This window comes from Spermophilus citellus (assembly GCF_964194105.1).
Source record: "Spermophilus citellus genome assembly, chromosome: 11".
Lineage (NCBI taxonomy): Eukaryota > Metazoa > Chordata > Mammalia > Rodentia > Sciuridae > Spermophilus > Spermophilus citellus.
In genome coordinates this window covers 14,345,175-14,417,263 of record NC_138192.1, presented here as the reverse complement: position 1 = coordinate 14,417,263, position 72,089 = coordinate 14,345,175, and positions in this window count along the sequence as shown.

The following is a 72,089-nucleotide window of genomic DNA, read 5'->3' as shown; positions in this document are numbered from 1 at the left end:
AGTCTCTACTTAGGGCTACATCAATAGGAAACAAACCATAGAGATAGAACTTGGAACTACTTTATTGTGTCAACTTTCAAAGAGCTAGAACAAATTGTGTTTGATTTAGAGTTCCAACTACATGTATCCATATAGGAGAAAACAGAGTGAAACCTAAAAATTAAAACTGTTACTGCCATCGAACGGTTTAACCTGGAAGAACGAAATTTGGTGAGCCAAGTAGGATTGGGGAACTGATCATTACCTGAAAGTGTCATCAAGATTTTGTGAAAAAATGTGTGCTGATATTTCAGGAAACTCATAGTTTTTTGGAAGCTTGGCAACCCCTTTCCATGAAAGTAATTTGCGCTGGTGTCTGCTTAGGGCTACATCAATAGTAAACAAACCATAGTGATAGAACTTGGAACTATTTTATTGTGTCAAGTTTCAATGAGCTAGCACAAACCCTGTTTGATTTAGACTTCCAACTACGTGTATCCATATAGGAGAAAACAGAGTGAAACCTAAAAATTAAAACTGTTACTGCCAACGAAAGGTTTAACCTGGAAGAATGAAATTTGGTGAGCCAAGTGGGATTGGGGTACTGATCATTATCTGAAAGTGTCATCAAGTTTGGGTGAAAAAATGTGTGCTGAGATTTCAGGAAACTCGTAGTTTCTTGGAAGCTTGGCAACCCCTTTCCGTTAAAGTGATTTGCGCCGGTCACTGCTTAGGGCTACATCAAGAGGAAACAAACCATATAGATAGAACTTCAAACTACTTTATTGTGTCAAGTTTCAAAGAGCTAGCACAAACCGTGTTTGATTTAGAGTTCCAACTACATGTATCCATATAGGAGAAAACAGAGTGAAACCTAAAAATTAAAACTGTTACTGCCAACGAACGGTTTAACCTGGAAGAACGAAATATGGTGAGCCGAGTGGGATTGGGGTACTGATCATTACCTGAAAGTGTCATCGAGATTGGGTGAAAAAATGTGTGCTGAGATTTCAGGAAACTCGTAGTTTTTTGGAAGCTTGGCAACCCCTTTCCATGAAAGTGATTTGCGCTGGTGTCTGCTCAGGGTTACATCAATAGTAAACAAACCATAGTGATAGAACTTGGAACTATTTTATTGTGTCAAGTTTCAATGAGCTAGCACAAACCCTGTTTGATTTAGAGTTCCAACTACGTGTATTCATATAGGAGAAAACAGAGTGAAACCTAAAAATTAAAACTGTCACTGCCAACGAAAGGTTTAACCTGGAAGAATGAAATTTGGTGAGCCAAGTGGGATTGGGGTACTGATCATTATCTGAAAGTGTCATCAAGGTTGGGTGAAAAAATGTGTGCTGAGATTTCAGGAAACTCGTTGTTTCTTGGAAGCTTGGCAACCCCTTTCCGTTAAAGTGATTTGCGCCGGTCACTGCTTAGGGCTACATCAAGAGGAAACAAACCATATAGATAGAACTTCAAACTACTTTATTGTGTCAAGTTTCAAAGAGCTAGCACAAACCGTGTTTGATTTAGAGTTCCAACTACATGTATCCATATAGGAGAAAACAGAGTGAAACCTAAAAATTAAAACTGTTACTGCCAACGAACGGTTTAACCTGGAAGAATGAAATATGGTGAGCCGAGTGGGATTGGGGTACTGATCATTACCTGAAAGTGTCATCAAGATTGGGTGAACAAATGTGTGCTGAGATTTCTGGAAACTCGTAGTTTTTTGGAAGCTTGGCAACCCCTTTCCATGATAGTGATTTGCGCCAGTCTCTGCTTAGGGCTACATCAATAGGAAACAAACCATAGTGATAGAACTTCAAACTTCTTTATTGTGTCAAGTTTCAAAGAGCTAGCACAAACCGTGTTTTATTTAGAGTTCCAAATACATGTATCCATATAGGAGAAAACACAGTGAAACCTAATAATTAAAACTGTTCCTCCCAACGAACGGCTTAACCTAGAAGAACGAAATTTGGTGAGACATGTGGGATTGGTGTACTGATCATTACCTGAAAGTGTCATCAAGATTGGGTGAAAAAATGTGTGCTGAGATTTCAGGAAACTCGTAGTTTTTTGGAAGCTTGGCAACCCTTTCCCATGAATTTGATTTGTGCCAGTATCTGCTTAGGGCTACATCAATAGGAAACAAAGCATAGATATAGAACTTGGAACTACTTTATTGTGTCAAGTTTCGAAGAGCTAGCACAAACCGTGTTTGATTTAGAATTCCAACTACATGTATCCATATAGGAGAAAACAGAGTGGAACCTAATAATTAAAACTGTTACTGCCAACGAAAGGTTTAACCTGGAAGAACGAAATTTGGTGAGCCAAGTGGGATTGGAGTACTGATCATAACCTGAAAGTGTCATCAAGATTGGGTGAAAAAATGTGTGCTGAGTTTTCAGGAAACTCGTAGTTTTTTGGAAGCTTGGCAACCGCTTTCCATGAAAGTGATTTGCGCCAGTCTCTGCTTAGGGCTACATCAATAGGAAACAAACCATAGAGATAGAACTTGGAACTACTTTATTGTGTCAAGTTTCAAATAGCTACCTCAAACCATGTTTGATTTACAGTTCCAACTACACGTATCCATATAGGAGAAAACAGAGTGAAACCTAAAAATTAAAACTGTTACTGCCAACGAAAGGTTTAACCTGGAAGAACGAAATATGGTGAGCCAAGTGGGATTGGGGTACTGATCATTACCTGAAAGTGTCATCAAGATTGCGTGAAAAAATGTGTGCTGAGATTTAAGGAAACTCATAGTTTTTTGGAAGCTTGGCAACCCCTTTCCATGAAAGTGACTTGCGCCAGTCTCTGCTTAGGGCTACATCAATAGGAAAGAAACCATAGAGATAGAACTTGGAACTACTTTATTGTGTCAAGTTTCAAAGAGCTATCAGAAACTGTGTTTGATTTACAGTTCCAACTACATGTATCCATATAGGAGAAAACAGAGTGAAACCTAAAAATTAAAACTGTTACTGAAAACGAACGGTTTAACGTACAAGAACGAAATGTGGTGAGCCACGTGGGATTGAGGTACTGATCATTACCTGAAAGTGTCATCAAGATTTGGTGAAAAAATGTGTGCTGAGATTTCAGGAAACTCGTAGTTTTTTGGAAGCTTGGCAACCCCTTTCCATGTAAGTGATTTGTGCCAGTCTTTGTTTTGGGCTACATCAATAGGAAACAAACCATAGAGATTGAACTTGGAACTACTTTATTGTGTCAAGTTTCAAATAGCTACCTCAAACCATGTTTGATTTAGAGTTCCAACTACATGTATCCATATAGGAGAAAACAGAGTGAAACCTAAAAATTAAAACTGTTACTACCAACGAACGGTTTAACCTGGAAGAAGGAAATATGGTGAGCCAAGTGGGATTGGGGTACTGATCATTACCTGAAAGTGTCATCAGGTTTTCGTGAAAAAATGTGTACTGAGATTTCAGGAAACTCGTAGTTTTTTGGAAGCTTGGCAACCCCTTTTCATGAAAGTGATTTGCGCCAGTCTCTGCTTAGGGCTACATCAATAGGAAACAAACCATAGAGATAGAACTTCAAACTACTTTATTGTGTCAAGTTTCAAAGTGCTAGCACAAACCGTGTTTGATTTAGAGTTCCAACTACATGTATCAATATAGGAGAAAACAGAGTGAAACCTAAAAATTAAAACTGTTACTGCCAAGGAACGGTTTAACCTGGAAGAACGAAATTTGGTGAGCCAAGTGGGATTGGGTTAGTGATCATTACCTGAAAGTGTCATCAAGATTGGGTGAAAAAATGTGTGCTGAGATTTCAGGAAACTCGTAGTTTTTTGGAAGCTTGGCACCCCCTTTCCTTGATAGTGGTTTACGCCGGTCTCTGCTTAGGGCTACATCAATAGGAAACAAACCGTAGAAATAGAACTTGGAACTACTTTATTGTGTCAAGTTTCAAAGAGCTAGCACAAACCGTGTTTGATTTAGAATTCCAACTACAAGTATACATATAGGAGAAAACAGAGTTAAAGATAAAAATTAAAACTGTTACTGCCAACGAATGGTTTAACCTGGAAGAACGAAATTTGGTGAGCCAAGTGGGATTGGGGAACTGATCATTACCTGAAAGTGTCATCAAGATTGGGTGAAAAAATATGTGCTGAGATTTCAGGAAACTCGTAGTTTTTTGGAAGCTTGGCAACCCCTTTCCATGAAAGTAATTTGTGCCGGTCTCTGCTTAGGGCTACATCAATAGGAAACAAACCATAGAGATAGAACATGGAACTACTTTATTGTGTCAAGTTTCAAAGAGCTAGCACAAACCGTGTTTGATTTAGAGTTCCAACTACGTGTTTCCATATAGGGGAAAACAGAGTGAAACCTAAAAATTTAAACTGTTACTGCCAACGAACGGTTTAACCTAGAAGAACGAAATTTGGTGAGACAAATGGGATTGGGGTACTGATCATTACCTGAAAGTGTCATCAAGATTGGGTGAAAAAATGTGTGCTAATATTTCAGGAAACTCGTAGTTTTTTGGAAGCTTGGCAACCCCATTCCATGAAAGTGATTTGTGCCAGTCTCTGCTTAGGGCTACATCAATAGGAAACAAACCATAGAGATAGAACTTGGATCTACTTTGTGGCGTCAAGTTTCAAAGAGCTAGCACAAACCGTGTTTGATTTAGAGTTCCAACTACATGTATTTCTATAGGAGAAAACAGAGTGAAACCTAAAAATTAAAACTGTTACTGCCATCGAACGGATTAACCTAGAAGAGCGAAATTTGGTGAGCCAAGTGGGATTGGGATACTGATCATTACCTGAAAGTGTCATCAAAATTGGATGAAAAAACGTGTCCTGAGATTTCAGGAAACTCGTAGTTTTTTGGAAGCTTGGCAACCCCTTTCCATGAAAGTGATTTGTGCCAGTCTCTGTTTAGGGCTACATGAATAGGAAACAAACCATAGAGATAGAACTTGGAACTACGTTATTGTGTCAAGTTTGAAAGAGCTAGCACAAACCGTGTATGATTTAGAGTTCCAAATACACGTATCCATATAGGAGAAAACAGAGTGAAACCTAAAAATTAAAACTGTTACTGCCAATGAACGGTTTAACCTTGAAGAACGAAATATGGTGAGCCAAGTGGGATTGGGGTACTGATCATTACCTGAAAGTGTCATCAAGATTGGGTGAAAAAATGTGTGCTGAGATTTCAGGAAACTCGTAGTTTTTAGGAAGCTTGGCAACCCCTTTCCATGAAAGTGATTTGCGCCAGTCTCTGCTTAGGGATACATCAATAGGAAACAAACCATAGAGATAGAACTTGGAACTACTTGATTGTGTCAAGTTTCCAAGAGCTAGCACAAACCGTGTTTGATTTAGAGTTCCAACTACATGTATCCATATAGGAGAAAACAGAGTGAAACCTAAAAATTAAAACTGTTACTGCCAAGGAACGGTTTAACCTGGAAGAACGAAATTTGGTGAGCCAAGTGTGATTGGGGTAGTGATCATTACCTGAAAGTGTCATCAAGATTGGGTGAAAAAATGTGTGCTGAGATTTCAGGAAACTCGTAGTTTTTTGGAAGCTTCCAACCCCTTTCCATGAAAGTGATTTGCGCCAGTCTCTGCTTAGGGCGACATCAATGGGAAACAAACCATAGAGATAGAACTTGGAACTACTTTATTGTGTCAAGTTTCAAATAGCTAGCTCAAACCATGTTTGATTTACAGTTCCAACTCCTCGTATCCATATAGGAGAAAACAGAGTGAAACCTAAATATTAAAACTGTTACTTCCAACGAACGGTTTAAACTAGAAGAACGAAATTTGGTGAGCCAAGTGGGACTGTGGTACTGATCATTACCTGAAAGTGTCATCAAGATTTGGTGAAAAAATGTGTGCTGAGATATCAGGAAACTCGTAGTTTTTTGAAAGCTTCCAACCCCTTTCCATGAAAGTGATTTACGCCAGTCTCTGCTTAGGCCTACATCAATAGGAAACAAACCATAGAGATAGAACTTGGAACTACTTTATTGTGTCAAGTTTCAAAGAGCTAGCACAAACCGTGTTTGATTTAGAGTTCCAACTACATGTATCCATATAGGAGAAAACAGAGTGAAACCTAAAAATTAAAACTGTTACTGCCAACGAAAAGTTTAACCTGGAAGAACGAAATTTGGTGAGCCAAGTGGGATTGGGGTACTGATCATTACCTGAAAGTGTCATCAAGATTGGGTGAAAAAATGTGTGCTGAGATTTAAGGAAACTCGTAGTTTTTTGGAAGCTTGGCAACCCATTTCCATGAAAGGGATTTGGTGGTCTCTGCTTAGGGCTACATCAATAGGAAACAAACCGTAGAGACAAAACTTGGAACTACTTTATTGTGTCAAGTTTCAAAGAGCTAGCACAAACCGTGTTTGATTTAGAGTTCCAAGAAAATGTATCCATTAGGAGAAAACAGAGTGAAACCTAAAAATTAAAACTGTTACTGCCATCGAACGGTTTAACCTAGAAGAACGAAATTTGGTGAGCCAAGTGGGATTGGGGTACTGATCATTACCTGACAGTGTCATCAAGATTGGGTGAAAAAATGTGAGTTGATATTTCAGGAAACTCGTAGTTTTTGGAAGCTTGGCAACCCCTTTCCATGAATGTGATTTGCGCCAGTCTCTGCTTAGGGCTACATCAATAGGAAACAAACCATAGAGATAGAACTTGGAACTACTTTATTGTGTCTAGGTTCAAAGAGCTAGCACAAACCGTGTTTGATTTAGAGTTCCAACTACATGTATCCATATAGGAGAAAACAGAGTGAAATCTACAAATTAAAACTGTTACTGCCAACGAACGGTTTAACCTAGAAGAACGAAATTTGGTGAGCCAAGTGGGATTGAGGTACTGATCATTACCTGAAAGTGTCATCAAGATTGTGTGAAAAAATGGGTGCTGAGATTTTAGGAAACTCGTAGTTTTTTGAAAGCTTGGCATCCCCTTTCCATGATAGTGATTTGCGCCAGTCTCTGCTTAAGGACTACATTAATAGGAAACAAACCATAGAGATAGAACATGGAACTACTTTATTGTGTCAAGTTTCAAAGAGCTAGCACAAACCGTGTTTGATTAAGAGTGCCAACTACATGTATCCATATAGGAGAAAACAGAGTGAAACCTAAAAATTAAAACTGTTACTGCCAACGAACGGTTTAAACTAGAGGAACGAAATTTGGTGAGCCAAGTGGGATTGGGGTACTGATCATTACCTGAAAGTGTCATCAGGTTTGGGTAAAAAAATGTTTGCTGAGATTTCAGGAAACTTGTAGTTACTTGGAAGCTTGGCAACCCCTTTCCATTAAAGTGATTTGCGCCGGTCTCTGCTTAGGGCTCCTTCAATAGGAAACAAACCATAGAGATAGAACTTGGAACTACTTTATTGTGTCAAGTTTCAAAGAGATAACACAAACAGTGTTTGATTTAGAGTTCCAACTACATGTATCCATATAGGAGAAAACTGAGTGAAACCTAAAAATTAAAACTGTTACTGCCAACGAACGGTTTAACCTAGAGGAATGAAATTTGGTGAGCCAAGTGGTATTGTTGTACTGATCATTACCTGAAAGTGTCATCAAGATTGGATGAAAAAAATGTGTGCTGAGATTTCAGGAAACTCATAGTTTTTTGGAAGCTTGGCAACCCCTTTCCATGAAAGTGATTTGCGCCGGAATATGCTTAGGCCTACATCAATAGGAAACAAACCATAGAGATAGAACTTGGAACTACTTTATTGTGTCAAGTTTCAAAGAGCTAGCACAAACCGTGTTTGATTTAGAGTTCCAACTACATGTATCCATATAGGAGAAAACAGAGTGAAAGGTAAAATTTAAACTGTAACTGCCATCGAACGGTTTAACCTAGAAGAACGAAATTTGGTGAGCCTAGTGGGATTGGCGTACTGATCATTACCTGAAAGTGTCATCAAGATTGGGTGAAAATATGTGTGCTGAGATTTCAGGAAACTCGTAGTTTTTTGGAAGATTGGCAACCCCTTTCCATGAAAGTGATTTGCGCCGGTCTCTGCTTAGGAGTACATCAATAGGAAACAAACCATAGAGATAGAACTTGGAAATACTTAATTGTGTCAAGTTTCAAAGAACTAGCACAAACCGTGTTTGATTTAGAATTCCAACTACATGTATCCATATAGGAGAAAACAGAGTGAAACCTAAAAATTAAAACTCTTAAGGCCAACGAACGGTTTAACCTAGAAGAACGAAATTTGGTGAGCCAAGTGGGATTGGCGTACTGATCATTACCTGAAAGTGTCATCAAGATTGGGTGAAAAAATGTGTGCTGAGATTTCAGGAAACTCGTAGTTTTTTGGAAGCTTGGCAACCCCTTTCCATGAAAGTGATTTGCGCTGGTCTCTACTTAGGGCTACATCAATAGGAAACAAACCATAGAGGTAGAACTTGGAACTATTTATTGTGTCAAGTTTCAAAGAGCTAGCACAAACCGTGTTTGATTTAGAGTTCCAACTACATGTATCCATATAGGAGAAAACAGAGTGAAAGATAAAAATTAAAACTCTTACTGCCAACGAACGGTTTAACCTAGAAGAACGAAACTTGGTGAGCCAAGTGGGATTGGGGTACAGATCATTACCTGAAATTGTCATCAAGATTGTGTTAAAATGTGTACTGAGATTTCAGGAAACTCGTAGTTTTTTGGAAGCTTGGCAACCCCTTTCTGTGAAAGTGATTTGCGCGGGTCTCTACTTAGGACTACATCAATAGAAACAAACCATAGAGATAGAACTTGGGACTACTTTATTGTGTCAAGTTTCAAACAGCTAGCCCAAACCGTTTTTGATTTAGAGTTCCAACTACATGTATCCATATAGGAGAAAACAGAGTGAAACGTCAAAATTAAAACTGTTACTGCCAACGAACTGTTTAACCTAGAAGGACGAAATTTGGTGAGCCAAGTGGCATTGGGGTACTTATCATTACCTGAAAGTGTCATCAAGATTGGGTGAAAAAATCTGTGCTGAGATTTCAGGAAATTCGTAGTTTTTTGGAAGCTTGGCAACCCCTTTCCATGAAAGTGATTTGCGCCGGTCTCGGCTTAGGGCTACATCAATAGGAAACAAACCATAGAGACAGAACGTGGAACTACTTTATTGTGTCAAGTTTCAAAGAGCTAGCACAAACCGTGTTTGATTTAGTGTTCCAAATACATGTATCCATATAGGAGAAACCAGAGTGAAACCTAAAAATTAAAACTGTTACTGCCAACGAACGGTTCAACCTAGAAGAGCGAAATTTAATGAGCCAAGTGGGATTGGCGTACTGATCATTACCTGAAAGTGTCATCAAGATTGGGTGAAAAAATGTGTGTTGAGATTTCAGGAAACTCGTAGTTTTTTGGAAGCTTGGCAACCCATTTCCATGAAAGTGATTTGGTGGTCTCTGCTCAGGGCTACATCAATAGGAAACAAACCATAGAGATAGAACTTGGAACTACTTTATTGTGTCAAGTTTCAAAGAGCTAGCACAAACCGTGTTTGATTTAGAGTTCCAACTACATGTATCCATATAGGAGAAAACAGAGTGAAAACTAAAAATTAAAACTGTTACTGCCAACGAACTGTTTAACCTAAAGAACGAAATTTGGTGAGCCAAGTATCATTGGGGTACTAATCATTACCTGAAAATGTCATCAAGATTGGGTGAAAAAATGTGTGCTGAGATTTCAGGAAACTCGTAGTTTTTTGGAAGCTTGGCACCCCATTTCCATGAAAGTGATTTGTGCCAGTCTCTGCTTAGGGCTACATCAATAGGAAACAAACCATAGAGATAGAACTTGGATCTACTTTATGGCGTCAAGTTTCAAAGAGCTAGCACAAACCGTTTTTGATTTAGAGTTCCAACTACATGTATCCCTATAGGAGAAAACAGAGTGAAACCTAAAAATTAAAACTGTTACTGCCATCGAACGGATTAACCTAGAAGAACGAAATTTGGTGAGCCAAGTGGGATTGGGATACTGATCATTACCTGAAAGTGTCATCAAAATTGGATGAAAAAACGTGTCCTGAGATTTCAGGAAACTCGTAGTTTTTTGGAAGCTTGGCAACCCCTTTCCATGAAAGTGATTTGCGCCAGTCTCTGCTTAGGGCTACGTCAATTGGAAACAAACCATAGAGATAGAACTTGGAACTACTTTATTGTGTCAAGTTTCAAAGACCTAGCACAAACCGTGTTTGATTTAGAGTTCCAACTACATGTATCCATGTAGGAGAAAACAGAGTGAAACCTAAAAATTCAAACTGTTACTGCCAACGAACGGTTTAACCTGGAAGAACGAAATTTGGTGAGCCATGTGGGATTGTGGAACTGATCATTACCTGAAAGTGTCATCAAGATTAGGTGAAAAAATATGTGCTGAGATTTCAGGAAACTCGAAGTTTTTTGGAAGCTTGGCAACCCCTTTCCATGAAAGTGATTTGCGCCAGTCTCTACTTAGGGCTACATCAATAGGAAACAAACCATAGAGATAGAACTTGGAACTACTTTATTGTGTCAACTTTCAAAGAGCTAGAACAAATTGTGTTTGATTTAGAGTTCCAACTACATGTATCCATATAGGAGAAAACAGAGTGAAACCTAAAAATTAAAACTGTTACTGCCATTGAACGGTTTAACCTAGAAGAACGAAATTTGGTGAGCCAAGTGGGATTGGGGTGCTGATCATTATCTGAAAGTGACATCAAGATTGGGTGAAAAAAATGTGTGCTGAGATTTCAGGAAACTCGTAGTTTTTTGGAAGCTTGGCAACCCCTTTCCATGAAAGTGATTTGCGCCAGTCTCTGCTTAGGGCTACATCAATTGGAAACAAACCATAGAGATAGAACTTGGAACTACTTTATTGTGTCAAGTTTCAAAGAGCTAGCACAAACCGTGTTTGATTAAGAGTTCCAACTACATGTATCCATATAGGAGAAAACAGACTGAAACCTAAAAATTAAAACTGTTACTTCCAACGAATGGTTTAACCTGGAAGAACGAAATTTGGTGAGCCAAGTAGGATTGGGGAACTGATCATTACCTGAAAGTGTCATCAAGATTGGTTGAAAAAATGTGTGCTGAGATTTCAGGAAACTCGTAGTTTTTTGGAAGCTTGGCAACCCCTTTCCATGAAAGTGATTTGCGCTGGTGTCTGCTTAGGGCTACATCAATAGTAAACAAACCATAGTGATAGAACTTGGAACTATTTTATTGTGTCAAGTTTCAATGAGCTAGCACAAACCCTGTTTGATTTAGAGTTCCAACTACGTGTATTCATATAGGAGAAAACAGAGTGAAACCTAAAAATTAAAACTGTTACTGCCAACGAAAGGTTTAACCTGGAAGAATGAAATTTGGTGAGCCAAGTGGGATTGGGGTACTGATCATTATCTGAAAGTGTCATCAAGGTTGGGTGAAAAAATGTGTGCTGAGATTTCAGGAAACTCGTAGTTTCTTGGAAGCTTGGCAACCCCTTTCCGTTAAAGTGATTTGCGCTGGTCACTGCTTAGGGCTACATCAAGAGGAAACAAACCATATAGATAGAACTTCAAACTACTTTATTGTGTCAAGTTTCAAAGAGCTAGCACAAACCGTGTTTGATTTAGAGTTCCAACTACATGTATCCATATAGGAGAAAACAGAGTGAAACCTAAAAATTAAAACTGTTACTGCCAACGAACGGTTTAACCTGGAAGAACGAAATATGGTGAGCCGAGTGGGATTGGGGTACTGATCATTACCTGAAAGTGTCATCAAGATTAGTGAACAAATGTGTGCTGAGATTTCTTGAAACTCGTAGTTTTTTGGAAGCTTGGCAACCCCTTTCCATGAAAGTGATTTGCGCCAGTCTCTGCTTAGGGATACATCAATAGGAAACAAACCATAGAGATAGAACTTGGAACTACTTGATTGTGTCAAGTTTCCAAGAGCTACCTCAAACCATGTTTGATTTACAGTTTCAACTACACGTATCCATATAGGAGAAAACAGAGTGAAACCTAAAAATTAAAACTGTTACTGCCAACAAACGGTTTAAACTAGAAGAATGAAATTTGGTTAGCCAAGTGGGATTAGGGTACTGATCATTACCTGAAAGTGTCATCAAGATTTGGTGAAAAAATGTGTGCTGAGATTTCAGGAAACTCGTAGTTTTTTGAAAGCTTCCAACCCCTTTCATGAAAGTGATTTACCCCAGTCTCTGCTTAGGCCTACATCAATATGAAACAAACCATAGAGCTAGAACTTGGAACTACTTTATTGTGTCAAGTTTCAAATAGCTAGCTCAAACCATGTTTGATTTACAGTTCCAACTACACGTATCCATATAGGAGAAAACAGAGTGAAACCTAAAAATTAAAACTGTTACTGCCAACGAACGGTTTAAACTAGAAGAACGAAATTTGGTGAGCCAAGTGGGATTGGGGTACTGATCATTACCTGAAAGTGTCATCAAGATTGGGTGAAAAAATGTGTGCTGAGATTTCAGTAAACTCGTAGTTTTTTGAAAGCTTCCAACCCCTTTCCATGAAAGGGATTTACGCCAGTCTCTGCTTAGGCCTACATCAATAGGAAACAAACCATAGAGATAGAACTTGGAACTACTTTATTGTGTCAAGTTTCAAATAGCTAGCTCAAACCATGTTTGATTTACAGTTCCAATTACACGTATCCATATAGGAGAAAACAGAGTGAAACCTAAAAATTAAAACTGTTACTGCCAACGAACGGTTTAACCTGGAAGAACGAAATATGGTGAGCCAAGTGGGATTGGGGTACTGATCATTACCTGAAAGTGTCATCAAGATTGGGTGAAAAAATGTGTGCTGAGATTTCAGTAAACTCGTAGTTTTTTGAAAGCTTCCAACCCCTTTCCATGAAAGGGATTTACGCCAGTCTCTGCTTAGGCCTACATCAATAGGAAACAAACCATAGAGATAGAACTTGGAACTACTTTATTGTGTCAAGTTTCAAATAGCTAGCTCAAACCATGTTTGATTTACAGTTCCAATTACACGTATCCATATAGGAGAAAACAGAGTGAAACCTAAAAATTAAAACTTTTACTGCCAACGAAAGGTTTAACCTGGAAGAACGAAATATGGTGAGCCAAGTGGGATTGGGGTACTGATCATTACCTGAAAGTGTCATCAAGATTGGGTGAAAAAATGTGTGCTGAGATTTCAGGAAACTCGTAGTTTTTAGGAAGCTTGGCAACCCCTTTCCATGAAAGTGATTTGCGCCAGTCTCTGCTTAGGGCTACATCAATAGGAAACAAACCATAGAGATAGAACTTGGAACTACTTGATTGTGTCAAGTTTCCAAGAGCTAGCACAAACCGTGTTTGATTTAGAGTTCCAACTACATGTATCCATATAGGAGAAAACAGAGTGAAACCTAAAAATTTAAACTGTTACTGCCAAGGAACGGTTTAACCTGGAAGAACGAAATTTGGTGAGCCAAGTGGGATTGGGGTAGTGATCATTACCTGAAAGTGTCATCAAGATTGGGTGAAAAAATGTGTGCTGAGATTTCAGGAAACTCGTAGTTTTTTGGAAGCTTCCAACCCCTTTCCATGAAAGTGATTTGCGCCAGTCTCTGCTTAGGGCGACATCAATGGGAAACAAACCATAGAGATAGAACTTGGAACTACTTTATTGTGTCAAGTTTCAAATAGCTAGCTCAAACCATGTTTGATTTACAGTTCCAACTCCTCGTATCCATATAGGAGAAAACAGAGTGAAACCTAAAAATTAAAACTGTTACTTCCAACGAACGGTTTAAACTAGAAGAACGAAATTTGGTGAGCCAAGTGGGACTGGGGTACTGATCATTACCTGAAAGTGTCATCAAGATTTGGTGAAAAAATGTGTGCTGAGATTTCAGTAAACTCGTAGTTTTTTGAAAGCTTCCAACCCCTTTCCATGAAAGTGATTTACGCCAGTCTCTGCTTAGGCCTACATCAATAGGAAACAAACCATGGAGACATAACTTGAAACTACTTTATTGTGTCAAGTTTCAAAGAGCTAGCACAAACCGTGTTTGATTTAGAGTTCCAAAAACATGTATCCATTAGGAGAAAACAGAGTGAAACCTAAAAATTAAAACTGTTACTGCCATCGAACGGATTAACCTAGAAGAACGAAATTTGGTGGGCCAAGTGGGATTGGGGTACTGATCATTACCTGAAAGTGTCATCAAGATTGGGTTAAAAAATGTGTGCTGATATTTCAGGAAACTCGTAGTTTTTTGGAAGCTTGGCAACCCCTTTCCATGAAAGTGATTTGCGCCGGTCTCTGCTTAGGGCTACATCAATAGGAAACAAACCATAGAGACAGAACTTGGAACTACTTTATTGTGTCAAGTTTCAAAGAGCTAGCACAAACCGTGTTTGATTTAGTGTTCCAACTACATGTATCCATATAGGAGAAAACAGAGTGAAACCTAAAAATTAAAACTGTTACTGCCAACGAACGGTTTAACCTAGAAGAGCGAAATTTAATGAGCCAAGTGGGATTGGCGTACTGATCATTACCTGAAAGTGTCATCAAGATTGGGTGAAAAAATGTGTGTTGAGATTTCAGGAAACTCGTAGTTTTTTGGAAGCTTGGCAACCCATTTCCATGAAAGTGATTTGGTGGTCTCTGCTCAGGGCTACATCAATAGGAAACAAACCATAGAGATAGAACTGGGAACTACTTTATTGTGTCAAGTTTCAAAGAGCTAGAACAAACCGTGTTTGATTTAGAGTTCCAACTACATGTATCCATATAGGAGAAAACAGAGTGAAACCTAAAAATTAAAACTGTTACTGCCAACGAACTGTTTAACCTAGAAGAACGAAATTTGGTGAGCCAACTATCATTGGGGTACTGATCATTACCTGAAAATGTCATCAAGATTGGGTGAAAAAATGTGTGCTGAGATTTCAGGAAACTCGTAGATTTTGGAAGCTTGGCACCCCATTTCCATGAAAGTCATTTGCGGTGGTCTCTGCTTAGGGCTACATCAATAGGAAACAAACCATGGAGACATAACTTGGAACTACTTTATTGTGTCAAGTTTCAAAGAGCTAGCACAAACCGTGTTTGATTTAGAGTTCCAAAAACATGTATCCATTAGGAGAAAACAGAGTGAAACCTAAAAATTAAAACTGTTACTGCCATCGAACGGATTAACCTAGAAGAACGAAATTTGGTGGGCCAAGTGGGATTGGGGTACTGATCATTACCTGAAAGTGTCATCAAGATTGGGTTAAAAAATGTGTGCTGATATTTCAGGAAACTCGTAGTTTTTTGGAAGCTTGGCAACCCCTTTCCATGAAAGAGATTTGTGCCAGTCTCTGCTTAGAGCTACATCAATAGGAAACAAATCATAGAGATAGAACTTGGAACTACTTTATTGTGTCAAGTTTCCAAGTGGTAGCACAAACCGTGTTTGATTTAGTTTTCCAACTACATGTATCCATATAGGAGAAAACAGAGTGAAAGATAAAAATTAAAACTGTTACTACCAACAAACGGTTTAACCTAGAAGAACGAAATTTGGTGAGCCATGTGGGATTGGGGTACTGATCATTACCTGAAAATGTCATCAAGATTGGGTGAAAAAATGTGTGCTTATATTTCAGGAAACTCGTAGTTTTTTGGAAGCTTGGCAACCCTTTTCCAAGAAAGTGATTTGCGCCAGTATCTGCTTAGGGCTACATCAATAGGAAACAAACCATAGAGATAGAACTTGGAACTACTTTATTGTGTCAAGTTTCAAAGAGCTAGCACAAACCGTGTTTGATTTAGAGTTCCAACTACATGTATCCCTATAGGAGAAAACAGAGTGAAACCTAAAAATTAAAACTGTTACTGCCAACGAACTGTTTAACCTAGAAGAAAGAAATTTGGTGAGCCAAGTGGCATTCGGGTACAGATCCTTACCTGAAAGTGTCATCAAGATTGGGTGAAAAAATGTGTGCTGAGATTTCAGGAAACTCGTAGTATTTTGGAAGCTTGGCAACCCATTTCCATGAAAGTGAATTGCGGTGGTCTCTGCTTAAGGCTACATCAATAGGAAACAAACCATAGAGGTAGAACTTGGAACTACTTTATTGTGTCAAGTTTCAAAGAGCTAGCACAAACCGTGTTTGATTTAGAGTTCCAACTATATGTATCCATATAGGAGAAAACAGAGTGAAACCTAAAAATTAAAACTGTTACTGCCAACGAACGGATTAACCTAAAAGAACGAAATTTGGTGAGCCAAGTGGGATTGGGGTACTGATCATTACCAGAAAGTGTCATCAAGATTGGGTTAAAAAATATGTGCTGAGATTTCAGGAAACTCGTAGTTTTTTGGAAGCTTGGCATCCCCTTTACATGATAGTGGTTTCCGCCGGTCTCTGCTTAGGGCTACATCAATAGGAAACAAACCATAGAAATAGAACTTGGAACTACTTTATTGTGTCAAGTTTAAAAGAGCTAGCACAAACCGTGTTTGATTTAGAGTTCCAACTACATGTATCCATATAGGAGAAAACAGAGTGAAAGATAAAATTTAAAACTGTTACTGCCATCGAACGGTTTAACCTAGAAGAACGAAATTATGTGAGCCTAGTGGGACTGGAGTACTGATCATTACCTGAAAGTGTCATCAAGATTGGGTGAAAAAATGTGTGCTGAGATTTCAGGAAACTCGTAGTATTTTGGAAGCTTGGCAACCCATTTCCATGAAAGTGATTTGTGGTGGTCTCTGCTTAGGGCTACATCAATAGAAAACAAACCATAGAGGTAGAACTCGGAACTATTTATTGTGTCAAGTTTCAAAGAGCTAGCACAAACCGTGTTTGATTTAGAGTTCCAACTACATGTATCCATATAGGAGAAAACAGAGTGAAACCTAAAAATTTAAACTGTTACTGCCAATGAAAGGTTTAACCTAGAAGCATGAAATTTGGTGAGCCCAGTGGGATTGGGGTACTGATCATTACCTGAAAGTGTCATGAATATTGGGTGAAAAAATGTGTGCTGAGATTTCAGGAAACTCGTAGTTTTTTGGAAGCTTTCAACCCCTTTCCATGAAAGTGATTGGCGGTGGTCTCTGCTTAGGGCAACATCAATAGGAAACAAACCATAGAGATAGAACTTGGAACTACTTTATTGTGTCAAGTTTCAAAGAGCTAGCACAAACCATGTTTGATTTAGAGTTCCAACTGCATGTATCCATATAGGAGAAAACAGAGTGAAACCTAAAAATTTAAACTGTTACTGCCAATGAACGGTTTAACATAGAAGAACGAAATTTGGTGAGCCAAGTGGGATTGGGGTACTGATCATTACCTGGAAGTGTCAGCATGATTGGGTGAAAAAATGTGGGCTGAGATTTCAGGAATCTCGTAGTTTTTTGGAAGCTTGGCAACCTCTTTCCATGAAAGTGATTTGCGCCGGTCTCTGATTAGGGCTACATCAATAGGAAACAAACCATAGAGATAGAACTTGGAACTACTTTATTGTGTCAAGTTTCAAAGAGCTAGCACAAACCGTCTTTGATTTAGAGTTCCAACTACATGTATCCATATTGGAGAAAACAGAGTGAAACCTAAAATTAAAACTGTTACTCCCATCGAACGGTTTAACCTGGAAGAAAGAAATTTGCTGAGCCAAGTGGATTTGGGGTACTGATCATTACCTGAAAGTGTCATCAAGATTAGGTGAAAAAATGTGTGCTGAGATTTCAGGAAACTCTTACTTTTTTGGAAGCTTGGCAACCCCTTTCCATGAAAGTGATTTGGGCCGGTCTCTGCTTAGGGCTACATCAATAGGAAAAAAACTATAGAGACAGAACTTTGAACTACTCTATTGTGTCAAGTTTCAAAGAGCTAGCACAAACCGTGTTTTATTTAGAGTTCCTACAACATGTATCCATTAGGAGAAAACAGAGTGAAACCTAAAAATTAAAACTGTTACTGCCATCGAACGGTTTAACCTAGAAGAACGAAATTTGGTGAGCCATGTGGGATTGGGGTACTGATCATTACCTGAAAGTGTCATCAAGATTGGTTGAAAAAATGTGTGCTTATATTTCAGGAAACTCGTAGTTTTTTGGAAGCTTGGCAACCCCTTTCCATAAAAGTGATTTGCGCTGGTCTCTGCTTAGGGCTACATCAATAGGAAACAAACCAAACCGTAGAAATAGAACTTGGAACTACTGTATTGTGTCAAGTTTAAAAGAGCTAGCACAAACAGTGTTTGATTTAGAGTTCCAACTACATGTATCCATATAGGAGAAAACAGAGTGAAACCGAAAAATTAAAACTGTTACTGCCAACGAACGGTTTAACCTAGAAAAACCAAATTTGGTGAGCCAAATGGGATTGGGGTACTGATCATTATCTGAAAGTGTCATCAATATTGGGTTAAAAAATGTGTGCTGTGATTTCAGGAAACTCGTAGTTTTTTGGAAGCTTTCAACCCCTTTCCATGAAAGTGATTTGCGGTGGTCTCTGCTTAGGGCTACATCAATAGGAAACAAACCATAGAGATAGAACTTGGAACTACTTTATTGTGTCAAGTTTCAAAGAGCTAGCACAAACCGTGTTTGATTTAGAGTTCCAACTACATGTATCCATATAGGAGAAAACAGAGTGAAACCTAAAAATTAAAACTGTTACTGCCAATGAACGGTTTAACCTTGAAGAACGAAATTTGGAGAGCCAAGTGGGATTGGGGTACTGACAATTACCTGAAAGTGTCATCAAGATTGGGTGAAAAAATATGGGCTGAGATTTCAGGAAACTCGTAGTTTTTTGGAAGCTTGGCAACCCCTTTCCATGAAAGTGATTTGCGCCAGTCTCTGATTAGGGCTACATCAATAGGAAACAAACCATAGAGATAGAACTTGGAACTACTTTATTGTGTCAAGTTTCAAAGAGCTAGCACAAACCGTGTTTGATTTAGAGTTCCAACTACATGTATCCATTAGGAGAAAACAGAGTGAAACCTAAAAATTAATACTGTTACTGCCATCGAACGGTTTAACCTAGAAATACGAAATTTGGTGAGCCATGTGGGATTGGGGTACTGATCATTACCTGAAAGTGTCATCAAGATTGGGTGAAAAAAATGTGTGCTGATATTTCAGGAAACTCGTAGTTTTTTGGAAGCTTGGCAACCCCTTTCCATGAAAGTGATTTGCGCCAGTCTCTGCTTAGGGCTACATCAATAGGAAACAAACCATAGAGATAGAACTTGGAACTACTTTATTGTGTCAAGTTTCCAAGAGCTAGCACAAACCGTGTTTGATTTAGAGTTCCAACTACATGTATCCCTATATGAGAAAACAGAGTGAAACCGAAAAATTAAAACTGTTACTGCCATGGAACGGTTTAACCGAGAAGAACGAAATTTGATGAGCCTAGTGAGATTGGCGTACAGATCCTTACCTGAAAGTGTCATCAAGATTGGGTGAAAAAATGTGTGCTGAGATTTCAGGAAACTCGTAGTATTTTGGAAGCTTGGCAACCCATTTCCATGAAAGTGATTTGCGGTGGTCTCTGTTTAGGGCTACATCAATAGGAAACAAACCATAGAGGTAGAACTTGGAACTACTTTATTGTGTCAAGTTTCAAAGAGCTAGCACAAACCGTGTTTGATTTAGAGTTCCAACTACATGTATCCCTATAGGAGAAAACAGAGTGAAAGATAAAAATTAAAACTCTTACTGCCAACAAACGGTTTAATCTAGAAGAACGAAATTTGGTGAGCCAAGTGGGATTGGGGTACTGATCATTACCTGAAAGTGTCATCAAGATTGGGTGAAAAAATGGGTACTGATATTTCAGGAAACTCGTAGTTTTTTGGAAGCTTGGCAACCCCTTTCCATGATAGTGGTTTCCGCCGGTCTCTGCTTAGGGCTACATCAATAGAAAACAAACAGTAGAAATAGAACTTGGAACTACTTTATTGTGTCAAGTTTAAAAGATATAGCACAAACCGTGTTTGATTTGAAGTTCCAACTACATGTATCCATGTAGGAGAAAGCAGAGTGAAACATAAAATTTAAACTGTTACTGCCAATGAACGGTTTAACCTAGAAGAACGAAATTTGGTGAGCCAAGTGGGATTGGGGTACTGATCATTACCCGAAAGTGTCATCAAGATTGGGTGAAAAATGTGTGCTGAGATCACGAAACTCGTAGATACTTGGAAGCTTGGCAACCCCTTTCCATGAAAGTGATTTGCGCCGGTCTCTGCTTAGGGCTCCTTCAATAGGAAACAAACCATAGAGATAGAACTTGGAACTACTTTATTGTGTCAAGTTTCAAAGAGCTAACACAAACCGTGTTTGATTTAGAGTTCCAACTACATGTATCCTTATAGCAGAAAACATAGTGAAACCTAAAAATTAAAACTGTTACTGCCAACGAACGGTTTAACCTAGAAGAATGAAATTTGGTGAGCCAAGTGAAATTGGGGTATGAGCATTACCTGAAAGTGTCATCAAGATTTGGTGAAAAAATGTGGGGTGAGATTTCAGGAAACTCGAAGTTTTTTGGAAGCTTGGCAACCCCTTTCCTTGAAGGTGATTTGCGCCGGTCCCTGCTTAGGGATACATCAATAAAAAACAAACTATAGAGATAGATCTTGGGACTACTTTATTGTGTGAAGTTTCAAACAGCTAGCACAAACCGTGTTTGATTTAGAGTTCCAACTACATGTATCCATATCGGAGAAAACAGAGTGAAACCTAAAAATTAAAACTGTTACTGCCAACGAACGGTTTAACCTAGAAGAACGAAATTTGGTGAGCCAAGTGGGATTGGGGTACTGATCATTACCTGAAAGTGTCATCAAGATTGGGTGAAAAAATGTGTGCTGAGATTTCAGGAAACTCGTAGTTTTTTGGAATCTTGGCAACCCTTTCCATTAAAGTGATTTGCGGTGGTCTCTCCTTAGGGCTACATCAATAGGAAACAAACCATAGAGACATAACTTGGAACTACTTTATTGTGTCAAGTTTCAAAGAGCTAGCACAAACCGTGTTTGATTTAGAGTTCCAAGAACATGTATGCATTAGGAGAAAACAGAGTGAAACCTAAAAATTAAAACTGTTACTGCCATCGAACTGTTTAACCTAGAAGAACGAAATTTGGTGAGCCAAGTGGCATTGGGGTACTGATCATTACCTGCAAATGTAATCAAGATTGGGTGAAAAAATGTGTGCTGAAATTTCAGGAAACACGTAGTATTTGGAAGCATGGAACCCCATTTCCATGAAAGTGATTTGCGGTGGTCTCTGCTTAGGGCTACATCAATAGGAAGCAAACCATAGAGATCGAACTTGGAACTACTTTATTGTGTCAGGTTTCAAAGAGCTAGCACAAACCGTGTTTGATTTAGAGTTCCAAATACATGTATCCATATAGGAGAAAACAGAGTGAAACCTAAAAATTAAAACTGTTACTGCCAACGAAAGGTTTAACCTAGAAGAACGAAATTTGGTGAGCCAAATGGCATTGGGGTACTGATCATTTCCTGAAAGTGTCATCAAGATTGGGTGAAAAAATGTGGGCTGAGATTTCAGGAAACTCGTAGTTTTTTGGAAGCTTGGCAACCCCTTTCCATAAAAGTGATTTGCGCTGGTCTCTGCTTAGGGCTACATCAATAGGAAACAAACCGTAGAAATAGAACTTGGAACTACTTTATTGTGTCAAGTTTAAAAGAGCTAGCACAAACCGTGTTTGATTTAGAGTTCCAACTACATGTATCCATATAGGAGAAAACAGAGTGAAACCTAAAAATTAAAACTGTTACTGCCAACGAACGGTTTAACCTAGAAGAACGATATTTGGTGAGCCAAGTGGGATTGTGGTACTGATCATTACCTGAAAGTGTCATCAAGATTGGGTGAAAAAATGTGTGCTGAGATTTCAGGAAACTCGTTGTTTTTTGTAAGCTTGGCAACCCCTTTCCATGCAAGTGATTTGCGCCGGAATCTCCTTAGGCCTACATCAATAGGAAACAAACCATTGAGATTGAACTTGGAACTACTTTATTGTGTCAAGTTTCAAAGACCTAGCACAAACCGTGTTTGATTTAGAGTTCCAACTACATGTATCCATAAAGGAGAAAACAGAGTGAAAGATAAAAACTAAAACTGTTACTGCCAACAAACGGTTTAAGCTAGAAGAACGAAATTTGGTGAGCCAAGTGGGATTGGGGTACTGATCATCACCTGAAAGTGTCATCAAGATTGGTTGAAAAAATGTGTGCTGAGATTTCAGGAATCTTGTACTTTTTTGGAAGCTTGGCAACCCCTTTCCATGCATGTCATTTGCCCCGCTCTCTGCTTAGGGCTATATCAATAGGAAACAAACCATAGAGATAGAACTTGGAACTACTTTATTGTGTCAAGTTTCAAAGAGCTAGCACAAACCGTGTTTGATTTAGAGTTCCAACTACATGTATCCATATAGGAGAAAAGAGAGTGAAACCTAAGAATTAAAACTGTTACTGCCAACGAACGGATTAACCTAGAAGAACGAAATTTGGTGAGCCAAGTGGCATTGGGGTACTGATCATTACCTGAAAGTGTCATCAAGATTGGGTGAAAAAATGTGTGCTGAGATTTCAGGAAACTCGTTGTTTTTTGGAAGCTTGGCAACCCCTTTCCATGCAAGTGATTTGCGCCGGAATCTGCTTAGGCCTACATCAATAGGAAACAAACAATAGAGATAGAACTTGGAACTACTTTATTGTGTCAAGTTTCAAAGAGCTAGCACAAACCGTGTTTGATTTTGAGTTCCAACTACATGTATCCATACAGGAGAAAACAGAGTGAAACCTAAAAATTAAAACTGTTACTGCCAACGAACGGTTTAACCTAGAAGAACGAAATTTGGTGAGCCAATTGGGATTGCGTTACTGATCATTACCTGAAAGTGTCATCAAGATTGGGTGAAAAATATGTGCTGAGATTTCACGAAACTCGTAGTTTTTTGGAAGCTTGGCCACCCCTTTCCATGTAAGTGATTTGCGCTGGTCTCTGCTTAGGGCTACATCATTAGGAAACAAACCATAGAGATAGAACTTGGATCTACTTTATTGTGTCAAGTTTCAAAGAGCTAGCACAAACCGAGTTTGATTTAGAGTTCCAACTACATGTATCCATACAGGAGAAAACAGAGTGAAACATAAAAATTAAAACTGTTACTGCCAACGAACGGTTTAACCTAGAAGAACGAAATTTGGTGAGCCAAGTGAGATTGGGGTACTGATCATTACCTGAAAGTGTCATCAAGATTGGGTGAAAAAATGTGTGCTGAGATTTCAGGAAACTCGTAGTTTTTTGGAAGCTTGGCAACCCGTTTCCATGCAAGTGATTTGCGCCGGTCTCTGCTTAGGGCTACATCAATAGGAAACAAACCATAGAGATAGAACTTGGAACTACTTTATTATGTCAAGTTTCAAAGAGCTAGCAAAAACCGTGTTTGATTTAGAGTTCCAACTACATGTATCCATATAGGAGAAAACAGAGTGAAACCTAAAAATTAATACTGTTACTGCCAACGAACGGTTTAACCTAGAAGAATGAAATTTGTTGAGCCACGTGGCATTGGGGTACTGATCATTACCTAAAAGTGTCATCATAATTGGGTTAAAAAATGTATGCTGAGACTTCAGGAAACTCGTTGTTTTTGGAAGCTTGGCAACCCCTTTCCATGAAAGTGATATGCGCCGGAAACTGCTTAGGCCTACATCAATAGGAAACAAACCATAGAGATAGAACTTGGAACTACTTTATTGTGTCAAGTTTCAAAGAGCTAGCACAAACCGTGTTTGATTTAGAGTTCCAACTACATGTATCCATATAGGAGAAAACAGAGTGAAACCTAAAAATTAAAACTGTTACTGCCAATGAACGGTTTAACCTAGAAGAACGAAATTTGGAGAGCCAAGTGGGATTGGGGTACTGCTCGTTACCTGAAAGTGTCATCAAGATTGGGTGAAAAAATGTGTGCTGAGATTTCAGGAAACTCGTAGTTTTTTGAAAGCTTGGCAACCCCTTTCCATGAAAGTGATTTGCGCCGGAATCTGCTTAGGCCTACATCAATAGGAAACAAACTATAGAGATAGAACTTGGAACTACATTATTGTGTCAAGTTTCAAAGAGCTAGCACAAACCGTGTTTGATTTAGAGTTCCAACTACATGTATCCATATAGGAGAAAACAGAGTAAAACCTAAAAATTAAAACTGTTACTGCCACCCAACGGTTTAACCTAGAAGAACGAAATTTGGTGAGCCAATTGGGATTGCGGTACTGATCATTACCTGAAAGTGTCATCAAGATTGGGTGAAAAATATGTGCTGATATTTCAGGAAACTCGTAGTTTTTTGGATGCTTGGCCACCCCTTTACATGTAAGTGATTTGCGCGGGTCTCTGCTTAGGGCTACATCAATAGGAAACAAACCATAGAGATAGAACTTGGAACTACTTTATTGTGTCAAGTTTCAAATAGCTAGCACAAACCGTGTTTGATTTAGAGTTCCAACTACATGTATGCACATAGGAGAAAACAGAGTGAAAAATAAAAATTAAACTGTTACTGCCAACGAACGTTTTAATATGGAAGAACGAAATTTAATGAGCCAAGTCGGATTGGGGTACTGATCATTACCTGAAAGTGTCAACAAGATTGTGTGAAAAAATGTGTGCTGAGATTTCAGGAAACTCGTAGTTTTTTGGAAGCTTGGCAACCCCTTTCCATGATAGTGATTTGCGCCGGTCCCTGCTTAGGGCTACATCAATAGGAAACAAACCATAGAGATAGAACTTGGAACTACTTTATTGTGTCAAGTTTCAAAGAGCTAGCACAAACTGTGTTTGATTTAGAGTTCCAACTACATGTATCCATACAGGAGAATACAGAGTGAAACCTAAAAATTAAAACTCTACTGCCACACAACGGTTTAACCTAGAGGAACGAAATTTGGTGAGCCAAGTGGGATTGCGGTACTGATCATTACCTGAAAGTGTCATCAAGATTGGGTGAAAAATGTGTGCTGAGATTTCACCAAACTCGTAGTTTTTTGGAAGCATGGCCACCCCTTTCCATGTAAGTGATTTGCGCCGGTCTCTGCTTAGGGCTACATCAATAGGAAACAAACCATAGAGATAGAACTTGGAACTACTTTATTGTGTAAAAGTTTCAAAGAGCTAGCACAAACCGTGTTTGATTTAGAGTTCCAACTACATGTATCCTTATAGGAGAAAACAGAGTAAAACCTAAAAATTAAAACTGTTACTGCCAACGAATGGTTTAACCTAGAAGAACGAAATTTAATGAGCCAAGTGGGATTCGGGTACTGATCATTACCTGAAAGTGTCATCAAGATTGGGTGAAAAAATGTGTGCTGAGATTTCAGGAAACTTGTAATTTTTTGGAAGCTTGGCAACCCCTTTCCATGAAAGTGATTTGCGTCAGTCTCTGCTTAGGGCTACAGCAATGGGAAACAAATCATAGAGATATAACTTGGAACTACTTTATTGTGTCAAGTTTCAAAGAGCCATCACAAACCGTGTTTGATTTAGAGTTCCAACTACATGTATCCACATATGAGAAAACAGAGTGAAACCTAAAAATTAAAAATGTTACTGCCAACGATCGGTTTAACCTAGAAGAACGAAATTTGGTGAGCCGAGTGGGATTGGCATACTGATCATTACCTGAAAGTGTCATCAAGATTGGATGAAAAAATGTGTGCTGAGATTTCAGGAAACTCATAGTTTTTTGGAAGCTTGGCCACCCCTTTCCATGAAAGGGATTTGCGCCGGTCTCTGCTTAGGGCTACATCAATAGGAAACAAACCATAGAGATAGAATTTGGAACTACTTTATTGTGTCAAGTTTCAAAGAGCTAGCACAAACCGTGTTTGATTTAGAGTTCCAACTACATCTATCCATATAGGAGAAAACAGAGTGAAACCTAAAAATTAAAACTTTTACTGACAACGAACGGTTTAACCTAGAAGAACGAAATTTGGTGAGCCAAGTGGGATTGGGGTACTGATCATTACCTGAAAGTCTCATCAATATTTGGTGAAAAAATGTGTGCTGAGATTTCAGGAAACTCGTAGTTTTTTGGAAGCTTGGCAACCCCTTTCCATGCAAGTGATTTGCGCCGGTCTCTGCTTAGGGCTACATCAATAGGAAACAAACCATAGAGATAGAACTTGGAACTACTTTATTGTGTAAAAGTTTCAAAGAGCTAGCACAAACCGTGTTTGATTTAGAGTTCCAACTACATGTATCCTTATAGGAGAAAACAGAGTAAAACCTAAAAATTAAAACTGTTACTGCCAACGAATGGTTTAACCTAGAAGAACGAAATTTAATGAGCCAAGTGGGATTCGGGTACTGATCATTACCTGAAAGTGTCATCAAGATTGGGTGAAAAAATGTGTGCTGAGATTTCAGGAAACTCGTAATTTTTTGGAAGCTTGGCAACCCCTTTCCATGAAAGTGATTTGCGTCAGTCTCTGCTTAGGGCTACAGCAATGGGAAACAAATCATAGAGATATAACTTGGAACTACTTTATTGTGTCAAGTTTCAAAGAGCCATCACAAACCGTGTTTGATTTAGAGTTCCAACTACATGTATCCACATATGAGAAAACAGAGTGAAACCTAAAAATTAAAAATGTTACTGCCAACGATCGGTTTAACCTAGAAGAACGAAATTTGGTGAGCCGAGTGGGATTGGCGTACTGATCATTACCTGAAAGTGTCATCAAGATTGGATGAAAAAATGTGTGCTGAGATTTCAGGAAACTCATAGTTTTTTGGAAGCTTGGCCACCCCTTTCCATGAAAGGGATTTGCGCCGGTCTCTGCTTAGGGCTACATCAATAGGAAACAAACCATAGAGATAGAATTTGGAACTACTTTATTGTGTCAAGTTTCAAAGAGCTAGCACAAACCGTGTTTGATTTAGAGTTCCAACTACATCTATCCATATAGGAGAAAACAGAGTGAAACCTAAAAATTAAAACTTTTACTGACAACGAACGGTTTAACCTAGAAGAACGAAATTTGGTGAGCCAAGTGGGATTGGGGTACTGATCATTACCTGAAAGTCTCATCAATATTTGGTGAAAAAATGTGTGCTGAGATTTCAGGAAACTCGTAGTTTTTTGGAAGCTTGGCAACCCCTTTCCATGCAAGTGATTTGCGCCGGTCTCTGCTTAGGGCTACATCAATAGGAAACAAACCATAGAGATAGAACTTGGAACTACTTCATTGTGTCAAGTTTCAAAGAGCTAGCACAAACCGTGTTTGATTTAGAGTTCCAAATACATGTATCCATATAGGAGAAAACAGAGTGAAACCTAAAAATTAAAACTGTTACTGCCAATGAACGGTTTAACCTAGAAGAACGAAATTTGGAGAGCCAAGTGGGATTGGGGTACTGCTCGTTACCTGAAAGTGTCATCAAGATTGGGTGAAAAAATGTGTGCTGAGATTTCAGGAAACTCGTAGTTTTTTGAAAGCTTGGCAACCCCTTTCCATGAAAGTGATTTGCGCCGGAATCTGCTTAGGCCTACATCAATAGGAAACAAACTATAGAGATAGAACTTGGAACTACATTATTGTGTCAAGTTTCAAAGAGCTAGCACAAACCGTGTTTGATTTAGAGTTCCAACTACATGTATCCATATAGGAGAAAACAGAGTAAAACCTAAAAATTAAAACTGTTACTGCCACCCAACGGTTTAACCTAGAAGAACGAAATTTGGTGAGCCAATTGGGATTGCGGTACTGATCATTACCTGAAAGTGTCATCAAGATTGGGTGAAAAATATGTGCTGATATTTCAGGAAACTCGTAGTTTTTTGGATGCTTGGCCACCCCTTTACATGTAAGTGATTTGCGCGGGTCTCTGCTTAGGGCTACATCAATAGGAAACAAACCATAGAGATAGAACTTGGAACTACTTTATTGTGTCAAGTTTCAAATAGCTAGCACAAACCGTGTTTGATTTAGAGTTCCAACTACATGTATGCACATAGGAGAAAACAGAGTGAAAAATAAAAATTAAAATGTTACTGCCAACGAACGTTTTAATATAGAAGAACGAAATTTAATGAGCCAAGTCGGATTGGGGTACTGATCATTACCTGAAAGTGTCAACAAGATTGTGTGAAAAAATGTGTGCTGAGATTTCAGGAAACTCGTAGTTTTTTGGAAGCTTGGCAACCCCTTTCCATGATAGTGATTTGCGCCGGTCCCTGCTTAGGGCTACATCAATAGGAAACAAACCATAGAGATAGAACTTGGAACTACTTTATTGTGTCAAGTTTCAAAGAGCTAGCACAAACTGTGTTTGATTTAGAGTTCCAACTACATGTATCCATACAGGAGAATACAGAGTGAAACCTAAAAATTAAAACTCTACTGCCACACAACGGTTTAACCTAGAGGAACGAAATTTGGTGAGCCAAGTGGGATTGCGGTACTGATCATTAACTGAAAGTGTCATCAAGATTGGGTGAAAAATGTGTGCTGAGATTTCACCAAACTCGTAGTTTTTTGGAAGCATGGCCACCCCTTTCCATGTAAGTGATTTGCGCCGGTCTCTGCTTAGGGCTACATCAATAGGAAACAAACCATAGAGATAGAACTTGGAACTACTTTATTGTGTAAAAGTTTCAAAGAGCTAGCACAAACCGTGTTTGATTTAGAGTTCCAACTACATGTATCCTTATAGGAGAAAACAGAGTAAAACCTAAAAATTAAAACTGTTACTGCCAACGAATGGTTTAACCTAGAAGAACGAAATTTAATGAGCCAAGTGGGATTCGGGTACTGATCATTACCTGAAAGTGTCATCAAGATTGGGTGAAAAAATGTGTGCTGAGATTTCAGGAAACTCGTAATTTTTTGGAAGCTTGGCAACCCCTTTCCATGAAAGTGATTTGCGTCAGTCTCTGCTTAGGGCTACAGCAATGGGAAACAAATCATAGAGATATAACTTGGAACTACTTTATTGTGTCAAGTTTCAAAGAGCCATCACAAACCGTGTTTGATTTAGAGTTCCAACTACATGTATCCACATATGAGAAAACAGAGTGAAACCTAAAAATTAAAAATGTTACTGCCAACGATCGGTTTAACCTAGAAGAACGAAATTTGGTGAGCCGAGTGGGATTGGCATACTGATCATTACCTGAAAGTGTCATCAAGATTGGATGAAAAAATGTGTGCTGAGATTTCAGGAAACTCATAGTTTTTTGGAAGCTTGGCCACCCCTTTCCATGAAAGGGATTTGCGCCGGTCTCTGCTTAGGGCTACATCAATAGGAAACAAACCATAGAGATAGAATTTGGAACTACTTTATTGTGTCAAGTTTCAAAGAGCTAGCACAAACCGTGTTTGATTTAGAGTTCCAACTACATCTATCCATATAGGAGAAAACAGAGTGAAACCTAAAAATTAAAACTTTTACTGACAACGAACGGTTTAACCTAGAAGAACGAAATTTGGTTAGCCAAGTGGGATTGGGGTACTGATCATTACCTGAAAGTCTCATCAATATTTGGTGAAAAAATGTGTGCTGAGATTTCAGGAAACTCGTAGTTTTTTGGAAGCTTGGCAACCCCTTTCCATGCAAGTGATTTGCGCCGGTCTCTGCTTAGGGCTACATCAATAGGAAACAAACCATAGAGATAGAACTTGGAACTACTTTATTGTGTAAAAGTTTCAAAGAGCTAGCACAAACCGTGTTTGATTTAGAGTTCCAACTACATGTATCCTTATAGGAGAAAACAGAGTAAAACCTAAAAATTAAAACTGTTACTGCCAACGAATGGTTTAACCTAGAAGAACGAAATTTAATGAGCCAAGTGGGATTCGGGTACTGATCATTACCTGAAAGTGTCATCAAGATTGGGTGAAAAAATGTGTGCTGAGATTTCAGGAAACTCGTAATTTTTTGGAAGCTTGGCAACCCCTTTCCATGAAAGTGATTTGCGTCAGTCTCTGCTTAGGGCTACAGCAATGGGAAACAAATCATAGAGATATAACTTGGAACTACTTTATTGTGTCAAGTTTCAAAGAGCCATCACAAACCGTGTTTGATTTAGAGTTCCAACTACATGTATCCACATATGAGAAAACAGAGTGAAACCTAAAAATTAAAAATGTTACTGCCAACGATCGGTTTAACCTAGAAGAACGAAATTTGGTGAGCCGAGTGGGATTGGCATACTGATCATTACCTGAAAGTGTCATCAAGATTGGATGAAAAAATGTGTGCTGAGATTTCAGGAAACTCATAGTTTTTTGGAAGCTTGGCCACCCCTTTCCATGAAAGGGATTTGCGCCGGTCTCTGCTTAGGGCTACATCAATAGGAAACAAACCATAGAGATAGAATTTGGAACTACTTTATTGTGTCAAGTTTCAAAGAGCTAGCACAAACCGTGTTTGATTTAGAGTTCCAACTACATCTATCCATATAGGAGAAAACAGAGTGAAACCTAAAAATTAAAACTTTTACTGACAACGAACGGTTTAACCTAGAAGAACGAAATTTGGTGAGCCAAGTGGGATTGGGGTACTGATCATTACCTGAAAGTCTCATCAATATTTGGTGAAAAAATGTGTGCTGAGATTTCAGGAAACTCGTAGTTTTTTGGAAGCTTGGCAACCCCTTTCCATGCAAGTGATTTGCGCCGGTCTCTGCTTAGGGCTACATCAATAGGAAACAAACCATAGAGATAGAACTTGGAACTACTTCATTGTGTCAAGTTTCAAAGAGCTAGCACAAACCGTGTTTGATTTAGAGTTCCAACTACATGTATTCATATAGGAGAAAACAGAGTGAAACCTAAAAATTAAAACTGTTACTGCCAACGAACGGTTTAACCTAGAAGAACTAAATTTGGTGAGCCAAGTGGGATTGGGGTACTGATCATTACCTGAAAGTCTCATCAAGATTGGGTGAAAAAATGTGTGCTGATATTTCAGGAAACTCGTAGTTTTTTGGAAGCTTGGCAACCCCTTTCCATGTAAGTGATTTGCGCTGGTCTCTGCTTAGGGCTACATCAATAGGAAACAAACCATAGAGATAGAACGTGGAACTACTTTATTCTGTCAAGTTTCAAAGTGCTAGAACAAACCGTGTTAGATTTAGTGTTCCAACTACATGTATCCATATAGTAGAAACCAGAGTGAAACCTAAAAATTAAAACTGTTACTGCCAACGAATGGTTTAACCTAGAAGAACGAAATTTAATGAGCCATGTGGGATTGGGGTACTGATCATTACCTGAAAGTGTCATCAAGATTTGGTGAAAAAATGTGTGCTGAGATTTCAGGAAACTCGTAGTTTTTTGGAAGCTTGGCAACCCCTTTCCATGAAAGTGATTTGCGTCAGTCTCTGCTTAGGGCTACAGCAATAGGAAACAAATCATAGAGATACAACTTGGAACTACTTTATTGTGTCAAGTTTCAAAGAGCCATCACAAACCGTGTTTGATTTAGAGTTCCAACTACATATATCCATATATGAGAAAACAGAGTGAAACCTAAAAATTAAAAATGTTACTGCCAACGAACGGTTTAACCTAGATGAACGAAATTTGGTGAGCCAAGTGGCAATGGGGTACTGATCATTACCTGAAAGAGTCATCAAGATTGGGTGAAAAAATGTGTGCTGAAATTTCAGGAAACTCACATTTTTTTGGAAGCTTGTCAACCCCTTTCCATGAAAGAGATTTGCGCCAGTCTCTACATAGGGCTACATCAATAGGAAACAAACCGTAGAGATAGATCTTGGAACTACTTAATTGTGTCAAGTTTCAAAGAGCTAGCACAAACCGTGTTTGATTTAGAGTTCCAACGACATATATCCATATAGGAGAAAACAGAGTGAAACCTAAAAATTAAAACTGTTACTGCCAACGAACGGTTTATCCTAGAAGAACGAAATTTGGTGAGAAAAGTGGGATTGGGGTACTGATCGTTACCTGAAACTGTCATCAAGATTGGGTGAAAAAATGTGTGCTGAGATTTCAGGAAACTCGTAGTTTTTTGGAAGCTTGGCAACCCCTTTCCATGAAAGTGCATTGTGCTGGTCTCTGCTTAGGGCTACATGAATAGGAAACAAACCATAGAGGTAGAACTTGGAACTACTTAATTGTGTCAAGTTTCAAAGAGCTAGCACAAACCGTGTTTGATTTAGAGTTCCAACTACATGTATCCATATAGGAGAAAACAGAGTGAAAGATAAAAATTAAAACTCTTACTGCCAATGAACGGTTTAATCTAGAAGAACGAAATTTGGTGAGCCAAGTGAGATTGGGGTACTGATCATTACCTGAAAGTGTCATCAAGATTGGGTGAAAAAATGTGTGCTGAGATTTCAGGAAACTCGTAGTTTTTTGGAAGCTTGGCAACCCGTTTCCATGCAAGTGATTTGCGCCGGTCTCTGCTTAGGGCTACATCAATAGGAAACAAACCATAGAGATAGAACTTGGAACTACTTTATTATGTCAAGTTTCAAAGAGCTAGCACAAACCGTGTTTGATTTAGAGTTCCAACTACATGTATCCATATAGGAGAAAACAGAGTAAAACCTAAAAATTAATACTGTTACTGCCAACGAACGGTTTAACCTAGAAGAACGAAATTTGGTGAGCCACGTGGCATTGGGGTACTGATCATTACCTAAAAGTGTCATTATAATTGGGTTAAAAAATGTATGCTGAGACTTCAGGAAACTCATAGTTTTTTGGAAGCTTGGCAACCCCTTTCCATGAAAGGGATTTGCGCCGGTCTCTGCTTAGGGCTACATCAATAGGAAACAAACCATAGAGATAGAATTTGGAACTACTTTATTGTGTCAAGTTTCAAAGAGCTAGCACAAACCGTGTTTGATTTAGAGTTCCAACTACATGTATCCATATAGGAGAAAACAGAGTGAAACCTAAAAATTAAAACTTTTACTGACAACGAACGGTTTAACCTAGAAGAACGAAATTTGGTGAGCCAAGTGGGATTGGGGTACTGATCATTACCTGAAAGTCTCATCAATATTGGGTGAAAAAATGTGTGCTGAGATTTCAGGAAACTCGTAGTTTTTTGGAAGCTTGGCAACCTTTTTCCATGTAAGTGATTTGCGCTGGTCTCTGCTTAGGGCTACATCAATAGGAAACAAACCATAGAGATAGAACGTGGAACTACTTTATTCTGTCAATTTTCAAAGTGCTAGAACAAACCGTGTTAGATTTAGTGTTCCAACTACATGTATCCATATAGTAGAAACCAGAGTGAAACCTAAAAATTAAAACTTTTACTGACAACGAACGGTTTAACCTAGAAGAACGAAATTTGGTGAGCCAAGTGGGATTGGGGTACTGATCATTACCTGAAAGTCTCATCAATATTGGGTGAAAAAATGTGTGCTGAGATTTCAGGAAACTCGTAGTTTTTTGGAAGCTTGGCAACCCCTTTCCATGCAAGTGATTTGCGCCGGTCTCTGCTTAGGGCTACATCAATAGGAAACAAACCATAGAGATAGATCTTGGAACTACTTTATTGTGTCAAGTTTCAAAGAGCTAGCACAAACCGTGTTTGATTTAGAGTTCCAACTACGTGTAGCCATATAGGAGAAAACAGAGTGAAACCTAAAAATTAAAACTGTTACTGCCAACGAACGGTTTAACCTAGATGAACGAAATTTGGTGAGCCAAGTGGCAATGGGGTACTGATCATTACCTGAAAGAGTCATCAAGATTGGGTGAAAAAATGTGTGCTGAAATTTCAGGAAACTCACATTTTTTTGGAAGCTTGTCAACCCCTTTCCATGAAAGAGATTTGCGCCAGTCTCTACTTAGGGCTACATCAACAGGAAACAAACCATAGAGATAGAACTTGGAACTACTTTATTGTGTCAAGTTTCAAAGAGCTAGCACAAACCGTGTTTGATTTAGAGTTCCAACGACATATATCCATATAGGAGAAAACAGAGTGAAACCTAAAAATTAAAACTGTTACTGCCAACGAACGGTTTATCCTAGAAGAACGAAATTTGGTGAGAAAAGTGGGATTGGGGTACTGATCATTACCTGAAACTGTCATCAAGATTGGGTGAAAAAATGTGTGCTGAGATTTCAGGAAACTCGTAGTTTTTTGGAAGCTTGGCAACCCCTTTCCGTGAAAGTGCATTGTGCTGATCTCTGCTTAGGGCTACATGAATAGGAAACAAACCATAGAGGTAGAACTTGGAACTACTTTATTGTGTCAAGTTTCAAAGAGCTAGCACAAACCGTGTTTGATTTAGAGTTCCAACTACATGTATCCATATAGGAGAAAACAGAGTGAAAGATAAAAATTAAAACTCTTACTTCCAATGAACGTTTTAACCTAGAAGAACGAAATTTGGTGAGCCTAGTGGGATTGGCGTACTGATCCTTACCTGAAAGAGTCATAAAGATTGGGTGAAAAAATGTGTGATGAGATTTCAGAAAACTCGTAGTATTTTGGAAGCTTGGCAACCCATTTCCATGAAAGTGATTTGCGGTGGTCTCTGCTTAGGGCTACATCAATAGGATACAAACCATAGATGTAGAACTTGGAACTACTTTATTGTGTCAAGTTTCAAAGAGCTAGCACAAACCGTGTTTGATTTAGAGTTCCAACTACATGTATCCATATAGGAGAAAACAGAGTGAAAGATAAAAATTAAAACTCTTACTTCCAATGAACGTTTTAACCTAGAAGAACGAAATTTGGTGAGCCAAGTGGGATTGGGGTACTGATCATTACCTGAAAGTGTCATCAAGATTGGGTGAAAAAACGTGTGCTTAGATATCAGGAAACTCGTAGTTTTTTGGAAGCTTGGCAACCCCTTTCCATGAAAGTGATTTGCGCCGCTCTCTGCTTAGGGCTACATCAATAGGAAACAAACCATAGAGATAGAACTTGGAACTACTTTATTGTGTCAAGTTTGAAAGAGCTAGCACAAACCGTGTTTGATTTAGAGTTCCAACTACATGTATCCATATTGGAGAAAACAGAGTGAAACCTAAAAATTAAAACTGTTACTGCCAATGAACGGTTTAACCTAGAAAAACGAAATTTGGTGAGCCAAGTGGGATTGTGGTACTGATCATTACTAAAAGTGTCATCAAGATTGGGTGAAAAAATGTGTGCTGAGATTTGAGGAAACTCGTAGTTTTTTAGAAGCTTGGCAACCCCTTTCCATGTAAGTGATTTGCGCCGGTCTCTGCTTAGGGCTACATCAATAGGAAACAAACCATAGAGATAGAAGTTGAAACTACTTTATTGTGTCAAGTTTCAAAGAGCTAGCACAAACCGTGTTTGATTTAGAGTTCCAACTACATGTATCCATATAGGAGAAAACAGAGTGAAACCTAAAAATTAAAACTCTTACTGCCAACGAACGGTTTAAACTAGAAGAACGAAATTTGGTGAGCCAAGTGGGATTGGGGTACTGATCTTTACCTGAAAGTGTCATCAAGATTGGGTGAAAAAATGTATGCTGAGATTTCAGGAAACTCGTTGTTTTTTGGAAGCTTGGCAACCCCTTTCCATGAAAGTGATTTGCGCCGGTCTCTGCTTAGGGCTACATCAATAGGAAACAAACCATAGAGATAAAACTTGGGACTACTTTATTGTGTCAAGTTTCAAACAGCTAGAACAAACCGTGTTTGATTTAGAGTTCCAACTACAGGTATCCATATAGGAGAAAACAGAGTGAAACCTAAAAATTAAAACTGTTACTGCCAACGAACGGTTGAACCTAGAAGAATGAAATTTGGTGAGCCAAGTGAAATTGGGGTATGAGCATTACCTGAAAGTGTCATCAAGATTGGGTGAAAAAATGTGTGATGAGATTTCAGGAAACTCGTAGTATTTTGGAAGCTTGGCAACCCATTTCAATGAAAGTGATTTGCGGTGGTCTCTGCTTAGGCTACATCAATAGGAAACAAACCATAGAGATAGAACTTGGAACTACTTTATTGTGTCAAGTTTCAACGAGCTAGCACAAACCGTGTTTTTAAGAGTTCCAACTACATGTATCCATATAGGAGAAAACAGAGTGAAACCTCAAAATTAAAATTGTTACTGCCAGCGAACTGTTTAACCTAGAAGAACGAAATTTGGTGATCAAGTTGCATTGGAGTACTGATCATTACCTCAAAGTGTCATAAAGATTGTGTGAAAAAATATGTGCTGAGATTTCAGGAAACTCGTAGTTTTTTGGAAGCTTGGCAACCCCTTTCCGTGAAAGTGATTTGCGCCGGTCTCTGCTTAGGGCTATATCAATAGGAAACAAACCATAGAGATAGAACTTGGGACTACTTTATTGTGTCAAGTTTCAAACAGCTAGAACAAACCGTGTTTGATTTAGAGTTCCAACTACAGGTATCCATACAGGAGAAAACAGAGTGAAACCTAAAATTTAAAACTGTTACTGCCAACGAACGTTTGAACCTAGAAGAATGAAATTTGGTGAGCCAAGTGAAATTGGGGTATGAGCATTACCTGAAAGTGTCATCAAGATTGGGTGAAAAAATGTGTGATGAGATTTCAGGAAACTCGTAGTATTTTGGAAGCTTGGCAACCCATTTCCATGAAAGTGATTTGCGGTGATCTCTGCTTAGGGCTACATGAATAGGAAACAAACCATAGAGGTAGAACTTGGAACTACTTTATTGTGTCAAGTTTCAAAGAGCTAGCACAAACCGTGTTTGATTTAGAGTTCCAACTACATGTATCCATATAGCAGAAAACAGAGTGAAAGATAAAAATTAAAACTCTTACTGCCAATGAACGGTTTAATCTAGAAGAACGAAATTTGGTGAGCCAAGTGGGATTGGGGTACTGATCATTACCTGAAAGTGTCATCAAGATTCGGTGAAAAAATATGTGCTGAGATTTCAGGAAACTCGTAGTTTTTTGGAAGCTTGGATACCCCTTTCCGTGAAAGTGATTTCCGCCGGTCTCTGCTTAGGCTACATCAATAGGAAACAAACCATAGAGATAGAACTTGGAACTACTTTATTGTGTCAAGTTTCAACGAGCTAGCACAAACCGTGTTTTTTAGAGTTCCAACTACATGTATCCATATAGGAGAAAACAGAGTGAAACCTCAAAATTAAAACTGTTACTGCCAGCGAACTGTTTAACCTAGAAGAACGAAATTTGGTGATCAAGTTGCATTGGAGTACTGATCATTACCTCAAAGTGTCATCAAGATTGTGTGACAAAATATGTGCTGAGATTTCAGGAAACTCGTAGTTTTTTGGATGCTTGGCAACCCCTTTCCGTGAAAGTGATTTGCGCCGGTCTCTGCTTAGGGCTACATCAATAGGAAACAAACCATAGAGATAGAACTTGGGACTACTTTATTGTGTCAAGTTTCAAACAGCTAGAACAAACCGTGTTTGATTTAGAGTTCCAACTACATGTATCCATATAGGAGAAAACAGAGTGAAAGATAAAAATTAAAACTCTTACTGCCAACGAACGGTTTAATGTAGAAGAACGAAATTTGGTGAGCCAAGTGGGATTGGGGTACTGATCATTACCTGAAAGTGTCATCAAGATTGTGTGAAAAAATATGTGCTGAGATTTCAGGAAACTCGTAGTTTTTTGGAAGCTTGGCAACCCCTTTCCGTGAAAGCAATTTGCGCCGGTCTCTGCTTAGGGCTACATCAATAGGAAACAAAGCATAGAGATAGAACTTGGGACTATTTATTTTGTCAAGTTTCAAACAGCTAGCACAAACCGTGTTTGATTTAGAGTTCCAAATACAGGTATCCATATAGGAGAAAACAGAGTGAAACCTAAAAATTAAAACTGTTACTGCCAACGAACGGTTTATCCTAGAAGAATGAAATTTGGTGAGCCAAGTGAAATTGGGGTATGAGCATTACCTGAAAGTGTCATCAAGATTGGGTGAAAAAATGTGGGGTGAGATTTCAGGAAACTCGTAGTTTTTTGGAAGCTTGGCAACCCCTTTCCATGAAAGTGAATTGCACCGGTCTCTGCTTAGGGCTACATCAATAGGAAACAAACCATAGAAATAGAACTTGGGACTACTTTATTGTGTCAAGTTTCAAAGAGCTAGCACAAACCGTGTTTGATTTAGAGTTCCAAATACATGTATCCATATAGGAGAAAACAGAGTGAAACCTAAAAATTTAAACTGTTACTGCCAACGAACGGTTTAACCTAGAAGAACGAAATTTGGTGAGCCAAATGGCATTGGGTTACTGATCGTTACCTGAAAGTGTCATCAATATTGGGTTTAAAAATGTGTGCTGAGATTTCAGGAAACTCGTAGTTTTTTAGAAGCTTGGCACCCCATTTCCATGAAAGTGATTTGCGGTGGTCTCTGCTTAGGGCTACATCAATAGGAAACAAACCATAGAGATAGAACTTGGAACTACTTTATTGTGTCAGGTTTCAAAGAGCTAGCACAAACCGTGTTTGATTTAGAGTTCCAACTACATGTATCCATATAGGAGAAAACAGAGTGAAACCTAAAAATTAAAACTGTTTCTGCCATCGAAAGGTTTAACCTAGATGAACGAAATTTGGTGAGCCTAGTGGGATTGGCGTACTGATCCTCACCTGAAAGAGTCATCAAGATTGGGTGAAAAATTGTGTGATGAGATTTCAGGAAACTCGTAGTATTTTGGAAGCTTGGCAACCCATTTCCATGAAAGTGATTTGCGGTGGTCTCTGCTTAGGGCTACATCAATAGGAAACAAACCATAGAGGTAGAACTTGGAACTACTTTATTGTGTCAAGTTTCAAAGAGCTAGCACAAACCGTGTTTGATTTAGAGTTCCAACTACATGTATCCATATAGGAGAAAACAGAGTGAAAGATAAAAATTAAAACTCTTATAGCCAATGAACGGTTTAATCTAGAAGAACAAAATTTGGTGAGCCAAGTGGGATTGGGGTACTGATCATTACCTGAAAGTGTCATCAAGATTGTGTGAAAAAATATGTGCTGAGATTTCAGGAAACTCGTAGTTTTTTGGAAGCTTGGCAACCCCTTTCCGTGAAAGTGATTTGCGCCGGTCTCTGCTTAGGGCTACATCAATAGGAAACAAACCATAGAGATAGAACGTGGGACTACTTTATTTTGTCAAGTTTCAAACAGCTAGCACAAACCGTGTTTGATTTAGAGTTCCAACTACAGGTATCCATATAGGAGAAAACAGAGTGAAAGATAAAAATTTAAACTCTTACTGCCAACGAAAGGTTTAAAGTAGAAGAACGAAATTTGGTGAGCCAAGTGGGATTGGGGTACTGATCATTACCTGAAAGTGTCATCAAGACTGTGTGAAAAAATATGTGCTGAGATTTCAGGAAACTCGTAGTTTTTTGGAAGCTTGGCAACCCTTTTCCGTGAAAGTGATTTGCGCTGGTCTCTGCTTAGGGCTACATCAATAGGAAACAAACCATAGAGATAGAACTTGGGACTACTTTATTGTGTCAAGTTTCAAACAGCTAGCACAAATCGTGTTTGATTTAGAGTTCCAGCTACAGGTATCCATATAGGAGAAAACAGAGTGAAACCTAAAAATTAAAACTGTTACTGCCAACGAACGGTTTAACCTAGAAGAATGAAATTTGGTGAGCCAAGTGAAATTGGGGTATGAGCATTACCTGAAAATGTCATCAAGATTGGGTGAAAAAATGTGTGCTGAGATTTCAGGAAACTCGTAGTTTTTTGGAAGCTTTCAACCCCTTTCCATGAAAGTGATTTGCGGTGGTCTCTGCTTAGGGCTACATCAATAAGAAACAAACCAAAGAGATAGAACTTGGAACTACTTTATTTTGTCAAGTTTCAAAGAGCTAGCACAAACCGTATTTGATTTAGAGTTCCAACTACATGTATCCATATAGGAGAAAACAGAGTGAAACCTAAAAATTAAAACTGTTACTGCCAATGAACGGTTTAACCTAGAAGAACGAAATTTGGTGAGCCAAGTGGGATTGGGGTACTGACAATTACCTGAAAGTGTCATCAAGATTGGGTGAAAAAATGTGGGCTGAGATTTCAGGAAACTCGTAGTTTTTTGGAAGCTTAGCAACCCCTTTCCATGAAAGTGATTTGCGCCGGTCTCTGATTAGGGCTACATCAATAGGAAACAAACCATAGAGATAGAACGTGGAACTACTTTATTGTGTCAAGTTTCAAAGAGCTAGCAAAAACCGTGTTTGATTTAGAGTTCCAAATACATGTATCCATATAGGAGAAAACAGAGTGAAACCTAAAAATTAAAACTGTTACTGCCATCGAACGGTTTAACCTAGAAGAATGAAACTCACTGAGCCAAGTGGATTTGGGGTACTGATCATTACCTGAAAGTGTCATCAAGATTGGGTTAAAAAATATGTGCTGAGATTTCAGGAAACTCGTAATTTTTGGAAGCTTGGCAACCCCTTTCCATGAGAGTGATTTGCGCCGGTCTCTGCTTAGGGCTACATGAATAAGAAACAAACCATAGAGACAGAACTTGGAGCTACTTTATTGTGTCAAGTTTCAAAGAGCTAGCACAAATCGTGTTGGATTTAGAGTTCCAACTACATGTATCCATATAGGAGAAAACAGAGTGAAACCTAAAAATTAAAACTGTTTCTGCCATCGAAATGTTTAACCTAGATGAACGAAATTTGGTGAGCCTAGTGGGATTGGCGTACTGATCCTTACCTGAAAGGGTCATCAAGATTGGGTGAAAAAATGTGTGATGAGATTTCAGGAAACTCGTAGTATTTTGGAAGCTTGGCAACCCATTTCCATGAAAGTGATTTGCGGTGGTCTCTGCTTAGGGCTACATCAATAGGAAACAAACCATAGAGGTAGAACTTGGAACTACTTTATTGTGTCAAGTTTCAAAGAGCTAGCACAAACCGTGTTTGATTTAGAGTTCCACCTACATGTATCCATATAGGAGAAAACAGAGTGAAAGATAAAAATTAAAACTCTTACTGCCAATGAACGGTTTAATCTAGAAGAACGAAATTTGGTGAGCCAAGTGGGATTGGGGTACTGATCATTACCTGAAAGTGTCATCAAGATTGTGTGAAAAAAATATGTGCTGAGATTTCAGGAAACTCGTAGTTTTTTGGAAGCTTGGCAACCCCTTTCCGTGAAAGTGATTTGCGCCGGTCTCTGCTTAGGGCTACATCAATAGGAAACAAACCATAGAGATAGAAATTGGGACTACTTTATTGTGTCAAGTTTCAAACAGCTAGCACAAACCGTGTTTGATTTAGAGTTCCAACTACAGGTATCCATATAGGAGAAAACAGAGTGAAACCTAAAAATTAAAACTCTTACTGACAATGATCGGATTAACCTAGAAGAACGAAATTTGGTGAGCCACGTGGGTTGGGGTACTGATCATTACCTGAAAGTGTCATCTAGATTGGTTGAAAAAATGTGTGCTGAGATTTCAGGAAACTCGTAGTTTTTTGGAAGCTTGGCACCCCCTTTCCATGATAGTGGTTTCCTCCGATCTCTGCTTAGGTCTACATCAATAGGAAACAAACCATAGAAATAGAACTTGGAACTACTTTATTGTGTCAAGTTTCAAAGAGCTAGCACAAACCGTGTTTTATTTAGAGTTCCAACTACAAGTATCCATATAGGAGAAAACAGAGTGAAAGATAAAAATTAAAACTGTTACTGCCATCGAACGATTTAACCTAGAAGAACGAAATATGGTGAGCCTACTGGGATTGGCGTACTGATCATTACCTGAAAGTGTCATCAAGATTGGGTGAAAAAATGTGTGCTGAAATTTCAGGAAACTCGTAGTTTTTTGGAAGCTTGGCAACCCCTTTCCGTGAAAGTGATTTGCGCCGGTCTCTGCTTAGGGCTACATCAATAGGAAACAAACCATAGAGATAGAACTTGGAACTACTATATTGTGTCAAGTTTCAACAAGCTAGCACAAACCGTGTTTTTTAGAGTTCCAAGTACATGTATCCCTATAGGAGAAAACAGAGTGAAACCTCAAAATTAAAACTGTTACTGCCAACGAACAGTTTAAGCTAGAAGAACGAAATTTGGTGAGCCAAGTGGCATTGGGGTACTGATCATTACCTGAAAGTGTCATCAAGATTGGGTGAAAAAATGTGTGCTGAGATTTCAGGAAACTCGTAGTTTTTTGGAAGCTTGGCAACCCCTTTCCATGAAAGTGATTTGCACCGGTCTCTGCTTAGGGCTACATCAATAGGAAACAAACCATAGAGATAGAACTTGGAGCTACTTTATTGTGTCAAGTTTCAAAGAGCTAGCACAAATCGTGTTGGATTTAGAGTTCCAACTACATGTATCCATATAGGAGAAAACAGAGTGAAACCTAAAAATTAAAACTGTTACTGTCAACGAACGGTTTAACCTAGAAGAACGAGAATTGGTGAGCCAAGTGTGATTGGGGTACTGATCCTTACCTGAAAGTGTCATCAAGATTCGGTGAAAAAATGTGTGCTGAGATTTCAGGAAACTCGTAGTTTTTTGGAAGCTTGGCATCCCCTTTCCATGATAGTGGTTTCCGCCGGTCTCTGCTTAGGGCTACATCAATAGGAAACAAACTGTAGAAATAGAACTTGGAACTACTTTATTGTGTCAAGTTTCAAAGAGCTAGCACAAACAGTGTTTCATTTAGAGTTCCAACTACATGTATCCATATAGGAGAAAACAGAGTGAAACCTAAAAAATTAAAACTGTTACTGCCAACGAATGGTTTAACCTAGAAGAACGAAATTTGGTGAGCCAAGTGGGATTGGGGTACTGATCATTACCTGAAAGTGTCATCAATATTGGGTGAAAAAATGTGTGCGGAGATTTCAGGAAACTCGTAGTTTTTTGGAAGCTTGGCAACCCCTTTCCATGAAAGGGTTTTGCGCTGGTCTCTGCTTAGGGCTACATCAATAGGAAACAAACCATAGAGGCAGAACTTGGAACTACTTTATTGTGTCAAGTTTCAAAGAGCTAGCACAAACCGTGTTTGATTTAGAGTTCCAACTACATGTATCCATATAGGAGAAAACAGAGTGAAAGATAAAAATTAAAACTGTTACTGCCATCGAAAGGTTTAACCTAGATGAACGAAATTTTTGAGCCTAGTGGGACTGGCGTACTGATCCTTACCTGAAAGAGTCATCAATATTGGGTGAAAAAATGTGCGATGAGATTTCAGGAAACTCGTAGTATTTTGGAAGCTTGGCAACCCATTTCCATGAAAGTGATTTGCGGTGGTCTCTGCTTAGGGCTACATTAATAGGAAACAAACCATAGAGGTAGAACTTGGAACTACTTTACTGTGTCAAGTTTCAAAGAGCTAGCACAAACCGTGTTTGATTTAGAGTTCCAACTACATGTATCCATATAGGAGAAAACAGAGTGAAAGATAAAAATTAAAACTCTTACTGCCAACGAACGGTTTAACCTAGAAGAACGAAATTTGGTGAGCCAAGTGGGATTGGGGTACTGATCATTACCTGAAAGTGTCATCAAGATTGGGTGAAAAAATGTGGGGTGAGATTTCAGGAAACTCGTAGTTTTTTGGAAGCTTGGCAACCCCTTTCCATGAAAGTGATTTGCGCCGGTCTCTGCTTAGGGCTACATCAATAGGAAACAAACCATAGAGATAGAACTTGGGACTACTTTATTGTGTCAAGTTTCAAAGAGCTAGCACAAACCGTGTTTGATTTAGAGTTCCAACTACATGTATCCATATAGGAGAAACAGAGTGAAAGATAAAAATTAAAACTCTTACTGCCAATGAACGGTTTAATCTAGAAGAACGAAATTTGGTGAGCCAAGTGGGATTGGGGTACTGATCATTACCTGAAAGTGTCATCAAGATTGTGTGAAAAAATATGTGCTGAGATTTCAGGAAACACGTAGTTTTTTGGAAGCTTGGCAACCCCTTTCCGTGAAAGTGATTTGCGCCGGTCTCTGCTTAGGGCTACATCAATAGGAAACAAACCATAGAGATAGAACTTGGGACTACTTTATTTTGTCAAGTTTCAAACAGCTAGCACAAACCGTGTTTGATTTAGAGTTCCAACTACAGGTATCCATACAGGAGAAAACAGAGTGAAACCTAAAAATTAAAACTGTTACTGCCAACGAACGGTTGAACCTAGAAGAATGAAATTTGGTGAGCCAAGTGAAATTGGGGTATGAGCATTACCTGAAAGTGTCATCAAGATTGGGAAAAAAAATGTGTGATGAGATTTCAGGAAACTCGTAGTATTTTGGAAGCTTGGCAACCCATTTCCATGAAAGTGATTTGCGGTGGTCTCTGCTTAGGGTTACATCAATAGGAAACAAACCATAGAGACAGAACTTGGAGCTACTTAATTGTGTCAAGTTTCAAAGAGCTAGCACAAACCGTGTTTGATTTAGAGTTCCAACTACATGTATCCATATAGGAGAAAACAGAGTGAAAGATAAAAATTAAAACTCTTACTGCCAACGAACGGTTTAATGTAGAAGAACGAAATTTGGTGAGCCAAGTGGGATTGGGGTACTGATCATTACCTGAAAGTGTCATCAAGATTGTGTGAGAAAATATGTGCTGAGATTTCAGGAAACTCGTAGTTTTTGGAAGCTTGGCAACCCCTTTCCGTGAAAGTGATTTGCGCCGGTCTCTGCTTAGGGCTACATCAATAGGAAACAAACCATAGAGATAGAACTTGGAACTTCTTTATTGTGTCAAGTTTCAAACAGCTAGCACAAACCGTGTTTGATTTAGAGTTCCAACTACAGGTATCCATATAGGAGAAAACAGAGTGAAACCTAAAAATTAAACTGTTACTGCCAACGAACGGTTTAACCTAGAAGAAGGAAATTTGGTGAGCCAAGTGAAATTGGGGTATGAGCATTACCTGAAAGTGTCATCAAGATTGGGTGAAAAAATGTGGGGTGAGATTTCAGAAACTCGTAGTTTTTTGGAAGCTTGGCAACCCCTTTCCATGAAAGTGATTTGTGCCGGTCTCTGCTTAGGGCTACATCAATAGGAAACAAACCATAGAGATAAAACTTGGGACTACTTTATTGTGTCAAGTTTCAAAGAGCTAGCACAAACCGTGTTTGATTTAGAGTTCCAACTACATGTATCCATATAGGAGAAAACAGAGTGAAACCGAAAAATTTAAACTGTTACTGCCAACGAACGGTTTAACCTAGAAGAACGAAATTTGGTGAGCCAAATGGCAATGGGGTACTGATCGTTACCTGAAAGTGTCATCAATATTGGGTGAAAAAATGTGTGCTGAGATTTCAGGAAACTCGTAGTTTTTTGGAAGCTTTCAACCCCTTTCCATGAAAGTGATTTGCGGTGGTCTCTGCTTAGGGCTACATCAATAGGAAACAAACCATAGAGATAGAACTTGGAACTACTTTATTGTGTCAAGTTTCAAAGAGCTAGCACAAACCGTATTTGATTTAGAGTTCCAACTACAATTATCCATATAGGAGAAAACAGAGTGAAACCTAAAAATTAAAACTGTTACTGCCAATGAACGGTTTAACCTAGAAGAACGAAATTTGGTGAGCCAAGTGGGATTGGGGTACTGACAATTACCTGAAAGTGTCATCAAGATTGGGTGAAAAAATGTGGGCTGAGATTTCAGGAAACTCGTAGTTTTTTGGAAGCTTGGCAACCCCTTTCCATGAAAGTGATTTGCGCCGGTCTCTGAATAGGGCTACATCAATAGGAAACAAAACATAGAGATAGAACTTGGAACTACTTTATTGTATCAAGTTTCAAAGAGCTAGCAAAAACCGTGTTTGATTTAGAGTTCCAAATACATGTATCCATATAGGAGAAAACAGAGTGAAACCTAAAAATTAAAACTGTTACTGCCATCGAACGGTTTAACCTAGAAGAATGAAACTCACTGAGCCAAGTGGATTTGGGGTACTGATCATTACCTGAAAGTGTCATCAAGATTGGGTTAAAAAATATGTGCTGAGATTTCAGGAAACTCGTAGTTTTTTGGAAGCCTGGCAACCCCTTTCCATGAGAGTGATTTGCGCCGGTCTCTGCTTAGGGCTACATCAATAGGAAACAAACCATAGAGACAGAACTTGGAGCTACTTTATTGTGTCAAGTTTCAAAGAGCTAGCACAAATCGTGTTGGATTTAGAGTTCCAACTACATGTATCCATATAGGAGAAAACAGAGTGAAACCTAAAAATTAAAACTGTTTCTGCCATCGAAAGGTTTAACCTAGATGAACGAAATTTGGTGAGCCTAGTGGGATTGGCGTACTGATCCTTACATGAAAGAGTCATCAAGATTGGGTGAAAAAATGTGTGATGAGATTTCAGGAAACTCGTAGTATTTTGGAAGCTTGGCAACCCATTTCCATGAAAGTGATTTGCGGTGGTCTCTGCTTAGGGCTACATCAATAGGAAACAAACCATAGATGTAGAACTTGGAACTACTTTATTGTGTCAAGTTTCAAAGAGCTAGCACAAACCGTGTTTGATTTAGAGTTCCAACTACATGTATCCATATAGGAGAAAACAGAGTGAAAGATAAAAATTAAAACTCTTACTGACAATGAACGGTTTAATCTAGAAGAACGAAATTTGGTGAGCCAAGTGGGATTGGGGTACTGATCATTACCTGAAAGTGTCATCAAGATTGTGTGAAAAAATGTGTGCTGAGATTTGAGGAAACTCGTAGTTTTTTGGAAGCTTGGCAACCCCTTTCCGTGAAAGTGATTTGTGCCGGTCTCTGCTTAGGGCTACATCAATAGGAAACAAACCATAGAGATAGAACTTGGGACTACTTTATTTTGTCAAGTTTCAAACAGCTAGCACAAACCGTGTTTGATTTAGAGTTCCAACTACAGGTATCCATATAGGAGAAAACAGAGTGAAACCTAAAAATTAAAACTGTTACTGCCAACGAACGGTTTATCCTAGAAGAATGAAATTTGGTGAGCCAAGTGAAATTGGGGTACGAGCATTACCTGAAAGTGTCATCAAGATTGGGTGAAAAAATGTGGGGTGAGATTTCAGGAAACTCGTAGTTTTTTGGAAGCTTGGCAACCCCTTTCCGTGAAAGTGATTTGCGCAGGTCTCTGCTTAGGGCTACATCAATAGGAAACAAACCATAGAGATAGAACTTGGGACTACTTTATTGTGTCAAGTTTCAAACAGCTAGCACAAACCGTGTTTGATTTAGAGTTCCAACTACAGGTATCCATACAGGAGAAAACAGAGTGAAACCTAAAAATTAAAACTGTTACTGCCAACGAACGGTTGAACCTAGAAGAATGAAATTTGGTGAGCCAAGTGAAATTGGGGTATGAGCATTACCTGAAAGTGTCATCAAGATTGGGAAAAAAAATGTGTGATGAGATTTCAGGAAACTCGTAGTATTTTGGAAGCTTGGCAACCCATTTCCATGAAAGTGATTTGCGGTGGTCTCTGCTTAGGGGTACATCAATAGGAAACAAACCATAGAGGTAGAACTTGGAACTACTTAATTGTGTCAAGTTTCAAAGAGCTAGCACAAACCGTGTTTGATTTAGAGTTCCAACTACATGTATCCATATAGGAGAAAACAGAGTGAAAGATAAAAATTAAAACTCTTACTGCCAACGAACGGTTTAATGTAGAAGAACGAAATTTGGTGAGCCAAGTGGGATTGGGGTACTGATCATTACCTGAAAGTGTCATCAAGATTGTGTGAGAAAATATGTGCTGAGATTTCAGGAAACTCGTAGTTTTTGGAAGCTTGGCAACCCCTTTCCGTGAAAGTGATTTGCGCCGGTCTCTGCTTAGGGCTACATCAATAGGAAACAAACCATAGAGATAGAACTTGGAACTTCTTTATTGTGTCAAGTTTCAAACAGCTAGCACAAACCGTGTTTGATTTAGAGTTCCAACTACAGGTATCCATATAGGAGAAAACAGAGTGAAACCTAAAAATTAAACTGTTACTGCCAACGAACGGTTTAACCTAGAAGAAGGAAATTTGGTGAGCCAAGTGAAATTGGGGTATGAGCATTACCTGAAAGTGTCATCAAGAAATGGTGAAAAAATGTGGGGTGAGATTTCAGAAACTCGTAGTTTTTTGGAAGCTTGGCAACCCCTTTCCATGAAAGTGATTTGTGCCGGTCTCTGCTTAGGGCTACATCAATAGGAAACAAACCATAGAGATAAAACTTGGGACTACTTTATTGTGTCAAGTTTCAAAGAGCTAGCACAAACCGTGTTTGATTTAGAGTTCCAACTACATGTATCCATATAGGAGAAAACAGAGTGAAACCGAAAAATTTAAACTGTTACTGCCAACGAACGGTTTAACCTAGAAGAACGAAATTTGGTGAGCCAAATGGCAATGGGGTACTGATCGTTACCTGAAAGTGTCATCAATATTGGGTGAAAAAATGTGTGCTGAGATTTCAGGAAACTCGTAGTTTTTTGGAAGCTTTCAACCCCTTTCCATGAAAGTGATTTGCGGTGGTCTCTGCTTAGGGCTACATCAATAGGAAACAAACCATAGAGATAGAACTTGGAACTACTTTATTGTGTCAAGTTTCAAAGAGCTAGCACAAACCGTATTTGATTTAGAGTTCCAACTACAATTATCCATATAGGAGAAAACAGAGTGAAACCTAAAAATTAAAACTGTTACTGCCAATGAACGGTTTAACCTAGAAGAACGAAATTTGGTGAGCCAAGTGGGATTGGGGTACTGACAATTACCTGAAAGTGTCATCAAGATTGGGTGAAAAAATGTGGGCTGAGATTTCAGGAAACTCGTAGTTTTTTGGAAGCTTGGCAACCCCTTTCCATGAAAGTGATTTGCGCCGGTCTCTGAATAGGGCTACATCAATAGGAAACAAAACATAGAGATAGAACTTGGAACTACTTTATTGTATCAAGTTTCAAAGAGCTAGCAAAAACCGTGTTTGATTTAGAGTTCCAAATACATGTATCCATATAGGAGAAAACAGAGTGAAACCTAAAAATTAAAACTGTTACTGCCATCGAACGGTTTAACCTAGAAGAATGAAACTCACTGAGCCAAGTGGATTTGGGGTACTGATCATTACCTGAAAGTGTCATCAAGATTGGGTTAAAAAATATGTGCTGAGATTTCAGGAAACTCGTAGTTTTTTGGAAGCCTGGCAACCCCTTTCCATGAGAGTGATTTGCGCCGGTCTCTGCTTAGGGCTACATCAATAGGAAACAAACCATAGAGACAGAACTTGGAGCTACTTTATTGTGTCAAGTTTCAAAGAGCTAGCACAAATCGTGTTGGATTTAGAGTTCCAACTACATGTATCCATATAGGAGAAAACAGAGTGAAACCTAAAAATTAAAACTGTTTCTGCCATCGAAAGGTTTAACCTAGATGAACGAAATTTGGTGAGCCTAGTGGGATTGGCGTACTGATCCTTACATGAAAGAGTCATCAAGATTGGGTGAAAAAATGTGTGATGAGATTTCAGGAAACTCGTAGTATTTTGGAAGCTTGGCAACCCATTTCCATGAAAGTGATTTGCGGTGGTCTCTGCTTAGGGCTACATCAATAGGAAACAAACCATAGATGTAGAACTTGGAACTACTTTATTGTGTCAAGTTTCAAAGAGCTAGCACAAACCGTGTTTGATTTAGAGTTCCAACTACATGTATCCATATAGGAGAAAACAGAGTGAAAGATAAAAATTAAAACTCTTACTGACAATGAACGGTTTAATCTAGAAGAACGAAATTTGGTGAGCCAAGTGGGATTGGGGTACTGATCATTACCTGAAAGTGTCATCAAGATTGTGTGAAAAAATGTGTGCTGAGATTTGAGGAAACTCGTAGTTTTTTGGAAGCTTGGCAACCCCTTTCCGTGAAAGTGATTTGTGCCGGTCTCTGCTTAGGGCTACATCAATAGGAAACAAACCATAGAGATAGAAATTGGGACTACTTTATTGTGTCAAGTTTCAAACAGCTAGCACAAACCGTGTTTGATTTAGAGTTCCAACTACAGGTATCCATATAGGAGAAAACAGAGTGAAAGATAAAAATTAAAACTGTTACTGCCATCGAACGATTTAACCTAGAAGAACGAAATATGGTGAGCCTACTGGGATTGGCGTACTGATCATTACCTGAAAGTGTCATCAAGATTGGGTGAAAAAATGTGTGCTGAAATTTCAGGAAACTCGTAGTTTTTTGGAAGCTTGGCAACCCCTTTCCGTGAAAGTGATTTGCGCCGGTCTCTGCTTAGGGCTACATCAATAGGAAACAAACCATAGAGATAGAACTTGGAACTACTATATTGTGTCAAGTTTCAACAAGCTAGCACAAACCGTGTTTTTTAGAGTTCCAACTACATGTATCCCTATAGGAGAAAACAGAGTGAAACCTCAAAATTAAAACTGTTAATGCCAACGAACAGTTTAAGCTAGAAGAACGAAATTTGGTGAGCCAAGTGGCATTGGGGTACTGATCATTACCTGAAAGTGTCATCAAGATTGGGTGAAAAAATGTGTGCTGAGATTTCAGGAAACTCGTAGTTTTTTGGAAGCTTGGCAACCCCTTTCCATGAAAGTGATTTGCACCGGTCTCTGCTTAGGGCTACATCAATAGGAAACAAACCATAGAGATAGAACTTGGAGCTACTTTATTGTGTCAATTTTCAAAGAGCTAGCACAAACCGTGTTTGATTTAGAGTTCCAACTACATGTATCCATATAGGAGAAAACAGAGTGAAACCTAAAAATTTAAAGTGTTACTGCCACCGAGCGGTTTAACCTAGAAGAACGAAATTTGGTGAGCCAAGTGGGATTGGGGTACTGATCATTACCTGAAAGTGTCATCAAGATTGTGTGAAAAAATGTGTGCTGAGATTTCAGGAAACTCGTAGTTTTTTGGAAGCTTGGCAACCCCTTTCCGTGAAAGTGATTTGCGCCGGTCTCTGCTTAGGACTACATCAATAGGAAACAAACCATAGAGATAGAACTAGGGACTACTTTATTGTGTCATGTTTCAAACACCTAGCACAAACCGTGTTTGATTTAGAGTTCCAAATACATGTATCCATATAGAAGAAAACAGAGTGAAACCTAAAAATTAAAACTGTTACTGCCAACGAACAGACTAACCTAGAAGAACGAAATTTGATGAGCCAATTGGGATTGGGGTAGTGATCATTACCAGAAAGTGTCATCAAGATTTCCTTAAAAAATGTGTGCTGAGATTTCAGGAAACTCGTTGTTTTTTGGAAGCTTGGCATCCCCTTTCCATGACAGTGGTTTCCGCCGGTCTCTGCTTTGGGCTACATCAATAGGAAAAAAACCGTAGAAATAGAACTTGGAACTACTTTATTGTGTCAAGTTTCAAAGAACTAGCACAAACCGTGTTTGATTTAGAGTTCCAAATACATGTATCCATATAGGAGAAAACAGAGTGAAACCTTAAAACTTTAAACTGTTACTGCCAACGAATGGTTTAACCTAGAATAACGAAATTTGGTGAGCCAAGTGGGATTGGGGTACTGATCATTACCTGAAAGTGTCATCAAGATTGTGTGAAAAAATATGTGCTGAGATTTAAGGAAACTCGTAGTTTTTTGGAAGCTTGGCAACCCCTTTCCGTGAAAGTGATTTGCGCCGGTCTCTGCTTAGGGCTACATCAATAGGAATCAAACCATAGAGATAGAACTTGGGACTACTTTATTGTGTCAAGTTTCAAACAGCTAGCACAAACCGTGTTTGATTTAGAGTTCCAACTACAGGTATCCATATAGGAGAAAACAGAGTGAAACCTAAAAATTAAAACTGTTACTGCCAACGAACGGTTTAACCTAGAAGAATGAAATTTGGTGAGCCAAGTGGGATTGGGGTACTGATGATTACCTGAAAGTGTCATCAAGATTGGGTGAAAAAATGTGGGCTGAGATTTCAGGAAACTCGTAGTTTTTTGGAAGCTTGGCAACCCCTTTCAATGAAAGTGATTTGTGCCGGTGTCTGCTTAGGGCTACATCAATAGGAAACAAACCATAGAGATAAAACTTGGAACTACTTTATTGTGTCAACTTTCAAAGAGCTAGCACAAACCGTGTTTGATTTAGAGTTCCAACTACATGTATCCATATAGGAGAAAACAGAGTGAAACCTAAAAATTAAAACTGTTACTGCCATCAAACGGTTTAACCAAGAAGAACGAAATTTGGTGAGCCAAGTGGATTTGGGTACTGATCATTACCTGAAAGTGTCATCAAGATTGGGTGAAAAAATGTGTGCTGAGATTTCAGGAAACTCGTAGTTTTTTGGATGCTTGGCAACCCATTTCCATGAAAGAGATTTGCGGTGGTCTCTGCTTAGGGCTACATCAATAAGAAACAATCCATAGAGATAGAACTTGGAACTACTTTATTGTGTCAAGTTTCAAAGAGCTAGCACAAACCGTGTTTGATTTAGAGTTCCAACTACATGTATCCATATAGGAGAAAACAGAGTGAAACATAAAATTTAAAACTCGTACTGCCAACAAAGGGTTTAACCTAGAAGAACGAAATTTGGTGATCCAAGTGAGATTGGGGTACTGATCATTACCTGAAAGTGTCATCAAGATTGTGTGAAAAAATGTGTGCTGAGATTCAGGAAATTCGTAGTGTTTTGGAAGCTTGGCCACCCCTTTCCGTGAAAGTGATTTGCGCCGGTCTCTGCTTAGGGCTACATCAATAGGAAACAAACCATAGAGATAGATCTTGGGACTACTTTATTGTGTCAAGTTTCAAAGAGCTAGCACAATCCGTGTTTGATTTAGAGTTCCAACTACATGTATCCATATAGGAGAAAACAGAGTGAAACCGAAAAATTTAAACTGTTACTGCCAAGGAACGGTTGAACCTAGAAGAACGAAATTTGGTGAGCCAAATGGCATTGGGGTACTGATCGTTACCTGAAAGTGTCATCAATATTGGGTGAAAAAATGTGTGCTGAGATTTCAGGAAACTCGTAGTTTTTTGGAAGCTTTCAACCCCTTTCCATAAAAGTGATTTGCGGTGGTCTCTGCTTAGGGCTACATCAATAGGAAACAAACCATAGAGATAGAACTTGGAACTACTTTATTGTGTCAGGTTTCAAAGAGCTAGCACAAACCGTGTTTAATTTAGAGTTCCAAATACATGTATCCATATAGGAGAAAACAGAGTGAAACCTAAAAATTAAAACTGTTACTGCCAACGAACGGTTTAACCTAGAAGAACGAAATTTGGTGAGCCAAGTGGGATTGGGGTACTGATGATTACCTGAAAGTGTCATCAAGATTGGGTGAAAAAATGTGGGCTGAGATTTCAGGAAACTCGTAGTTTTTTGGAAGCTTGAAAACCCCTTTCCATGAAAGTGATTTGCGCCGGTCTCTTATTAGGGCTACATCAATAGGAAACAAACCATAGAGATAGAACTTGGAACTACTTTATTGTGTCAAGTTTCAAAGAGCTAGCAAAAACCGTGTTTGATTTAGAGTTCCAAATACATGTATCCATATAGGAGAAATCAGAGTGAAACCTAAAAATTAAAACTGTTTCTGCCATCGAAAAGTTTAACCTAGATGAACGAAATTTGGTGAGCCTAATGGGATTGGCGTACTGATCCTTACCTGAAAGAGTCATCAAGATTGGGTGAAAAAATGTGTGATGAGATTTCAGGAAACTCGTAGTTTTTTGGAAGCTTGGCAACCCATTTCCATGAAAGTGATTTGCGGTGGTCTCTGCTTAGGGCTACATTAATAGGAAACAAACCATAGAGGTAGAACTTGGAACTACTTTACTGTGTCAAGTTTCAAAGAGCTAGCACAAACCGTGTTTGATTTAGAGTTCCAACTACATGTATCCATATAGGAGAAAACAGAGTGAAAGATAAAAATTAAAACTCTTACTGCCAACGAACGGTTTAACCTAGAAGAACGAAATTTGGTGAGCCAAGTGGGATTGGGGTACTGATCATTACCTGAAAGTGTCATCAAGATTGTGTGAAAAAATATGTGCTGAGATTTCAGGAAACTCGTAGTTTTTTGGAAGCTTGGCATCCCCTTTACATGATAGTGGTTTCCGCCGGTCTCTGCTTAGGGCTACATCAATAGGAAACAAACCATAGAAATAGAACTTGGAACTACTTTATTGTGTCAAGTTTAAAAGAGCTAGCACAAACCGTGTTTGATTTAGAGTTCCAACTACATGTATCCATATAGGAGAAAACAGAGTGAAAGATAAAAATTTAAACTCGTACTGCCAAGAAACGGTTTAACATAGAAGAACGAAATTTGGTGAGCCAAGTAAGATCGGGGTACTGATCATTACCTGAAAGTGTCATCAAGATTGGGTGAAAAAATGTGGGGTGAGATTTCAGGAAACTCGTAATTTTTTGGAAGCTTGGCAACCCCTTTCCATGAAAGTGATTTGCGCCGGTCTCTGCTTAGGGCTACATCAATAGGAAACAAACCATAGAGATAGAACTTGGGACTACTTTATTGTGTCAAGTTTCAAAGAGCTAGCACAAACCGTGTTTGATTTAGAGTTCCAACTACATGTATCCATATAGGAGAAAACAGAGTGAAAGATAAAAATTAAAACTCTTACTGCCAATGAACGGTTTAATCTAGAAGAACGAAATTTGGTGAGCCAAGTGGGATTGGGGTACTGATCATTACCTGAAAGTGTCATCAAGATTGTGTGAAAAAATATGTGCTGAGATTTCAGGAAACACATAGTTTTTTGGAAGCTTGGCAACCCCTTTCCGTGAAAGTGATTTGCGCCGGTCTCTGCTTAGGGCTACATCAATAGGAAACAAACCATAGAGATAGAACTTGGGACTACTTTATTTTGTCAAGTTTCAAACAGCTAGCACAAACCGTGTTTGATTTAGAGTTCCAACTACAGGTATCCATAGAGGAGAAAACAGAGTGAAACCTAAAAATTAAAACTGTTACTGCCAACGAACGGTTTATCCTAGAAGAATGAAATTTGGTGAGCCAAGTGAAATTGGGGTACGAGCATTACCTGAAAGTGTCATCAAGATTGGGTGAAAAAATGTGGGGTGAGAATTCAGGAAACTCGTAGTTTTTTGGAAGCTTGGCAACCCCTTTCCATGAAAGTGATTTGTGCCGGTCTCTGCTTAGGGCTACATCAATAGGAAACAAACCATAGAGATAAAACGTGGGACTACTTTATTGTGTCAAGTTTCAAAGAGGTAGCACAAACCGTGTTTGATTTAGAGTTCCAACTACATGTATCCATATAGGAGAAAACAGAGTGAAACCGAAAAATTTAAACTGTTACTGCCAACGAACGGTTTAACCTAGAAGAACGAAATTTGGTGAGCCAAATGGCATTGGGGTACTGATCGTTACCTGAAAGTGTCATCAATATTTGGTGAAAAAATGTGTGCTGAGATTTCAGGAAACTCGTAGTTTTTTGGAAGCTTTCAACCCCTTTCCATGAAAGTGATTTGCGGTGGTCTCTGCTTAGGGCTACATCAATAGGAAACAAACCATAGAGATAGAACTTGGAACTACTTTATTGTGTCAAGTTTCAAAGAGCTAGCACAAACCGTATTTGATTTAGAGTTCCAACTACATGTATCCATATAGGAGAAAACAGAGTGAAACCTAAAAATTAAAACTGTTACTGCCAATGAACGGTTTAACCTAGAAGAACGAAATTTGGTGAGCCAAGTGGGATTGGGGTACTGACAATTACCTGAAAGTGTCATCAATATTGGGTGAAAAAATGTGGGCTGAGATTTCAGGAAACTCGTAGTTTTTTGGAAGCTTGGCAACCCCTTTCCATGAAAGTGATTTGCGCCGGTCTCTGATTAGGGCTACATCAATAGGAAACAAAACATAGAGATAGAACTTGGAACTACTTTATTGTGTCAAGTTTCAAAGAGCTAGCAAAAACCGTGTTTGATTTAGAGTTCCAAATACATGTATCCATATAGGAGAAAACAGAGTGAAACCTAAAAATTAAAACTGTTACTGCCATCGAACGGTTTAACCTAGAAGAATGAAACTCACTGAGCCAAGTGGATTTGGGGTACTGATCATAACCTGAAAGTGTCATCAAGATTGGGTTAAAAAATATGTGCTGAGATTTCAGGAAACTCGTAGTTTTTTGGAAGCTTGGCAACCCCTCTCCATGAGAGTGATTTGCGCTGGTCTCTGCTTAGGGCTACATCAATAGGAAACAAACCATAGAGACAGAACTTGGAGCTACTTTATTGTGTCAAGTTTCAAAGAGCTAGCACAAATCGTGTTGGATTTACAGTTCCAACTACATGTATCCATATAGGAGAAAACAGAGTGAAACCTAAAAATTAAAACTGTTTCTGCCATCGAAAGGTTTAACCTAGATGAACGAAATTTGGTGAGCCTAGTGGGATTGGTGTACTGATCCTTACCTGAAAGAGTCATCAAGATTGGGTGAAAAAATGTGTGATGAGATTTCAGGAAACTCGTAGTATTTTGGAAGCTTGGCAACCCATTTCCATGAAAGTGATTTGCGGTGGTCTCTGCTTAGGGCTACATCAATAGGAAACAAACCATAGATGTAGAACTTGGAACTACTTTATTGTGTCAAGTTTCAAAGAGCTAGCACAAACCGTGTTTGATTTAGAGTTCCAAATACATGTATCCATATAGGAGAAAACAGAGTGAAAGATAAAAATTAAAACTCTTACTGCCAATGAACGGTTTAATCTAGAAGAACGAAATTTGGTGAGCCAAGTGGGATTGGGGTACTGATCATTACCTGAAAGTGTCATCAAGATTGTGTGAAAAAATGTGTGCTGAGATTTGAGGAAACTCGTAGTTTTTTGGAAGCTTGGCAACCCCTTTCCGTGAAAGTGATTTGTGCCGGTCTCTGCTTAGGGCTACATCAATAGGAAACAAACCATAGAGATAGAAATTGGGACTACTTTATTGTGTCAAGTTTCAAACAGCTAGCACAAACCGTGTTTGATTTAGAGTTCCAACTACAGGTATCCATATAGGAGAAAACAGAGTGAAAGATAAAAATTAAAACTGTTACTGCCATCGAACGATTTAACCTAGAAGAACGAAATATGGTGAGCCTACTGGGATTGGGGTACTGATCATTACCTGAAAGTGTCATCAAGATTGGGTGAAAAAATGTGTGCTGAAATTTCAGGAAACTCGTAGTTTTTTGGAAGCTTGGCAACCCCTTTCCGTGAAAGTGATTTGCGCCGGTCTCTGCTTAGGGCTACATCAATAGGAAACAAACCATAGAGATAGAACTTGGAACTACTATATTGTGTCAAGTTTCAACAAGCTAGCACAAACCGTGTTTTTTAGAGTTCCAACTACATGTATCCCTATAGGAGAAAACAGAGTGAAACCTCAAAATTAAAACTGTTAATGCCAACGAACAGTTTAAGCTAGAAGAACGAAATTTGGTGAGCCAAGTGGCATTGGGGTACTGATCATTACCTGAAAGTGTCATCAAGATTGGGTGAAAAAATGTGTGCTGAGATTTCAGGAAACTCGTAGTTTTTTGGAAGCTTGGCAACCCCTTTCCATGAAAGTGATTTGCACCGGTCTCTGCTTAGGGCTACATCAATAGGAAACAAACCATAGAGATAGAACTTGGAGCTACTTTATTGTGTCAATTTTCAAAGAGCTAGCACAAACCGTGTTTGATTTAGAGTTCCAACTACATGTATCCATATAGGAGAAAACAGAGTGAAACCTAAAAATTTAAAGTGTTACTGCCACCGAGCGGTTTAACCTAGAAGAACGAAATTTGGTGAGCCAAGTGGGATTGGGGTACTGATCATTACCTGAAAGTGTCATCAAGATTGTGTGAAAAAATGTGTAATGAGATTTCAGGAAACTCGTAGTTTTTTGGAAGCTTGGCAACCCCTTTCCGTGAAAGTGATTTGCGCCGGTCTCTGCTTAGGACTACATCAATAGGAAACAAACCATAGAGATAGAACTAGGGACTACTTTATTGTGTCATGTTTCAAACACCTAGCACAAACCGTGTTTGATTTAGAGTTCCAAATACATGTATCCATATAGAAGAAAACAGAGTGAAACCTAAAAATTAAAACTGTTACTGCCAACGAACGGACTAACCTAGAAGAACGAAATTTGATGAGCCAATTGGGATTGGGGTAGTGATCATTACCAGAAAGTGTCATCAAGATTTCCTTAAAAAATGTGTGCTGAGATTTCAGGAAACTCGTTGTTTTTTGGAAGCTTGGCATCCCCTTTCCATGACAGTGGTTTCCGCCGGTCTCTGCTTTGGGCTACATCAATAGGAAAAAAACCGTAGAAATAGAACTTGGAACTATTTTATTGTGTCAAGTTTCAAAGAACTAGCACAAACCGTGTTTGATTTAGAGTTCCAAATACATGTATCCATATAGGAGAAAACATAGTGAAACCGAAAAATTAAAACTGTTACTGCCAACGAACGGTTTAACCTAGAAGAACGAAATTTGGTGAGCCAAGTGGGATTGGGGTACTGACCATTACCTGAAAGTGTCATCAAGATTGGGTGAAAAAATGTGTGCTGAGATTTCAGGAAACTCGTAGTTTTTTGGAAGCTTGGCAACCCCTTTCCATGAAAGTGATTTGCGCCGGTCTCTGCTTAGGACTACATCAATATGAAACAAACCATAGAGATAGAACTTGGAACTACTTTATTGTGTCAAGTTTCAAAGAGCTAGCACAAACCGTGTTTCATTTAGAGTTCCAACTACATGTATCCATATAGGAGAAAACAGAGTGAAACCTTAAAATTTTAAACTGTTACTGCCAACGAACGGTTTAACCTAGAAGAACGAAATTTGGTGAGCCAAATGGCATTGGGGTACTGATCGTTACCTGAAAGTGTCATCAATATTGGGTGAAAAAATGTGTGCTGAGATTTCAGGAAACTCGTAGTTTTTTGGAAGCTTTCAACCCCTTTCCATAAAAGTGATTTGCGGTGGTCTCTGCTTAGGGCTACATCAATAGGAGACAAACCATAGAGATAGAACTTGGAACTACTTTATTGTGTCAGGTTTCAAAGAGCTAGCACAAACCGTGTTTGATTTAGAGTTCCAACTACATGTATCCATATAGGAGAAAACAGAGTGAAACCTAAAAATTAAAACTGTTTCTGCCATCGAAAGGTTTAACCTAGAAGAACGAAATTTGGTGAGCCAAGTGGGATTGGGGTACTGATGATTACCTGAAAGTGTCATCAAGATTGGGTGAAAAAATGTGGGCTGAGATTTCAGGAAACTCGTAGTTTTTTGGAAGCTTGGCAACCCCTTTCCATGAAAGTGATTTGCGCCGGTCTCTGATTAGGGCTACATCAATAGGAAACAAACCATAGAGATAGAACTTGGAACTACTTTATTGTGTCAAGTTTCAAAGAGCTAGCAAAAACCGTGTTTGATTTAGAGTTCCAAATACATGTATCCATATAGGAGAAAACAGAGTGAAACCTAAAAATTAAAACTGTTTCTGCCATCGAAAGGTTTAACCTAGATGAACGAAATTTGGTGAGCCTAGTGGGATTGGCGTACTGATCCTTACCTGAAAGAGTCATCAAGATTGGGTGAAAAAATGTGTGATGAGATTTCAGGAAACTCGTAGTTTTTTGGAAGCTTGGCAACCCATTTCCATGAAAGTGATTTGCGGTGGTCTCTGCTTAGGGCTACATCAATAGGAAACAAACCATAGAGGTAGAACTTGGAACTACTTTATTGTGTCAAGTTTAAAAGAGCTAGCACAAACCGTGTTTGATTTAGCGTTCCAACTACATGTATCCATATAGGAGAAAACAGAGTGAAATATAAAAATTAAAACTCTTACTGCCAATGAACGGTTTAATCTAGAAGAACGAAATTTGGTGAGCCAAGTGGGATTGGGGTACTGATCATTACCTGAAAGTGTCATCAAGATTGTGTGAAAAAATATGTGCTGAGATTTCAGGAAACTCGTAGTTTTTTGGAAGCTTGGCAAGCCCTTTCCGTGAAAGTGATTTGCGCCGGTCTCTGCTTAGGGCTACATCAATAGGAAACAAACCATAGAGATAGAAATTGGGACTACTTTATTGTGTCAAGTTTCAAACAGCTAGCACAAACCGTGTTTGATTTAGAGTTCCAACTACAGGTATCCATATAGGAGAAAACAGAGTGAAACCTAAAAACTAAAACTGTTACTGCCAACGAACGGTTTAACCTAGAAGAACGAAATTTGGTGAGCCAAGTGGGATTGGGGTACTGATGATTACCTGAAAGTGTCATCAAGATTGGGTGAAAAAATGTGGGCTGAGATTTCAGGAAACTCATAGTTTTCTGGAAGCTTGGCAACCCCTTTCCATGAAAGTGATTTGCGCTGGTCTCTGCTTAGGGCTACATCAATAGGAAACAAACCATAGAGATATAACTTGGAACTACTTTATTGTGTCAAGTTTGAAAGAGCTAGCACAAACCGTGTTGGATTTATAGTTCCAACTACATGTATCCATATAGGAGAAAACAGAGTGAAACCTAAAAATTAAAACTGTTACTGCCAACGAACGGTTTAACCTAGAAGAACGAAAATTGGTGAGCCAAGTGGGATTGGGGTACTGATCATTACCTGAAAGTGTCATCAAGATTGTGTGAAAAAATGTGTGCTGAGATTTCAGGAAACTCGTAGTTTTTTGGAAGCTTGGCAACCTTTTTCCGTGAAAGTGATTTGTGATGGTCTCTGCTTAGGGCTACATCAATAGGAAACAAACCATAGAGATAGAACTTGGGACTACTTTATTGTGTCAAGTTTCAAACAGCTAGCACAAACCGTGTTTGATTTAGAGTTCCAAATACATGTACCCATAAAGGAGAAAACCGAGTGAAACCTAAAAATTAAAACTCTTACTGACAATGATCGGATTAACCTAGAAGAACGAAATTTTGTGAGCCACGTGGTTTGGGGTACTGATCATTACCTGAAAGTGTCATCTAGATTGGTTGAAAAAATATGTGCTGAGATTTCAGGAAACTCGTAGTTTTTTGGAAGCTTGGCACCCCCTTTCCATGATAGTGGTTTCCGCCGATCTCTGCTTAGGTCTACATCAATAGGAAACAAACCATAGAAATAGAACTTGGAACTACTTTATTGTGTCAAGTTTCAAAGAGCTAGCACAAACCGTGTTTGATTTAGAGTTCCAACTACAAGTATCCTTATAGGAGAAAACAGAGTGAAAGATAAAAATTAAAACTGTTACTGCCATCGAACGATTTAACCTAGAAGAACGAAATATGGTGTGCCTACTGGGATTGGCGTACTGATCATTACCTGAAAGTGTCATCAAGATTGGGTGAAAAAATGTGTGCTGAGATTTCAGGAAACTCGTAGTTTTTTGGAAGCTTGGCAACCCCTTTCCATGAGAGTGATTTGCGCCTGTCTCTGCTTAGGGCTACATCAATAGGAAACAAACCATAGAGACAGAACTTGGAGCTACTTTATTGTGTCAAGTTTCAAAGAGCTAGCACAAATCGTGTTGGATTTAGAGTTCCAACTACATGTATCCATATAGGAGAAAACAGAGTGAAACCTAAAAATTAAAACTGTTTCTGCCATCGAAAGGTTTAACCTAGATGAACGAAATTTGGTGGGCCTAGTGGGATTGGCGTACTGATCCTTACCTGAAAGAGTCATCAAGATTGGGTGAAAAAATGTGTGATGAGATTTCAGGAAACTCGTAGTATTTTGGAAGCTTGGCAACCCATTTCCATGAAAGTGATTTGCGGTGGTCTCTGCTTAGGGCTACATCAATAGGAAACAAACCATAGATGTAGAACTTGGAACTACTTTATTGTGTCAAGTTTCAAAGAGCTAGCACAAACCGTGTTTGATTTAGAGTTCCAAATACATGTATCCATATAGGAGAAAACAGAGTGAAACATAAAAATTAAAACTCTTACTGCCAATGAACGGTTTAATCTAGAAGAACGAAATTTGGTGAGCCAAGTGGGATTGGGGTACTGATCATTACCTGAAAGTGTCATCAAGATTGTGTGAAAAAATGTGTGCTGAGATTTGAGGAAACTCGTAGTTTTTTGGAAGCTTGGCAACCCCTTTCCGTGAAAGTGATTTGTGCCGGTCTCTGCTTAGGGCTACATCAATAGGAAACAAACCATAGAGATAGAAATTGGGACTACTTTATTGTGTCAAGTTTCAAACAGCTAGCACAAACCGTGTTTGATTTAGAGTTCCAACTACAGGTATCCATATAGGAGAAAACAGAGTGAAAGATAAAAATTAAAACTGTTACTGCCATCGAACGATTTAACCTAGAAGAACGAAATATGGTGAGCCTACTGGGATTGGCGTACTGATCATTACCTGAAAGTGTCATCAAGATTGGGTGAAAAAATGTGTGCTGAAATTTCAGGAAACTCGTAGTTTTTTGGAAGCTTGGCAACCCCTTTCCGTGAAAGTGATTTGCGCCGGTCTCTGCTTAGGGCTACATCAATAGGAAACAAACCATAGAGATAGAACTTGGAACTACTATATTGTGTCAAGTTTCAACAAGCTAGCACAAACCGTGTTTTTTAGAGTTCCAACTACATGTATCCCTATAGGAGAAAACAGAGTGAAACCTCAAAATTAAAACTGTTAATGCCAACGAACAGTTTAAGCTAGAAGAACGAAATTTGGTGAGCCAAGTGGCATTGGGGTACTGATCATTACCTGAAAGTGTCATCAAGATTGGGTGAAAAAATGTGTGCTGAGATTTCAGGAAACTCGTAGTTTTTTGGAAGCTTGGCAACCCCTTTCCATGAAAGTGATTTGCACCGGTCTCTGCTTAGGGCTACATCAATAGGAAACAAACCATAGAGATAGAACTTGGAGCTACTTTATTGTGTCAATTTTCAAAGAGCTAGCACAAACCGTGTTTGATTTAGAGTTCCAACTACATGTATCCATATAGGAGAAAACAGAGTGAAACCTAAAAATTTAAAGTGTTACTGCCACCGAGCGGTTTAACCTAGAAGAACGAAATTTGGTGAGCCAAGTGGGATTGGGGTACTGATCATTACCTGAAAGTGTCATCAAGATTGTGTGAAAAAATGTGTGCTGAGATTTCAGGAAACTCGTAGTTTTTTGGAAGCTTGGCAACCCCTTTCCGTGAAAGTGATTTGCGCAGGTCTCTGCTTAGGACTACATCAATAGGAAACAAACCATAGAGATAGAACTAGGGACTACTTTATTGTGTCATGTTTCAAACACCTAGCACAAACCGTGTTTGATTTAGAGTTCCAAATACATGTATCCATATAGAAGAAAACAGAGTGAAACCTAAAAATTAAAACTGTTACTGCCAACGAACGGACTAACCTAGAAGAACGAAATTTGATGAGCCAATTGGGATTTGGGTAGTGATCATTACCAGAAAGTGTCATCAAGATTTCCTTAAAAAATGTGTGCTGAGATTTCAGGAAACTCGTTGTTTTTTGGAAGCTTGGCATCCCCTTTCCATGACAGTGGTTTCCGCCGGTCTCTGCTTTGGGCTACATCAATAGGAAAAAAACCGTAGAAATAGAACTTGGAACTATTTTATTGTGTCAAGTTTCAAAGAACTAGCACAAACCGTGTTTGATTTAGAGTTCCAAATACATGTATCCATATAGGAGAAAACATAGTGAAACCGAAAAATTAAAACTGTTACTGCCAACGAACGGTTTAACCTAGAAGAACGAAATTTGGTGAGCCAAGTGGGATTGGGGTACTGACCATTACCTGAAAGTGTCATCAAGATTGGGTGAAAAAATGTGTGCTGAGATTTCAGGAAACTCGTAGTTTTTTGGAAGCTTGGCAACCCCTTTCCATGAAAGTGATTTGCGCCGGTCTCTGCTTAGGACTACATCAATATGAAACAAACCATAGAGATAGAACTTGGAACTACTTTATTGTGTCAAGTTTCAAAGAGCTAGCACAAACCGTGTTTCATTTAGAGTTCCAACTACATGTATCCATATAGGAGAAAACAGAGTGAAACCTTAAAATTTTAAACTGTTACTGCCAACGAACGGTTTAACCTAGAAGAACGAAATTTGGTGAGCCAAATGGCATTGGGGTACTGATCGTTACCTGAAAGTGTCATCAATATTGGGTGAAAAAATGTGTGCTGAGATTTCAGGAAACTCGTAGTTTTTTGGAAGCTTTCAACCCCTTTCCATAAAAGTGATTTGCGGTGGTCTCTGCTTAGGGCTACATCAATAGGAAACAAACCATAGAGATAGAACTTGGAACTACTTTATTGTGTCAGGTTTCAAAGAGCTAGCACAAACCGTGTTTGATTTAGAGTTCCAAATACATGTATCCATATAGGAGAAAACAGAGTGAAACCTAAAAATTAAAACTGTTACTGCCAACGAACGGTTTAACCTAGAAGAACGAAATTTGGTGAGCCAAGTGGGATTGGGGTACTGATGATTACCTGAAAGTGTCATCAAGATTGGGTGAAAAAATGTGGGCTGAGATTTCAGGAAACTCGTAGTTTTTTGGAAGCTTGGCAACCCCTTTCCATGAAAGTGATTTGCGCCGGTCTCTGATTAGGGCTACATCAATAGGAAACAAACCATAGAGATAGAACTTGGAACTACTTTATTGTGTCAAGTTTCAAAGAGCTAGCAAAAACCGTGTTTGATTTAGAGTTCCAAATACATGTATCCATATAGGAGAAAACAGAGTGAAACCTAAAAATTAAAACTGTTTCTGCCATCGAAAGGTTTAACCTAGATGAACGAAATTTGGTGAGCCTAGTGGGATTGGCGTACTGATCCTTACCTGAAAGAGTCATCAAGATTGGGTGAAAAAATGTGTGATGAGATTTCAGGAAACTCGTAGTTTTTTGGAAGCTTGGCAACCCATTTCCATGAAAGTGATTTGCGGTGGTCTCTGCTTAGGGCTACATCAATAGGAAACAAACCATAGAGGTAGAACTTGGAACTACTTTATTGTGTCAAGTTTCAAAGAGCTAGCACAAACCGTGTTTGATTTAGCATTCCAACTACATGTATCCATATAGGAGAAAACAGAGTGAAAGATAAAAATTAAAACTCTTACTGCCAATGAACGGTTTAATCTAGAAGAACGAAATTTGGTGAGCCAAGTGGGATTGGGGTACTGATCATTACCTGAGTGTCATCAAGATTGGGTGAAAAAATATGTGCTGAGATTTCAGGAAACTCGTAGTTTTTTGGAAGCTTGGCAAGCCCTTTCCGTGAAAGTGATTTGCGCCGGTCTCTGCTTAGGGCTACATCAATAGGAAACAAACCATAGAGATAGAAATTGGGACTACTTTATTGTGTCAAGTTTCAAACAGCTAGCACAAACCGTGTTTGATTTAGAGTTCCAACTACAGGTATCCATATAGGAGAAAACAGAGTGAAACCTAAAAATTAAAACTGTTACTGCCAACGAACGGTTTAACCTAGAAGAACGAAATTTGGTGAGCCAAGTGGGATTGGGGTACTGATGATTACCTGAAAGTGTCATCAAGATTGGGTGAAAAAATGTGGGCTGAGATTTCAGGAAACTCATAGTTTTCTGGAAGCTTGGCAACCCCTTTCCATGAAAGTGATTTGCGCTGGTCTCTGCTTAGGGCTACATCAATAGGAAACAAACCATAGAGATATAACTTGGAACTACTTTATTGTGTCAAGTTTGAAAGAGCTAGCACAAACCGTGTTGGATTTATAGTTCCAACTACATGTATCCATATAGGAGAAAACAGAGTGAAACCTAAAAATTAAAACTGTTACTGCCAACGAACGGTTTAACCTAGAAGAACGAAAATTAGTGAGCCAAGTGGGATTGGGGTACTGATCATTACCTGAAAGTGTCATCAAGATTGTGTGAAAAAATGTGTGCTGAGATTTCAGGAAACTCGTAGTTTTTTGGAAGCTTGGCAACCTTTTTCCGTGAAAGTGATTTGTGATGGTCTCTGCTTAGGGCTACATCAATAGGAAACAAACCATAGAGATAGAACTTGGGACTACTTTATTGTGTCAAGTTTCAAACAGCTAGCACAAACCGTGTTTGATTTAGAGTTCCAAATACATGTACCCATAAAGGAGAAAACCGAGTGAAACCTAAAAATTAAAACTCTTACTGACAATGATCGGATTAACCTAGAAGAACGAAATTTGGTGAGCCACGTGGTTTGGGGTACTGATCATTACTTGAAAGTGTCATCTAGATTGGTTGAAACAATGTGTGCTGAGATTTCAGGAAACTCGTAGTTTTTTGGAAGCTTGGCACCCCCTTTCCATGATAGTGTTTTCCGCCGATCTCTGCTTAGGTCTACATCAATAGGAAACAAACCATAGAAATAGAACTTGGAACTACTTTATTGTGTCAAGTTTCAAAGAGCTAGCACAAACCGTGTTTGATTTAGAGTTCCAACTACAAGTATCCATATAGGAGAAAACAGAGTGAAAGATAAAAATTAAAACTGTTACTGCCATCGAACGATTTAACCTAGAAGAACGAAATATGGTGTGCCTACTGGGATTGGCGTACTGATCATTACCTGAAAGTGTCATCAAGATTCGGTGAAAAAATGTGTGCTGAGATTTCAGGAAACTCGTAGTTTTTTGGAAGCTTGGCATCCCCTTTCCATGATAGTGGTTTCCGCTGGTCTCTGCTTAGGGCTACATCAATAGGAAACAAACCATAGAAAGAGAACTTGGAACTACTTTATTGTGTCAAGTTTCAAAGAGCTAGCACAAACCGTGTTTCATTTAGAGTTCCAACTACATGTATCCATATAGGATAAAACAGAGTGAAACCTAAAAAATTAAAACTGTTACTGCCAACGAATGGTTTAACCTAGAAGAACGAAATTTGGTGAGCCAAGTGGGATTGGGGTACTGATCATTACCTGAAAGTGTCATCAATATTGGGTGAAAAAATGTGTGCGGAGATTTCAGGAAACTCGTAGTATTTTGGAAGCTTGGCAACCCATTTCCATGAAAGTGATTTGAGGTGGTCTCTGGTTAGGGCTACATTAATAGGAAACAAACCATAGCGGTAGAACTTGGAACTACTTTACTGTGTCAAGTTTCAAAGAGCTAGCACAAACCGTGTTTGATTTAGAGTTCCAACTACATGTATCCATATAGGAGAAAACAGAGTGAAAGATAAAAATTAAAACTCTTACTGCCAACGAACGGTTAAACCTAGAAGAACGAAATTTGGTGAGCCAAGTGGGATTGGGGTACTGATCATTACCTGAAAGTGTCATCAAGATTGTGTGAAAAAATATGTGCTGAGATTTCAGGAAACTCGTAGTTTTTTGGAAGCTTGGAAACCCCTTTCCGTGAAAGCGATTTGCGCCGGTCTCTGCTTAGGGCTACATCAATAGGAAACAAACCATAGAGATAGAACTTGGGACTACTTTATTTTGTCAAGTTTCAAACAGCTAGCACAAACCGTGTTTGATTTAGAGTTCCAAATACAGGTATCCATATAGGAGAAAACAGAGTGAAACCTAAAAATTAAAACTGTTACTGCCAACGAACGGTTGAACCTAGAAGAATGAAATTTGGTGAGCCAAGTGAAATTGGGGTATGAGCATTACCTGAAAGTGTCATCAAGATTGGGTGAAAAAATGTGGGGTGAGATTTCAGGAACTCGTAGTTTTTTGGAAGCTTGGCAACCCCTTTCCATGAAAGTGAATTGCGCCGGTCTCTGCTTAGGGCTACATCAATAGGAAACAAACCATAGAGATAGAACTTGGGACTACTTTATTGTGTCAAGTTTCAAACAGCTAGCACAAACCGTGTTTGATTTAGAGTTCCAACTACAGGTATCCATATAGGAGAAAACAGAGTGAAACCTAAAAATTAAAACTGTTACTGCCAACGAACGATTGAACCTAGAAGAATGAAATTTGGTGAGCCAAGTGAAATTGGGTTATGAGCATTACCTGAAAGTGTCATCAAGATTGGGTAAAAAAATGTGTGATGAGATTTCAGGAAACTCGTAGTATTTTGGAAGCTTGGCAACCCATTTCCATGAAAGTGATTTGAGGTGTTCTCTGCTAGGGCTACATCAATAGGAAACAAACCATAGAGGTAGAACTTGGAACTACTTTATTGTGTCAAGTTTCAAAGAGCTAGCACAAACCGTGTTTGATTTAGAGTTCCAACTACATGTATCCATATAGGAGAAAACAGAGTGAAACATAAAAATTAAAACTCGTACTGCCAACAAACGGTTTAACCTAGAGGAACGAAATTTGGTGAGCCAAGTGGGATTGGGGTACTGACAATTACCTGAAAGTGTCATCAAGATTGTGTGAACAAATGTGTGCTGAGATTCAGGAAATTAGTAGTGTTTTGGAAGCTTGGCAACCCCTTTCCGTGAAAGTGATTTGCGCCGGTCTCTGCTTAGGGCTACATCAATAGGAAACAAACCATAGAGATAGATCTTGGGACTACTTTATTGTGTCAAGTTTCAAAGAGCTAGCACAAACCGTGTTTGATTTAGAGTTCCAACTACATGTATCCATATAGGAGAAAACAGAGTGAAACCGAAAAATTTAAACTGTGACTGCCAACGAACGGTTTAACCTAGAAGAACGAAATATGGTGAGCCTACTGGGATTGGCGTACTGATCATTACCTGAAAGTGTCATCAAGATTGGGTGAAAAAATGTGTGCTGAGATTTGAGGAAACTCGTAGTTTTTTGGAAGCTTGGCAACCCCTTTCCGTGAATGTGATTTGTGCCGGTCTCTGCTTAGGGCTACATCAATAGGAAACAAACCATAGAGATAGAAATTGGGACTACTTTATTGTGTCAAGTTTCAAACAGCTAGCACAAACCGTGTTTGATTTAGAGTTCCAACTACAGGTATCCATATAGGAGAAAACAGAGTGAAAGATAAAAATTAAAACTGTTACTGCCATCGAACGATTTAACCTAGAAGAACGAAATATGGTGAGCCTACTGGGATTGGCGTACTGATCATTACCTGAAAGTGTCATCAAGATTGGGTGAAAAAATGTGTGCTGAAATTTCAGGAAACTCGTAGTTTTTTGGAAGCTTGGCAACCCCTTTCCGTGAAAGTGATTTGCGCCGGTCTCTGCTTAGGGCTACATCAATAGGAAACAAACCATAGAGATAGAACTTGGAACTACTATATTGTGTCAAGTTTCAACAAGCTAGCACAAACCGTGTTTTTTAGAGTTCCAACTACATGTATCCCTATACGAGAAAACAGAGTGAAACCGAAAAATTTAAACTGTTACTGCCAACGAACGGTTTAACCTAGAAGAACGAAATTTTGTGAGCCAAGTGGCATTGTGGTACTGATCATTACCTAAAAGTGTCATCAAGATTGGGTTCAAAAAATGTATGCTGAGATTTCAGGAAACTCGTTGTTTTTTGGAAGCTTGGCAACCCCTTTCCATGCAAGTGATTTGCGCCGGAATCTGCTTAGGCCTACATCAATAGGAAACAAACCATAGAGATAGAACTTGGAACTACTTTATTGTGTCAAGTTTCAAAGAGCTAGCACAAACCGTGTTTGATTTAGAGTTCCAACTACATGTATCCATATAGGAGAAAACAGAGTGAAACCTAAAAATTAAAACTGTTACTGCCAACGAACGGTTTAACCTAGAAGAACGAAATTTGGTGAGCCAAGTGGGATTGGGGTACTGATCATTACCTGAAAGTGTCATCAAGATTGGGTGAAAAAATATGTGCTGAGATTTCAGGAAACTCGTAGTTTTTTGGAAGCTTGGCAACCCCTTTCCATGAAAGAGATATGCGCCCGTCTCTGCTTAGGGCTACATCAATAGGAAACAAACCAAAGAGATAGAACTTGGAACTACTTTATTGTGTAAAAGTTTCAAAGAGCTAGCACAAACCGTGTTTGATTTAGAGTTCCAACTACATGTATCCATATAGGAGAAAACAGAGTGAAAGATAAAAATTAAAACTGTTACTGCCAACGAACGGTTTAACCTAGAAGAACGAAATTTGGTGAGCTAAGTGGGATTGGGGTACTGATCATTACCTGAAAGTGTCATCAAGATTGGGTGAAAAAATGTGTGCTGAGATTTCAGGAAACTCGTAGTTTTTTGGAAGCTTGGCAACCCCTTTCCATGCAAATGATTTGCCCCGCTCTCTGCTTAGGGCTACATCAATACAAAACAAACCATAAAGATAGAATTTGGAACTACTTTATTGTGTCAATTTTCAAAGAGCTAGCACAAACCGTGTTTGATTTAGAGTTCCAACTACATGTATCCATATAGGAGAAAACAGAGTGAAAGATAAAAATTAAAACTGTTACTGCCAATGAACGGTTTAACCTAGAAGAACGAAATTTGGTGAGCCTAGTGAGGTTGGCATACTGATCATTACCTGAAAGTGTCATCAAAATTGGGTGAAAAAATGTGTGCTGAGATTTCAGGAAACTCGTATTTTTTTGGAAGCTTGGCAACCCCTTTCCATGCAAGTGATTTTCCCCGCTCTCTGCTTAGGGCTACATCAATAGGAAACAAACCATAGAGATAGAACTTGGAACTACTTTATTGTGTCAAGTTTGAAAGAGCTAGCACAAACCGTGTTTGATTTAGAGTTCCAACTACATGTATCCATATAGGAGAAAACAGAGTGAAACCTAAAAATTCAAACTGTTACTGCCAACGAACGGTTTAACCTAGAAGAAGGAAATTTGGGTAGCCAAGTGGGATTGGGCTACTGCTCATTACCTGAAAGTGTCATCAAGATTGGGTGAAAAAATATGTGCTGAGATTTCAGGAAACTCGTAGTATTTTGGAAGCTTGGCAACCCCTTTCCATGAAAGTGATATGCGCCGGTCTCTGCTTAGGGCTACTTCAATAGGAAACAAACCATAGAGATAGAACTTGGAACTACTTTATTGTGTAAAAGTTTCAAAGAGCTAGCACAAACCGTGTTTGATTTAGAGTTCCAACTACATGTATCCATATAGGAGAAAACAGAGTGAAACCTAAAAATTAAAACTGTTACTGCCAACGAACGGTTTAACCTAGAAGAACGAAATTGGGTGAGCCAAGTGGGATTGGGGTACTGATCATTACCTGAAAGTGTCATCAAGATTGGGTGAAAAAATGTGTGCTGAGATTTCAGGAAACTCGTAGTTTTTTGGAAGCTTGGCAACCCCTTTCCATTAAAGTGATTTGCGCCGGTCTCTGCTTAGGGCTACATCAATAGGAAACAAACCATAGAGATAGAACTTGGAACTACTTTATTGTGTCAAGTTTCAAAGAGCTAGCACAAACCGTGTTTGATTTAGAGTTCCAACTACATGTATCCATATAGGAGAAAACAGAGTGAAACCTAAAAATTAAAACTGTTACTACCAACGAACGGTTTAACCTAGAAGAACGAAATTTGGTGAGCTAAGTGGGATTGGGGTACTGATCATTACCTGAAAGTGTCATCAAGATTGGGTGAAAAAATATGTGCTGAGATTTCAGGAACCTCGTAGTTTTTTGGAAGCTTGGCAACACCTTTCCATGAAAGTGATATGTGCCGGTCTCTGCTTAGGGCTACATCAATACGAAACAAACCAAAGAGATAGAACTTGGAACTACTTTATTTTGTAAAAGTTTCAAAGAGCTAGCACAAACCGTGTTTGATTTAGAGTTCCAACTACATGTATCCATATAGGAGAAAACAGAGTGAAAGATAAAAATTAAAACTGTTACTGCCAACGAACGGTTTAAACTAGAAGAACGAAATTTGGTGAGCTAAGTGGGATTGGGGTACTGATCATTACCTGAAAGTGTCATCAAGATTGAGTGAAAAAATGTGTGCTGAGATTTCAGGAATCTCGTAGTTTTTTGGAAGCTTGGCAACCCCTTTCTATGAAAGTGATATGCGCCGGTCTCTGCTTAGCGCTACATCAATAGGAAACAAACCATAGAGATAGAACTTGGAACTACTTTATTTTGTAAAA